The sequence below is a fragment of the Gossypium arboreum genome, chromosome 8, assembly GCF_025698485.1.
Source record: "Gossypium arboreum isolate Shixiya-1 chromosome 8, ASM2569848v2, whole genome shotgun sequence".
Taxonomy (NCBI): domain Eukaryota; kingdom Viridiplantae; phylum Streptophyta; class Magnoliopsida; order Malvales; family Malvaceae; genus Gossypium; species Gossypium arboreum.
The window spans coordinates 110,378,586-110,450,674 of NC_069077.1; positions in this window are offsets into that span (position 1 = coordinate 110,378,586).

A 72,089-nucleotide genomic window follows, 5' to 3' on the forward strand; every position below is an offset into this window, starting at 1 on the left:
TATCCAAGTTGTAGTGCACAAAGGTCAGTGTAGTCGAACCCTGAAATAGGGGAGACTTTAACTAATAAACTGTACTAATTGGCTCAACCAAAAATTCTAGAAAAAAATTTTTAGATGAGATTATGAGTCTAGTTTCAGGGAAAATTTACAGAACTGATTTTTTAGTTCAGGAACTCGAGATATGATTTTTAAGGTGACAGTGACGCAGTTAGCTAGCCTGCCTGGAACAGGAATTAAATATTTCCAAGAGAGAAATAAGGGAAGTAAGCCCGGTAACACCACGTGGTCAAATTCGGTGACGGTCACGGGTTTGGGGTGTTACATTTTATTGGTATCAGAGCTATGGTTTAGTCGGTTCTAGGACTACCATAGCGCGTGTGAGTGTAGCCATACATGCCAATTTGTTAGTGCTTAAAAATGTGATGACTTTTGACGGTTGAAATTTTTGTTTTGATTAGCAAATGGAACCCGGGGAAGAGAGACCCTTGACGGATGACGTTGAAAGTGTAGCGGCTGCTCCTGCGCAAGGGACACCACCTGTTGAACCTCAGTCATCCGCGAATAACCAAGATGAAGGGGCGAAACAAGCCTTCTTCACCATGATGAATGAGTGGGTCGCGCAATATGCCCGAACCAATCCGGTGTCCACCATTCCGAATTTAAATACTCCACCCCAAGAGCCCGTGATGCCTTGATTCTTCGATCGTGAGGTGAGTAAACCACCTGTGGACTTGATTAGGAAGCGTGGGGCCGAGGAGTTCAAGGCCATAGTTACTGATGATGCCGAAAGGGCCGAATTCTGGCTCGATAACACCATTCGAGTGTTAGATGAACTATCATGCACACCCGATGAATGTCTTAAGTGTGCTATATCCTTGTTGCGAGACTCAGCTTACTATTGGTGGAGGACTTTAATTTCCATAGTCCCAAACGAACGAGTTACTTGGGATTTCTTTCAATCAGAATTTCGACGACGTGGTCAAATTCGGTGACGGTCACGGGTTTGGGGTGTTACACATTTGGCCCACTTGCCCCATGAAAACGCTTATGGCCCTCTCGTTGACTACACGACCGTGTTTGGTTACACTGCCTGTTTACGAGAACGCATCGAAGTCCATAACCACCAACCTATATTCAAACAAGACCCTTGATTAATCCTATAATCTACAAGATTAAACACCTTCTTAAACACTCATTACAAAGACACACTATACTCGCCTTGATTGAATGAGTGTGGTTTCAGTCCACCCAAAATGCTGATAAAGATTGCTAACAACTTCCTTGATGGTTATGTGCACATTAAACGGATTCATTACTTATGTTGCTTAAACTTGCAGTTTGAATCCACATATATTAGCCTATAAAAAACGCAAATCCCAAAGTAAGAAAAAAGGCAAATCCCAAGCCAACATAATTTAGTTCGGATCAATCATGACTAATAATATTACCTTCGATCAAGAACGAGGAAAAAGGTTCCAATCGTATCTGTAGCACTAAAGAACTCTTTTACTCCTTGAAGGTTACTTAAACCCGAAAGAATACCATAAGCAAGAAAAGAAGAAGATAAGAATTGACATTAAAGAAAAAGAGGACCAAAGCCGAACAAAACAGAGACGTAGTGACTTACCAATCAATATTTAACCAACAAAAACCGATTGAATGAAAAGGAAATGGGGATAGAATTGAGAGTGAGAGATGAGGGTTCGCAAATGAAGGAGGGAAAGAGATCAATGGAATCAAAGCAAAGTTCGACTACAGAGGCAAGGGGGTATTCGACCTAGACAAAAGAAGAGGAGAAAGAATAGAGAAGGAGAAGAAAGTCGACCAACCAAACACACTGCCGCAAAGTAAAACTAAAATAGGTTAACCTCGAAAATTACTATTCGGCCACCAAACAAAAATATCAAAACTAAGAATAGAACAAAAAGGGTAAAAGATTTTGAAATAGAGAGCAATTAGAGCACAATTTTGGCACTATGGGAAAAGGGGTCCTATGACCGAATTTGCATAATAGAGAGTCCCACATTCGGCCAACTACTACTTCTCCCCCACTCCTTGATCCACTCCCCCTATCTCTTCCCAAACCTCTCCTCTTTTTCCTCACTTGATCGATTCGAACTCCCTCAACTACTCCTCAAATTCAGCTACTTGATCCCTTACTCCCCTCAACCGTCCAACTACTAGAGTCCCAATGCCATCCAACCACCCACACAGCAGTTTGCAAAAAGGACAGTCCCCACTTGCAACAGGACTCGAATCCTAGCCCCTTGGCATAGCAACAAGCCATACGCCACTAGACTAGTACGCTTTTCACGACATGCTCTACCCATATAAATTTAAGAAGCCTACCAGTAGAAAACAAGGGTTTATTCAATAAGAACAAAAATTTTGCTCTAGCCATGGCTTGACCCCATGACTTCTCAGACACAAGCAGAGCACTAAACCACTAAATAAAACCTATTTCATGCCGCAGCATGCAAAAATAACTTAACAGGGGTTTTAGGGATTCAGGGCGTTACAATTCTACCCACCTTAAAGGAAATTTTGGCCTCAAAATTTACCTGGCCAAAGTAGGTGAGGTATTGTTGTTGCATCGCCTCTTTAGGTTCTCACGTAGCTTTCTCAGAACTGTGGTTCTACCATAGAACTTTCACTAATGGGATTGATTTCTTTCTCAAGACTTTTACCCCACGATCCAAAATCTAGACTGGCTCCTCCTCGAAAGTCAAATCTAGTCCAACTTCAATCTCCTCAACTCGTATCACATGCGTAGGATAAGAGTGATAGCGCCTCAGCATAGAAACGTGGAACTTGCCCTTATACCCAAATTTCAGTACCTTTTCCATGGTGAGACCTTCAGAAAGACAAAATTTCCCAAAAAATACTCAATTTCCTTATGCTTCAGATCCGCAGAAGACTTTTGTCTATTTGACTCTACCTTTAGTTGATCCTGAATGAATCTGACTTTATCCTCGGTATCAGATACTAGCTCAGGACCCCGAGCACGCCACTCAACCAACTCATTCCAACATGACGGAGTGCGACACCTACGATCATATAGTGCTTCGTAAGGTGCCATCTGTATGCTAGATTAGTAGCCATTGTTGTGAGCAAACTCTGCGAACGGCAAGTAATCCTCCCAACTACCTCAGAAGTCAATTACACAACTCATTAACATGTCCTCCAGTATCTGAATTACCCTCTCTGACTGACCATTTTTATGAGGATCGAATGTAGTACTGAAGTCTAATCATGTACCCAGAGCTTCATGTAACTTCTTCCAGAATTGACACGTGAAGCAAGGATCTCTGTTAGATATTATAGAAACTAGTACCCTATGTAGTCTCACTACCTTAGATACATACAGCTTAGCCAATTTTTGCAACAAATAATCTATGCGAACCGGTACGAAATGGGAAGTTTTGGTCAATCGATCCATGATGACCCACACAAAATCTTTCTTAGAAGGCGTTAGGGGTAGCCCACTCACAAAGTCCATAATTACTCTTTCCCACTTCCACATCGGAATTTTAACCGGTTGAAGCAACCTAGAAGGGAATTGATGTTCTACTTTAACTTGTTGGCAAGTCAGAAATTTCGCCACAAAGTTGGTAATCTCACGCTTAAGACCCGACCACCAATATACCTCACGTAGATCTCTATACATCTTCTTTCCACCTGGGTGCAGAGAATAGGGGCCACTATGCACCCTCGTAGTAAAGTTTATCTCAAATCAGTATCCTTAGGTACGCAAATTCTGCCTTGAAAACAGAGTGCCCTTTCACCGTTTAGTCCAAAATCCACAGTATTACGATTTTTGACCTGACGGAATCGAAGACCCAAAGATTCATCCTCCAACTGTTTACTCTTAATCTGCTCAAGTCACATTGGTTTAACTTGAAGCTCGGCCAATAAGCTACCATCATCAAATAAGCTAAGACGAGCAAACATTGCTCTCAGATCAGTCATAGCCCTACGGCTCAGTGCATCGGCCGCCACATTGGCCTTACCAGGGTGGTATTCAATCGAACAGTCAAAATCCTTAAGCAGCTCAATCTATCTACGCTGTCTAAGATTTAACTCCTTCTAAGTGAAGAGATACCTGAGGCTCTTGTGATCCGTGTAAATGATATACTTCTCAACGTACAAGCAATGCCTCTAAATTTTTAATGTGAATTCTACTGTGGCCAACTCCAAGTTGTGTGTTGGGTAATTCACCTCGTGATTCTTAAGCTAGCGTGACGCATACGCTACCACCTTACCCTCTTGCATAAACACACAACCCAAACCAACGTGTGATGCATCGTTGTAAACAGTAAATTCTTTTCTAGACTCTGTCTGAATCAAGACAGAGGCCTCAGTCAAAACTTTCTTGAGCTTCTCGAAGCTCTCTTGTTGCTCACCAGTCCAGTTAAAGGGCACGTCCTTTTGTAGCAACTTAGATAAGGGTGTGATAATCAGTTAGAATCCTTTTACCAATCTGCGATAGTACCCAGCCAGTCCCAGAAAACTCCAAATTTTTTATATAGTCTTAGGCTGCTTCCAATCTAGAACAGCCTCAATTTTCCGAGGATTAACCCTAATCCTCTCAGCAGATACCACATGACCAAGAAACATTACCTCCCTTAACTAGAATTTACAATTACTGAACTTGGCATACAGTTGTTTCTCTCTCAAGATTTATAGAACCACCCTCCAATGTTCATCATGTTCATCTTCAGTCCTCAAATACACCAGTATGTCGTCGATAAATACTACAAAAAATTGGTCCAGATAGGATTGAAACACTTTGTTAATCAGATCCATAAAAGCTGGCAATGTATTTGTCAGTCCAAAAGGCATAACCAGGAACTCGTAATGACCATAACGAGTCCTAAACACCATATTGTGCACATCGACCTCTTTAACCCTCAGCTGGTGATACCCCGACCAAAGATTTATTTTAGAGAAAACTGACGCTCCTCGTAGTTGATCGAACTGATCATCAATCCTCGGTAGAGGGTACTTATTCTTAATCATCAATTTATTTAGTTTCTGGTAATCAATGCACATACTCATGGTTTCATCCTTCTTTTTAACAAATAAGACCGGTGCTCCCCATAGAGACACACTAGGGCAGATGAACCCCTGATCCAGTAACTCTTGAATCAGAGCTTTAAGCACCACTAACTCCTTCGGTGCCATTCTATAAGGGGCAATGGATACCGGAGCTGTACCAGGCAAGAGCTCTATCCCAAACTCAACTTCACGGTTAGGAGGTAACCCAGGTAGTTCATCGGGAAAAACATCAGGAAAATCCTTAACCGTTCTGATATCTTTAACAGTACCCTCGGACTCTGAAACACTGATGTATGCTAAATACGTGTGATAACCCTTGCGAACCAACTTCCCGGCCCTTAGTGTAGAAATTACATTACTTAAATAGTTCTGTTGTTCCCAAATTACCACCACCTCTTCATCTGACTCAGTTCTCAGTACAACCCATTTGGTGGCACAATCCAAGCTTACCCGATGTTTAACTAGCCAATCCATGCCCAATATTAAGTCGAATTCCCCGAAAACCTAGTTCCATGAGATCGGCTAGAAAAACAACTCCTCGTATCTCCAAGGGAACATCTTTAAAAACCTTATTTACCCGAACGGACTATCCCAATGGACTTAGAACAGTAATTCCACTTAGAGTATTCTTAATTAGAATCCCCAATTTCTCAGTAACAGTGCAAGCAACATAAGAATGGGTAGATCCTATATCTATTAATGCAGCATAAGGTACTTTATGGATAAAGAACGTACCCGTTATGACATCTAGAGCATCCTCGTCCTCTCGATGACGTGCAGTATATACCAGTGCTAGCTGCCTCACCTCAGTATAACCAGCACCTCTACCTAGTGCTCACGACCACGGCCCACACCATTTCCACCCCTGGCCTGACCTCGGCCTCTCAGTGGCTACAGACCACCCCGTTAAACATTACCAAAACCAATAGCTTGCACCTGTTGGTGCTCTAATGATCCGCATCTCATACATGCACCCATCTTTTTCCAACATCCGCGCTGATGGCATTTTCCACAATCAGCACAAACTGCAGTCCAGAAGTAGCAGCAGGGGTCCTTACTTTGATTGGCCTATCAACTCTGGGCTTTTTCTTAAACCTTTAAAAAGAATTTGACAGATCAACATCCCTTTTACCCCTACCTTTCTCCCTGTTCTGGCACTCAGCACGTGTCACATCCTCGATGATTTTTGCCTTGTCCACTAGGGTTGGGAATCCCACTCCCTTTGAGGAGCTATCATAACCCTTAAACCATCTCTGAGGCCATCCTCAAATCAAACACACCGCTCGTATTCTGTTGCCACCATCCCACGTGCATAGCGGCTAAATCACAAAAGTTTGGCCTCATATTCAACCAATGTCCTATCTCTCTGAGTTAAGTTTAGAAATTCACTTCTAGGGGCATCCACATAGTAGACACCCACATGTTTAGCCTGGAAAGTAGTCTTGAAAAACTTTCAGATCAAACGATCGGCTTGAGTGCCCTCTTTGATGGTAAGCCACCACTGGTAAGCCTCGTCTCTCAGAAGAGATACTGCACCTTTTAGGTTCTGATCAGGGGTGTAGTCAAGGTCATCCATGATCCTTTCTGTGGCCTCCATCCAATATTCAGCCACATTAAGGGTAACACCAGTAATACCTTTGAATATCTCTGCCTTATTAGACCTGAGTTGTTCCATAACCGACCCACGGCCCACATTACTAGTACCAGGCCTAGTGGCCCTTTCCAGAATTTTTAACATCGCTCATTACAATGCGTTGTCCCCAGCCGCTCGATTTTGAGACCCTGTCTCAGCCATAGGTGAAGCTGGTGCCCCTCTAACTTTCTCATTAGGCTGGTGTCTAGAAGACGAAGACCCAGCCTAAGCACCTCCAAGGCCTTTACCGCGGCCTCTACCATGAGTACCTTTAGTGCTCATTATCTACTCACGCTTTTATCTGCATTAAAAGTTTTATGTCAGTCAGTTATTATTCTAGTGTTTATTACAGATGTTTAATGAACAATATTATTTCAGAGTTCATTTTTGCAATTCACCATTTCATACAGTTTTTACTACCTAAAGTACTCTTAGTAATATTTCACTAAAAATAGTTAGAAGACTTACATCGGTGCAGAGACTCTGTGTACCACTCCTTCAGTAAAATATTTCCATGATTTTGAAAACCCAAACCCACAGCCGAGTTTTGAAACCTGGCTTTGAGACCACTAAATGTAACACCCCAAACCTGGCCTAGACGTTATGGTCGAATCTGTGATGTGACATTGGAGTGTTTTTTCAAAACACAAATTGTCAAAAATCTGTTTTTCGTAAAAACTTCTTTAGATTCTAAATAAAAGGTTAAGATGGCTAGTTCCTTGTGAAAATTCAAGTTATTTAAGCAAAACATTAATTATAGTAGTTTCTCAAGTTTTAAAACAGTGTTTGTTGCGGAATCTTTTAAAACATATGGCGTAAGCGTGATGATTTCAGAGAAACATTGGTTTGTGCTTTCTTAAAAATATGATTCCTATTACTAACAGGTAAAAATTAAAGTAATTATATCCCAAAATTAAAATAAACTTTAAAAGGCCTTATTACATAACGAAAACCCAATATCAAATAAATTATAGTATATTAAATAAGTTAACTACGTCGAGTGGCCACCTTCGAGTCCTCCATCGCCTCGATTCGTCTAAGCCTGAGGATTTCCTGTAAAGATAACAGATGGGTGAGTTTCTGAAAACTCAATGTGTGAAATCCCAAAATAACAAACAATTAGAGTGAATGCAATCTGGGTCTAGGCCCGTTAGTTTCGGTTAAGGCCTTAGCCTCTTTTTTAGTAATAGTATTATTCTGGGCCAGAGCCCATTTCAGTAATAGAGGCAGCTGGGCCTTAGCCCATCTCAGTATAGTATGCAAACAAAAAATTCTACCCAATCCAACAGCTACACACCATCTCCGTACCCGCCCTACATACCATGTGGGGAAAAAATCGACCCACCCAACCCTACACACCAAGTCGTACCGATTTTGGTACTAAAACAATATTTGCAGCAGAGCTACTAGTAATAGGCTTATATCCATTCAGTACACTTCCTCCAAAATCTTATATCCCACCCCATGCATTGCAACATAATATAAATGAATGTACAGTAAATATGGCATGCTCACACAGTCATATATCGCGTAGGGGTAAATCAGTCATTTATAAAAATAAAGGTACGGGTACACTCACCAGCCCAACCCTAGGTCCACAGTCATCTTGGGTGACCCGTGCAACCGTTAACAGTCAATCATTGATAATAGCATAATTATGGCCCATGTTAACCGTTAACAGCCCCTATTATGGCCCATGTATGACCATACGCTCGTATGGCCCACATAAACCAAAAATGGCCTTACTCATATGGTTCACACAGTCTATCCTAGCAGTACCACACTTCATTGTCAATCTTTCCGTGTGGTCCCGTAGGCCCATTGGGCCCACTTGGCCCAACTCGGCCCAAAATGGCCCTGTGTCATTTTAGCCCATGAAAGCTCTCATGGCCCTCTCGTTAATCACACGACCGTGTTTGGTTACACTGCCTGCCACATGGGTGGCCACACGCCCATGTGGTGTTGACAACCCATATTTTGGCTTTTCACCTTTTCGACTTTTCAGCTTTTCAGCCTTTGTCATTTTACGTCTAAAAATAGTGTTACACACACCTACTCACGAGAACGCGTTGAAGTCTACGGCCACCAACCTATATTCAAACAAGACCCTCAATTAGTCCTATAATAAACAAGATCAAACACCTTCTTAAACACTCATCACAAAGACACACCAATACTCGCCTTGATTGAATGAGTGTGGTATCAGTCCACCCAAAACGCTGATAAAGATTGCTAACAACTTCCTTGATGGTTATCTGCATATTAAACGGATTCATTACTAATGTTGCTTAAACTTGCAGTTTCAATCCACATATATTAGCCTATAGAAAACGCAAATCTCAAAGTGAGAAAAAAGGCATTTGGCCAATATCAACCCAAGCCAACATAATTTAGTTCAAATTAATCATGACGAATAATATTATCTTCAATCAATAATGAGCAAAATGGTTCCAATCGTATCTGTAGTGTTAGAGAACTCTTTTACTCCTCGAGGGTTACTTAAACACAAAAGAACACCATAATCAAGAAAAGAAAAAGAGGAGAAAAGCCAAATAAAACAGAGACACAAAGACTTACCAACCGATATTTAGCCAACGAAAACCGATTGAATGAAAGGGAAATGAGGATAGAATCGAGAGAGAGAGAGATGAGGGTCGACAAATAGAGGAAAAGAGATCGATGGAATCAAAGCAAAGTTTAGCTACAGAGGAAATGGGGTATTCGGCCTAGACAAAAAAAGAGGAGAAAGAATTGAGAAGGAGAAGAAAGTCGACCAACCAAGCACACTACCGCAAAGTAAAACAAAAATAGGTCAACCCTGAAAAGTACTATTTGACCACCAAACAAAAATATTCAAAAGGAAGAAAAGAACAAAAAGGGTAAAACTTATCGAAATAGAGAGCAACTAGAGCACAATTTCGGTACTATGGGAAAAGGAGTCCTATGACCGAATTTGCACAACGGGGAGTCCCACATTCGATAAACTACTACCTCTCCCCTACTCCTTGATCCACTCCCCCTATCTCTCCCCAAATCTCTCCTCTTTTTTCTCACTTGACCAATTCAAACTCCCTCAACTACTCCTCAAATTCAGCTACTTGATCCCTTACTCCCCTCAATCGTCCAACCACTGGAGTCCCAATGCCATCCAACCACCCACACGACAGTTTGAAAAAAGGACACTCCCCTCTTGCAACGGGACTCGAACCCTAGCCCCATTGGCATAGCAACACTTCAATGCCACTAGAGTAGTAGGCTTTTCACGACATGCTCTACCCACAAAAATTTAAGAAGCCTACTAGCAAAAAACAAGGGTTTATTCAATCATAACAAAAATTTTGCTCTAGCCATGGCTTGACCCCATGACTTCTCAGACACTCGTAAAGCACTAAACCACTAAATCAAACATATTTTTATGCCGCAACACACAAAAATAATTTAATAAGGGTTTTCATGATTTGGGGCGTTACATTGTATTAAAGTTCCGTTAATAAATTTTAATGTTTCGATAGTTAATTAATTAAAAAAGACTAAATCGTAAATGATGTAAAATTTGATCACTATTTGATTTGAGTGATTGCATGGCTTATTGAATAAAGGAAAAGGGACTTAAATGGTATAAACCATTTAAGGATTTAGTTGACGGTTTTGGCCAACTAAAAGCATGGAATTTGAATGATTTTAAATGGACAAAATGGTAATTTTATAATTAAATTAATTAAAGAAAATAAAAGGCTAAACTAGTATCATCTTTTTGGTTTTCTTCTCCAATACAAGCGAATGTTTATGGAAGTTAAGCTAGGTTCACCCATGGTGATTTCCTCATGCATGGTAAGTAATTCTTACCTGTTTTTAGTAATTTTGATGTTTTTGATATCGTTGCAACTAGGTCCAGCTAGCTTGTACCTTCGATTTTGAAACTGCTAAAGGTTGTGAATGTTGCCATTGATGAACCTTTGTGATTTTAGATGTTAATGATGAATTTGAGGTATTAGTTGTTATTTATAAGTATTTTATTAAGTGATTTTAACGAATTTAATGATTAAGGATTAAATTGTTAAAATAGTAAAAGTATAAGGACTAGATGTGAAATTCTTACAAATTTGGGCTTTATTGGATGCTAATAGCATACGGCTGGTATGCATTTTCAATGAAAATGGTTAATATGCATGTTTGAGGCTCAAGGACTAAATTAAATAAAAATAAAAACTTGAGGGTAATTCTGTAAATGTTAAAAAGGGTTAATTGCATAAATTTGAGTTATCTTGTTATCTAAATTAATAAATTTAATGAAATTATTAATTTAGAGCAAGATCGAATGGAAAATTGAGGATAATAGAAAATTACCAAAAAGCCTTTATACTTTGACATTTTTGCAATTTAGTCAGGTAAGTTGTAACACCCCAAACCTGGCCTGGAAGTTTGGCTCGAATCTGGCATGTCACATTGAAGTGTTTTTTGAAAACCATGTTTCCATTAAAAACCCTTCTTAATAATTAAAAACTTATACCCTTTTTAAACCTTGTTAGAACCTCAGCTGAATAACATTTGTAACAACTTTGTAAAAATCTTGGCAGTTGCCGAAGCTTGATTTAAAAACAATTGCAGATACGTGATGTTTTGAACAACAGTAGTTGCTTTGGAAAATCGTGTTCTAATACTAGCAATTATAAGAACAATAAGTAAAATTTCAAATTTGAAATCTAGAAAATTACAATGGCTTTACTGCAACCCACATAAAACATTTAAAAGTAGTAATCAAAACTATAAAATAAACAGTTGTGTGACTTGCTCCGAGCCCCTCGCAGCTCCGATCCGTCTAAGGCTGGAAATTACCTGAAAGGTTAATAAACGGGGTGAGTTTATGAAAACTCAGTGTGAAATCCCTACTATATAAAAGGAATCGGTCATATAAAAGAATTAAAAGTCCGCCCCTTACTTACGATTTCAAGATCAATTGGGCCTTAGCCCACTATAACAGATAGTACCAGATGGGCTTTAACCTATTACAGAATAAGAAACATCATCAAAACTAGAATCGAATCGAATCGAATCGGTGATAGAATCGAACCGTAATCGAGATCGTAATGTAATCAAAATCAGAATGTGAATGCAATCCCAACCCAATCCAGCCGTATGCACCCCCGTACCAACCCTACACTCCATGTGGGGAATAGCTCAACCCACCCAGCCCTACACTCCACAGTTGCAAAGATTGTCTCAGTTATCGATAAGTTGAGGCAAAGCCTCCAAAGACGTCGGCAAGTCACTTTCAGTACTTCCTCCATCAATATAACCCATAACCCATGCAACAGATATAAATGTCATGGCATACAACATACAGAATCAGAATATCATGCCCATATTTGAATCAAACAATCACAGTCAAGTCATTCATATCACCAACATATATTCACAATCAAATTCGTCCACCACACAGTCCAAGTCAATCACTTGCCCACAAGGGCAAAACAGTCAATTAACACCCTAGGGGCAAAATGGTAATTTTACCCCCCAAGGGTATCTCGGTAATTCAACCCTACAGGGGTATTTCAGTATTTCTACCCTACAAGGGTATTTCGGTAATTCTATCCTACAGGGGTATTTCAATAATTCTACCCTATAGGGGTATTTCAGTATTTCTACACTACAAGGGTATTTCGGTATTTTTATGCTATAGGGGTATTTCAGTAATTCTACCCTACGGGGGTATTTCAGTATTTCTACCCTACAAGGGTATTTCAGTATTTCTACCCTACAAGGGTATTTCGATAATTCTACCCTATAGGGGTATTTTAGTAATTCTACCCTACATAGGTATTTCGGTATTTCTACCTTATAAAGGTATTTCGGTATTTCTACCCTACAAGGGTATTTCGGTAATTCTACCCTACAGGGGTATTCAGTATTTCTACCCTATAAGGGTATTTCGGTAATTCTACCCTACAGGGGTATTTCGGTAATTTTACAAATCAGGAGTATTTTGGTAATTTTACAAACTAGGGGTATTTTGGTAATTTTGTAAACCAATGGTATTTCAGTAATTTTGCAAATCGAGGGTAAAATGGTAATTCTATAAATCGAGGGTACTTTGGTAATTTTATAAATTAAGGGCATTTCAGTAATTTGGTAAACTAAAGTATTCTAAACAGGGATAACAATACGAATGGGCCTAAAGCCCTTCTCGGCCCAAATGGGCCCACACGCTCGTGTGACCCTTTTAGCCCAAATCTAGCCACAGATATGAGATTCACCTAGCCTAGTCCAATATTTACTACACAATCAAACAACTTATCCAATTGGGCCCATAGGCCCATTGGGCCCACATGGCCCCTTTCAGCCTATCGCTGCCCGAAGTAGCCATCCTACAGCTAGAGTAATGAGAAATACACACATGATTGAAGACTGGAGTTAATCCATGCTCCGAGCACTCTTAGCCGGCGCCCAACCTAACCGAGCACGCCACAAAGCGAAAGGGATCAGCCAAGAAGGGTACCTTTACTCTTCTCATGGTTCTCTCTATTTAAAGCCAGCTTCGCATCCACTCTTATGTTAGCTTCCCGATATGGGATCCCTACATCATCAGAGTTTAAATTCAACACTAACTCTTGCTGCCCTCTGTTCGCAAAATAAATGCTCTTTGCTTGCCATGAGATTCGAACCCATGCCTCCCCTTAAATGCTCCACACGCTACTTGCCACTAAGCCACAAGGCTTTTTGTGTCACAATTTCTCCAACAATATTCTTAAGGCCTACCTACGACACCCAGGGTTTGATTCACCTTAAACCAAAATTTTTGCTAGAGTCCAGGTTTGAACCCAGGACTTTTCCAACACTTCTCAGCACACTTAACCACTAAAACAAGCCTTCAACTACGAAATTTTCACGCACAACAGAATATTATAAGCTGCCTTCAACCGCCCCCATGCTCAAGGCCCAAAACTTCCAGGCCCAAATTCAGGGTGTTACATAAGTCATATGAACTATAATAACTTAGATGTTGATTAAATTGAAGGTTTAATGTGTGGTTTTATTGTAAATGAATAAATATATGCATTATTATGAAAATTTATCATGTAAAGAAATTATGGAAATTCAATGACATTTCGACGACTATCGAGCCTCGTTTGAACCTTAGGAATTCGTTGGATACAAATCAAATGTCATTAGGGTTATAATGTTTTCAAGTGCTGGTCCTGAATGTCCTACCGATGGCTGAGGTTCGACATTTGTTGCGGATAATCCACAGCTCGTGTGAGCAACATTGTGTAGCTTACATCTTGACCCACAGCTCGTGTGAGCAGGCCCATTTCACAACTCGTTTGAGCAATGATATAAAGGAAAGGAAATGTTATAGTTATTTGTTAGCACACTTGTGTGAGCTATCCCGTGTATCCAATGATATTCTAAACGGTTCAACGGGCATGAAAAAGGAAAGGAAAGGTAAATGAACTATGTCATGAAATTATAAAAGGGAAAGGAAAGGTATGTATTTGAATGAACTATGTCATGGAATTATGAAAAGGATTGAAACGAAAAGTTTATATGAAAGTATGTTATGTTCATGGAAATGATGCATTTAAAAGAAGTATGTTCATGTACCATTAGTTCATCTTATGTTAATTCAAGTGAATTATGAATTGATGAACTAACATGTGTTGTTGATGTGCTTAGGCTTGTGGTTATGATTAAAAAATGTTTATGCTTATGCTTTGTACTATTCATATGAAACGGGTAAGAAAAGGAAATGAAACGGTAAGTTCATAATTTGGATGTATTATGATGTTATAAAAGGTTTGATGTGATAAATGATGTACTTATATGTGAGAAGTTTAATTATGCTATGGAAGAATTTACCTATATCATGAAATGATAATGTTGTTTAGGCTTATGCTAAGCATTTGGAATGGAAGGGGAAGTAAGTAAATAGAATGATTCATAATCTTATGAAAAGGTTGATGATTATATATTACGACTTATAAATCCTAATATGTTATATATGAATAGTATATGTGGTGTTGATACATATACTCAATTGTAAGTGAAATGGTGTTCAATAGGTTTATACTAAGTTTAAAGTATTGGTGTTAACCTATATATTATAGTATTGAAGTGATAAGTTATGTTTCATGTTCTACGAGCTTACTAGCATTCATTGCTTACATATTTATCTTTCCCTTACTTTACAGATTATTGGAAGCTCGATCGGTTTGGAAGCTCATCAGAGACCTATCACACTATCCAACGATTATACTGGTAGATTTTGACATCTTGATCAAGGTTATATTGGTATGTATAGGTGGACTTGTGGTTCATGTTAGTTGATGAGTTTGGCATGTACATGTCAATTTGGTTGATGTAACCTTGGTATCTTTGATGCCTTGTTGATGTGTGTTGTTTTGACAATGTGATAATACATGTTTGAATGGCCAAATTGATAGGTGATGAATTGACCTCAACATGGTCAAGTTATGATATGCTTTAGAAAGGTTTTGAATATATGTGCATGATTGAAATATGGTATGCATATATGTTGGATGTTGGTACTGTAACAGCCCGATTTAGACCCTATTTGAAACAGTGGCTTCGGGACCACAAATTTGAGTCAGAAAAATATTTTAATATTATTTTTTGTTTTTATAATGTGTGAATTTATATGTGTGAAATTTTCATGTTTTAATTTTATTGTTATAGTGCTCGATTTAATAAAAAGGCTTAATCGTGTAAGTTATAAAAGTTGCTAAATAAAAAGGCTTAATCGTGTAAGTTATAAAAGTTGCCAACTATTTATTAAAGTTTTAATTTGCTATTGTCTTTATAATGTGGGGTCCTTAAAAGGAAATTAAACCTATATTATAAAAGATGACGGTTAAATACATGGTTTATAATGGTTTCATATTTTTTAACAAAGGTTAAGCTTGTAAAATGTTAAATAATATATATGTTATAATAAAACATAAATTAAACAACCATGCTTTCATATTTTCCACATGAGCGAAACATCAAAGGAAAAGAAAGAAGTAAAGCTTTAGGGTATTCAGCCATTTGATAACTTGATTAAGGTATGTAACTAGCTCGGTTTTTGATAATTTTTACATTTTTGAGATCGTTGCTATGAAATTTACAATGCCCATGCCTTAATTTTTTATTTTTATGAATATTTTGAGTTATGCTATTGATGAATTTATGAGCTTTGTGATGTTAGATGATGAATTATGAAAGATATGTTTTGGATTAATATATTTTGTACTGGAATTTTTGATGAATTTGAGTAATTAGGGCTAAATTGCAACAATAATAAATTGAGGGGCTAAAATGTGTAATGAATGAAATCTATGGACTTGTATGAGCATAAGAAAGATTCGGCCTAAGCATGGTGTACTCAAATTTTGCATGTTTTACGTTTTGTGCAATTTGGACTAAATTGTAAAAAGTGTGAAATGTTAGGGGCAAAATAGTAATTTTCCCATTTATGTGTTTTTGGACTAAATTGAATGAAATTATGTTTGAATGAGTATAATTTGAATATGTTTAGATCAAGAACCAAAGAAATCAGATTTGGATCGGGGGAAAACCAAAGTTGTCAAATATTTGGCTTGTTTCGATTTTCGTTGTTCGAGGTAAGTTTATAAGCAAATAGATGTTGTTAATTTTAAATAAATACGAGTTTATATCCTGAAATTAATTATGTGAGAGTATACATGTGATAGATGAATGTGTATATGCTTGGGAGCTATGTTTACAAATTTGATTCGACTGAGTTACGACGTCCGAAAGCTCCGTATGAACTTTACGAATAGCTAGGATATATATATCATGACATAGGATTTCCGATATGTGTTCTCATGTAAGACCACGTCAGGGACGTTGGCATCGATATGTGTTCTCGTGTAAGACCCTGTCTGGGACACTGGCATCGATATGTGATTACATATAAGACCACACCTGGGACATTGGCATTGTACTATATGTGTGATCATCCGATTATCCTATTTAATTCCGAATGGTTCAACAGGAAATGATAAGTTGTGATCGAGTGCGTAATTGAGCTAAAGTGATCAGGTATGTGATAGATAAATGTTTATTTGAAAAAAAGGTAAGTTGGCTAATTGGTATGTGATACAAATTATATATTTGTATTAAAGGTTAATTGTGTATTCGGCTATGTGATATTTAATGCTAAAGAATTTATAATGAAATGCAAAATCATGTATAAGATATGTGCATTTTAGTAATTTATTTGCTTATGACTTACTAAGCTATGATAGCTTATTGTGTATGTATGTTTGCCTCTGTTTTATAGATTCTGGAGACTAGTTACGGGCTCGGGGATCGTTAGAGAAGTCTATCACACTATCGTTTGTTTATCAGTATTTTTAAAAGGCTAAATTTCAAACCTATGGCATGTATAGGCTATACTACTTTTCGGATATGTTTAAAGTGTTGTGTATAATATGCCATGCGAAAATGGCTAATTTGATATATAAGTATTTGCTATCTTGATCATGGTTCTTGTGTGTGCTAAGTTTGGTTTGTATGCTATGCTCAAATGATGATTTTATTTGGTTTGCCTGAATCGGCTATGTTATATATATAAGTATGAATTATGCTTGATATGTTACCTATTGTTTTAATGATTCGGCTATGTATTGTATTTGATAGTAATGATTTAATTTGATTGATGAATATATTCAGTTAAATGTTGAATTTAAGTAATAGATTTATATTTGATTGATGGTTCAGCCATGCTTTGTATTTATATGTGAAACATGTTTTATTTAGATTTGCTATGTATTATGGTAACTAGGTAATTCGGTTATGGTTGTGATAAATGTGAGTTCAATATGCTTGCGTTAAGTGAAGAAATTGTTATGAATCATGTTAGTAAGTTAATCATGATTTGGCATTTATATGTATATATTTAAGTATATGATGTATTGGTTTGATATTTTTATAAATTAGATGAGATATATTTGTAATATGTTTGACTTGATGTACAAATTATGGTTGATATATATGTATATTGAATTATTTCTATGAAAGGTTATATGCGTATAAAGTGATAGATTAAAAATGATGAAAATTTAAACATTGAACAAAGCATATGTATTAAGCATAATTACATTCGGTTAATGCTCTGAAAAATGACCAAATGAATAGTGATTTGTGCATTGGTAAAACAAGAAGATTATATGAGTTTTATGTGATGCATATATGTCCGACTTGGTTAAAAAAAAATTGATGGTTGAGTAGTGTATAGGTTAGTCATTAAATGATGAGCATAAGTTGATTGATTTATAAGTTTATTATTTGGTCAAATAAGAATAACATTGAAGTTGTTTGTATGTGAAATTCGATTTTTCCTTATGGAAATGATTCATGAAATTTTGTATGTATTTTGATGGATAGACTATTTGGTGTTCTTTTAAAATATGTCTAAATTGATATAGGACCTATTAATCTTGAGCAAAACTAAAAACATGAATTTATAAGCAGATTTGTTCATGTTTTAGTCATTTCAAATCATATGTAGTAATGTACATATGGCATGAATGATTTGGTTAAATTTGATATATCCTTATTGTGCGGAATGGAGTTTTGCTAAAAATGATATATACTTTAATATGTTTGCTTTATATGATTTATGTATGTAATAATAGATTTAATTATTTGTATTATCATTGATATGAGCATATGCTATGTGGTAAATGATATATTCGGCATTATTTGCTTATAGATTATGTAACTGGGTATATATTTGAATAAAATTTTATGATATGATTCGTAAAGAATTTAAATTAGTTATATATGTAAATATTTGATTGGTTTAAGAGTTTGACCAAGTGTATGCATACAATTATTCAGAATTTGTGTCTCGTCCAGTAACACCTCGTAATCCCATTCTGACGAGGGATACGGATTAGGGGTGTCACAGGCACCATTTGGAAATGGCTAGATTTGTGTCATTTATATGGTTTTTATGAATGTGAGAAATAGTCCAAATGGTAGTGTTACTTTCACATGGCATGAATCTAGTATGGTATGGTTGAAATGTGTAAATTGTGATATGATTTGGTATGGAGAATAAGTTAGTTAATGAATGGTTAAATATGCGCATGTTTAGATATATTTGATACATTGTGTTTGAGGTGTCTTTTGGCATATTGGTTATATGGATAAATGACCTTTTGAATTGGTCTTATTATGCATGTTTTAGGTATTTTTTAAGGTTTGATTGAATGTACAAACGGCTTGTAGGTGTGTGCTTGAATTGGGTGAAAGAAATGGCCTAAGTTTGACCTATTTCCTGTCCACACGGCCTAAGACACGGGTGTGTGTTTCAGCTGTGTGTGACACACAGCCATGCGACACTCCCGTGTGTCCCCTGTAAGTTTTGAAGTTATTTTTTTCGAAAGTTACACAGCCTAACACACAGGCGTGTGAGGCCAGTTCAATGGTTACACCACCTGACATACGGGTGTGTGGCTTGGCCATGTGGCCATAGTCAGAGAGTTACACGGACACGAACATGGGCTGGGACACGGTTGTGTGTCACTATTTTGATTGTCAACATGGCCTAAGACACGGGCGTGTGTCTTAGCTGTGTGAGTCACACGGCCTGGCCACACTACCGTGTGACCCTTGTAGTGTGAGTTTTTCTATCTTTTTTCATAAAGTTCTAAATGTTTCCTATTTAGTCCCGTATCATTTTTAAGGTGTTTCTAAGGCCTCGAGGGATCAAATCAGGGAAATTATGCATGTGTTTGATTGGACAAAGATAAGATTTATGAAATGTTTGGAAATGAATGTTTTATGTTACGGTTTTTCGATAATGCTCCGTAACCCTATTCCGGTGATAGGTACATGTTAAGGGTATTACATTAACAGTTCCAACTCTAGTGTCATATTATACTTACTCTTGCATTATTTACTAGTTCATTTACATGGTAATCATATTCACTTTTAAGCATATATCAAATATTCATATAATCACATAACATCCAAGCATATATCACAATACTCATATAATCACATAACATTCAAGCATATATCACAATACTCATATAATCACATAACTTTCAAGCATATATAACAGTACTCAAAAACATGTTTATAGATAAATTGGCGCTTGAGCTATGAAATGTAAAAGTGGGCATTATCACCATTCATCGGATACACAGATCTCCAACACACCACATAGACTCATAGAGTTAGACATGTCCCAATAGTGAAGCATAAAGTTAACACTCTCCTTATTTCTCCTCACATATCTCGTTGAATGGAGCTTAGCTCACATTCCCTTATCCCTCCAACATGTCCTAGGGCCTCAATGCCTAAAATTACTGTACATATAGGTGAGTACTCATAATCTTATGGCATGCCAACTATATCCAATTGTTTCAAGATCACAAGGCCAAATTATTTGAAATCAAACACATATCAGTTATCGATTATTTGTGCATTATCACTGCTTATTTGCATCTTTAGCAAAACATTATCACTAAAATTTAACATATACATAACATGTGCACATTTGCACTTTCACAACAATTATCATAACCACATATCACATGTTATAGCATCTCATCTCAATTCATATATTGACAAACACATAAGCCCATAGTTCACAAGATAACATAGGCATGAGAAAGCTTACACTCGGAATTTAGAGTAGGGCTTTAGGCTACTACTAAATTCCAAAAAACACATTGAATCATGTCCACAAGAAATTATTCCAAAAACTTATTATGCTTTCGTTGAAAAGTCAAAATCTCAAACTAGTTTTTCCTTGCCTTTATCTTTACTCATAGAAGGTCTTATCGATTCCAACGATTCAACAAAGTAAATCACACAACAACACAATCAACATTCAGCTAAAGACTCACATCAAACAATCCAAAAACACAATCCTAAGCTAAGTTCCCTTTTGACCGAAACCTTCGATATGAGCAATCCTATACTTAGAATTTAGAGTAGGGCTTTAGGCTACTACTAAATTCCTAAATAACCTATTGAATCATGTCCACAATCAATTATTCCAAAACTCACCAATTACGCTTTTTTTGAAAAATTGAAAGCTCAAACTAGCTTTTCCTTGCCTTTAACGCTACTCGTAGAAGGTTCTATCGATTCCAACGCTTCAACAAAGTAAATCACACAACAACACAATCAACATTCAGCCAATGACTCACATCAGACTATCCAAAAACACAAGCCTAAGCTAGGTTCTCTTTTGATTGAAACCTTCGGCATAGAAAACTTAAAATTTGAATATCTTGGTCTCTACTTAATATTTTTGCCTAAAACTGATTCTGTTCATCTATTTAATCACCTACAACTAATTCTCAAACTTTAAAATACAGAAAATACTCAATTTAGGGCATTAAAATTTTTAGATGTACAATAGACATTTTTCATGAAAACTCATTAAAACTTTAGAAATCCTTAACCAAACTTTCAAGTAAGTGTAGAAACCTTCTAATCATGTTAAAACATGTTTAAAAGCACTTTGAAACCACATTTTTACACAAAATCTTAAAATCCAACATTAACGAGCCAATTTTTGGCTTTTATTCAAAACATACGATTTAATGGCTAAAAATTTAGTTTTAAAGACTAAATAACATTTAAAACTATTTATAAGTTGAATTGTTACCTTAGACAATGAAAAATCAAGTGTTTGATCAAAAACTTGAAAAATTCACAAGCTTGATAATGGAGAAATCAATAGTGATTTTGAATGTTTTTCTTGGTATTTAATGGAGGTTTAAGGCTTGAATGTTGATGGAAATCAAGAAATTATAGTTTAGAAATCAAAAATTGATTGGAAGACCAAGAGGAAAAAAGGGACGGCATGCAAAGCTTTGGAGAGAAAACTATCATGAATATGAAACTATGAATGGGATTTTTAAGTTGAATTTAAAAATCTAGTCTAATTGCCTCTTAAAAACTCTAAGTTTGGACTCTTTTACAAATCAGTCCTATTTAAGGTATTTAAAACTCATTTTCAGAAATTGATTTAGATTTCTAAAAACCATAGTAAAAAAACATGACCGATAAACCATGTCACAAAATTCTGAACACTCTAAGGCTAAAATCCCTAAAATACCCCTAAAACTCTTAGGCCCTCTTTTGGGGTGTTACAATACAAATCAAATTATACACTACTAAGGCAGAGATCACATTTGATAAATAATTTCGACACTCCCTGATCATAATTATTTCATTCCCATCTGGAGTCTTCCGAGTAACCTGTTTCATATCACAATCAAGACTAACCCGATGCTCACTTAACCAATCCATGCCCAATATGAGATCAAATTCTTCAAAAGTAATTCCATTAGATCAGTAGGAAATACCTTACCTTGGACTTGCAAAGGACATCTCCTATATATCTTGTTCACAAGCACATATTGCCCTAAGGGACTAAGGACGGTTACGTCACTTACAGTCTTCTCTACCCGAATTCCCAGCTTATTAGCCATCACACAAGACACATACGAGTGGGTAGAACCTATATTAATTAATGCAAAGTATGGAACAACATTAATGGTAGAAGTAACTGCTATCAAGTCTATTGCATCACGATCCTCTCTGTGCCTAATCATATACACAAGTGTTGGTTGCCTCGCATCTGTCCAATTAGCCCCTTAACCCGGTGCTTGCTTCTACTGCCTAGTGTTTCTACCTCTATTCTAACCTTGAGCTCTCTCGGGATACTATCCAGATCTCTGGCCTGAGGCTCGATTCTATCTCGGTGCTTGCATCTGTTCATTAAGTTGTCGACAATCTCGGATCTTGTGATTCAGTAACTTGCACTTCAGGCATGCACCCATGCTCTTCCAATAGTCACTTGAATGTCTCTTGCCACAAGTGGCACAGTTCTGAATTCTACCTCCCACTACAACGAAGTTCTAGTGAGGTAGATCCTTTCTGGCTCACTTAAATGGACACAGAGCCTTCATATTAGGGCCTGATTCTCTTTTCGCAGGAACTTTCGCTTTCTCCTTCCTTTTTCACTTTATGCACTTAACTTCCTCATAGATTTTGGTTTTCTCCACCAAAGCTTCGAAAACCCTTTCTTGAAGTGGGGCCACTTGCATGATTAGCTCGAATCCTAACCCAAACTCAAATTGGGCACACTTATCCTGCTCAGTCGCAACCATACCTGGAGCATAACAGCTAAGCCTTAGAAACTCAGTCTTGTATTTAGTCACGGACATGTTACCTTGCCCGAGCTTAATAAATTTCAGTCTTCTGGCCTCAACATACCTCATGCTCACATATTTCTTCTGAAAGGCATCTAGAAAATACTCCTATGTTAGTCGATTGGCTTGAGTACCTCTTACAATGGCCTGCCACCAGCGATAAGCCTCATCTCGTAGTAGTGACATAGCCCTTTTAAGCTTTAGCTCTGGGGTTCATCTAAAATCTTCTCTATAGCCTCTAACTAGTATTCAGCTATAGTGGGGGTCGTTTTTGCAACACCCCTAAATAGTTTGCTCTACTTAAACGAAGCTTCTTAGCTATAGTACTATGATTGTTTGCCTCAGTTTAAGAACCTGGCACTAGTTCTAACACTCGAAGCATGGCCTACGAAACAGCCTCGTTCGCTGGCTCATGTTGACTCTCCTCAATAGTGGGAGCATGTTCAACGTTTTTTGTCGCTGGCTCAATAGTTCGTATTTGGGATGTGGATGTGTCAATCTAGGTTCCTTGACCCTACTCTCTGCAAGCTCTCATTCCCCAAGTTCTAACTTCATCAGTACTCATTTTAAGTTTTGTGAATTTTCTATCAATAGAGGTAAGTTTTTATGTTATCACTTGAATATTTTTTAATCGAAGTTTCATGTTAATTTACAGTTGTCTCACTATTTATCATTTTCAAAATCTAGAGTTTTCACAGTCTATAGTTTCAAATCTAAAGAAAATTTACCTTGGATCGGCTTCAGGAGTCTTAGATTTCTTTATAACAATTTTAACTTGTGACATGTTTTTCCCCAAAAAATACCCTTTTATAATGCATGAAGTTTTTTCAAAAACACTTTACCTATAGTCTGAGTTTTGAATTAGGCTCTGATATTACTAAATGTAACCCTCAAATTGGGCCTAGATGTTATGGCCCGATCTAAGCAATTACATGAGCCATAGATATGGCAAAAACATTTAGTTGAAGTGAGTTCATTCATTTTTGAAAATACGTGCTATTATTTCTTTAAAAAACGATGAGGATAATTTTGAAAACTTAATAAAAATCCTTCATTATTATTTGGAAATTAACTTAGTAGTTCTTTTTAATTCAAATTTGATATATTGAATTTTGCGAAAATAGTTTTATTAGGAAAAAAATCTAATTTATTCAATCCAAGTATAATCCATGCAAAATGTCCAATTGTCCAGAGTTTAAAAATCCCATACCATAGTTCTATAGTCTAACATAAAATAAAATACCAAATAGTAATAAAGTTCATAAAAGTCCAAGCGTAATAAAAATCCATATTTATAAAAAGCCATTTCCGAGAGCATCACCGATGACCGCATCCTAGTCCTAACCACGAGGGTGATCCGAAACACATAAGTAAATGGGTGAGCTTTAAAAGGCCTAATGTGAGATCAACACAAATAAAATTACATACAAATCAAAATATCAATCTTAACATATCAATCATTAAAATAATCAAAAGTTCTAACACTGAAACTTATGCATGAACATGTCAATGCATACTTTAAGATGATGCATATTTTATAAAATCTCCTACCTATCTTCACTACACACTAATATCGAGTTCCCTAGAACTCGTCCATCCAAAATAGCATTTGTGGACAAGCAACCACTGATTTATAGTTAAACTACCTGTAACACCCCCTTACCCATATCTGACACCAGGACAAGGTACGAGGCATTACCAGATTTAGGCACAAGCAAACATACAAAACTTGGCCATAAAATTTAGTTCAAATCCATTCCATTCATACATAAGCAAATTGTCCCTTATATGGGTCTATGAGGCCCAAAGCGTACATAGGGAGTGGTTCGGGACTAAACCAAGAACTTTAGAAACTTTGGAAAAACATACAAAATTTTCCTACTTTAGAGAGTCACAGCTCATGTGGGTAGGCCGTGTGGCTACACACGCCTATGTGGCTTGGGGTGTCCTCAGCCCGTGTAACTCTCTATTTATGATGTCATCAACTCAATTAGGGTCACATGGCCAAATCAAACGCCTGTGTGTTTAGGCCGTGTAGTGAATTAAATTCCAAAAATTAAGTGCAGACTTCACACGGCCTGGGCACACGCCCAAGTCCTGAGGCCATGTTCTTCACATGGCTGAGACAGTTGTGTCTCTGCCCGTGTGTTTACTATTGGGCACTCTGTTTCACCTAATTAGGGTGCAGGGGACACACGGTCAAATCACACGCCCATGGGGTAGACCGTGTGTGTCACACGGCCTAGACACACGCCCGTGTGTCTATCCGTGTGGACAACTTTGAGGCTATTTTCCAAGCCATTTGTCACCCTTAAATGCTTACTCACTCATTTTTGATCGCATGCAACATAGTATATTTAGTCACTCAAATACTCATAAACATGATTAATCCATGACTTTGTAATGTCAACATATCATCTATCAAAATCATCATGCTTTAATATGGCATGCCACACCAATTTCATATTCATTCATCATGATAAACCTACTTTTAATTTACTTAATTATACCATAGCTTTGGTCATACTTATTAGCCACGATTCATTCATTTAGTACATATGCCATTCATCACACATATCATCCACAAGCAACCATATCAAGCATAACACATTGCATGCATGCATAATTAATTAGGGTTATAACCCAAATAATCAATATGAACCATATCACATACAAAATGAATCAAATATTACCATAAGCCAACACATTTGGCTAGACCAATATGACATATAATAAAACGGCCAAGTCCCTATACATGCCATACTCAAAATGCTGAGACTGACTATACCCAAATTTTCCAATTGATAGTGTAATCGAATCTCTGACGTCCTTCGGTCCCCGAGCTAGCTTGGCGATAATATAAGAAAATGGAAAAAGAAGGGAGTAAGCATATAGCTTAGTAAGTTCACATGCAAATAAATAGCAACATAATCATTAATATATATATATAGATACCATTGACATAACATAGTTTACATATGTGTCATCATAAATTCATAGGCATAGCTTAAATTTATAGGCATAACTTACACATTTTCAACCCTACCAAAAGATCATCACACACGGGGTTCATTCATAAGAGTTTTTCATACATACATGTACTAACTCGTAATACATTCTCATATTTCTTCATCAATGACTTACTTGTCAAACAACTCACTGTTTACCCATTGAACACTCAGAATACTATCGGATACACGGAAGACTTGCACATAATGCTTCAAACGTAGCCACATGCTACCTCATATCAGAATCGTAAATTGGTCGCTCTTGAGCTAATCACGGGCCTGCTCAAACAAGCTAATAGTCAGGATGTAACTACTCGGGCTGTTCACACAAGCTGACAGGTACTCGCAACGCATGCCGGGCTACCCAGCCACCGGTAGGACATACATGACTAGCACCCGAATTCACATAGTCACATATACACACAATCTCATGAGCTCATAATCACATAGTTCCTAGTGACATGTCACTCGTATCCTAAAATATTCCTAATGTTCAAACGGGATTTCCACACTTATCACATCACTGTCGGACTTGTTCGTAATGTCATTCTCATTGACCATAATATCGTTCATACACTAATTATAAAAATTAAACATAGAAATTCATACATGAATAAAATATTAAAACATGATACAAGATTACATTAATTACACAAGAACTTACCTCGGTGCAAAATATGGACAAATAAATTCGATTTAGTCCAAAACCTTGCTTTTTCCTCGGTCTAGGTCCAGACTCCATTTTTCTTGATCAATAATAGTAAATTTACCTCATTTAATCATCACATTATTCAAATCAGTCCAAAAACTATATTTAAGCAAAATTACAGTTTTACCCCTAAACTTTTACATATTTTCTTTGTTACCCAAGCCTAGCCGAACTTATAACATACTCATAGAAGCCCACATTTCTCATTAAATCACATCTTACTTCCCATTTTACAAACTTTAAAAATAAGTCCTTTTTAGCCATTTTCACTAAAAATCACTTGGTAAAAGGTGTTTATCACACATCAAACATTCATATTCCTCCATTAAACATCAAAACACATTCATGCCATACATGGGTCAAATTTCAAACATCAACCCTACTTCAAATAATGGTAGAAATAGGTAAATCGGGTCACGAGGACTTTAAAAATTTAAATAGCATTAAAAACAGGGCTAGGATGTACTTACAATAAAGCTTGAAAGATGATAAAACCCTAGCTATGGAGAGCTTGAGAATTTCGGCCAAGGGTTGGAGAAGATGAACAAATTTTGGCTTTATTTTTCCTTTTTATTATTTTATTAACCAAATGACAAAAATGCCAATTTTTGTCCATAAAAATAGAAATTAGGAAAATTGCTATTTAACGACCTCTAATTAATAATCCATGACAATTTCATGCTTAAGGCTTCTAGAACTCACATTTTGCAACTTTTTCAATTTAGTCCTAAATGTCAAATTGGACACTTTATTAATGAAATTTCTTCATGAATTTTCACACAAGCATGCATTCATATCATAGACCTCCTAATAATTATAAGATAATTATTTCTACTTTGAATTTGTGGTCTTGAAACCACTTTTCGACTAGGCCCTAATTCTGGATGTTACAATTCTTCCACTCTTAGGGATTTTTGTCCTTGAAAATCTTACTGGTGAAAAGGTTTGGACATTGGTTTCTCATTTTTTCCTCGGTCTCCCATGTAGCCTCTTCAACCCTATGTATTTGCCATAATACTTTCACAAGGGTAATACTTTTGTTTCTCAATTGTTTTACTTCCTGGGCTAAAATCTTAATCGACTTTTCGCCATAAGTCATATCCGGTCGGATCTCGACCTCTGTCGGTGAAATCACATACGAAGGATCATATTAGTATCGGTGGAACATAAACACATGGAACACGTCATGAATATTTTCCAATTCAGATGGTAAGGCTAAGCAATAGGCAACTGGCCCTACTCTCTCGGTGATCTTATATGGCCAATAAATTGTGGACTTAATTTGCCTTTTATACCAAATCTCAAAAACTTTTTCCATGGAGACACTTTCAAAAATACCTTATCACTGATCTGAAACTAAACCTCTTTCCGTTTCAAATCTGTGTACAATTTCTGTCTATCCGAAGCGACTTTCAAATAGTCACGTATTATCTTTACTTTTTCTTTGGTTTCTTTGACTAAATTAACTCCATGAATCTGTTTCTCTCTGAATTCAGTCCAATACAAAGGCGTTTGACACTTACGCCCATACAATGCCTCATAAGGCACCATTTTCAAACTCGACAGAGAACTGTTGTTGTAGCCAAATTCTACCAATGGTAAATACTTTTCCCAATTACCTTGGAACTCAATGACACAACACCGCAACATATCTTCAAGAATTTGAATTACTCACCCAGACTGACCGTCGGTTTACGGATGGAAAACGGTACTAAAATTCAACATTGTACCTAAAGCATTCTGCAACTTCTTCCAAAATCGCGAAGTCAACCTCGGATCTCTATCTGATATAATCAATAAAGGCACTCCTTGCAACCTCACTATTTCAGAAATATACAACTCGGCTAGCTTATTGAGTGAATAGTCTGTGCATACTAGGATAAAATGAGCTGACTTTGTCAATTGATCTACAACAATCCATACAACATCTTTGTAACATTTCGAAATAGGGCCTAGTACGAACAGTGCTTTTGGGACCACAAATCCGACGTAAGAAAATTTATTTTTATTATATTTTTATGGTCTGCAAATCCACAAAATGATTTTTTTGAAAATATCGTTCGAAAATTTTGCGTTTGGGCACTCAATTTAGTCAAAAGGACTAAATTGTAAAAAGTGCAAAAGTTAAGTTCTACATGTTAGAGGTGTCTAATTGTTATGAAATTTTAAATTGGAGGTCCTTAAATGGTAATTAGATCATTTTGTAATTAGTGGACAAAAATGGACATGGTATGATATGTTTTTAAAAGTTTTTCATTCAGGGCATTTTGGTAATCTAATAATTAAAAGAACTGAAAAGCCAAAATAAGCCAAATTGTCCATCTTCTTCATGTACCAGCCGAATTTACCATGGAAGCCATGGCAAGGGTTTGGTTCAAGCTTCAAAGCTCATTTGTAAGTGATCTCGAACCCCGTTTTTAATGTTCTTTACATTTTTGAAGTCCTAGTAACTCGATTTACATATTTCTACCATTATTTTGAGCTAGGGTTCATGTTTAAAATTTTACCCATGAGTGATATGCATGTGTTTTGATGTCTAATGGTAGAAAATGAATGTTGGGTGTTAAATAAATGACTTTTGCTAAGTGATTTTCGGTGAAAATGCTTAAAAGGACCGTTTGTAAAAGTTATAAAATTTTTCATAAAAGTGTGATTTAGTGGAAATTGTAGGCTGCTTTATTTGTCTTGGCTTAAAATGCAAAGAAATTGAATAAAAATCATTTAACAAGCTTAGGGGCCAAAGTGTAAATAAGTGAAAGTTTAGGGGTAAAAATGAAATTTTGTAAAAGCATAATTTTTGGGTCAATTTGAATAATATGAATAATAAATGAGCTATATTTGAAATGTTAGATTAAGAAAACCAAGATTCGGGCTTAAATCAGGAAAGTTCGAGATTGTGGACTAAATTGGAATAGTTGGTCGTAATTGCATTCGAGGTAAGTTTGTGTGACTAAATAAGCATGTTATTTGTGTTATTGTTATTATACTTGAAATCCACTTTACTATGATTGTATTGAATTATATGCTAATGATATTGTGTATGGGAAAGTAATGAACCCCATGAAGTAATCGATAGCTCAAATGTCGTTAACATGATACATGATGATTGAATATATTGGAAGTTTGATGAAACATGATGTTTCTTTGAAATGAGTAAGTTTGTATGAAAGTAATTCATCAACTTCATTATCATGTGCTTAATAGTTGATATTGTACAAAATGGGGATATATGCCTTTATTGGAACTGACTTGTGATGATTCAATAAAAATGTGATGATAGCTTTGTATATCGGAAATCACGTGTAACTCTGAGGAATGCTTAGGATTTCGGGTATCATGACACCATATTAATGTGTGCCAGTGTAAGACTATGTCTGGGACATGGAATCGACAATGATATGTGTGCCAATGTAAGACCATGTCTAGGACATGGCATCAACGATGATATGTATGCCAGTGTAAGACCATGTCTGGGACATGGCATCGGCGATGATATGTATGCTAGTGTAAGACCATGTCTGGGACATGGCATCAGTGATGATATGTTTGCCATTGTAAGACCATGTATGGGACATGGCATCGACGATGATATGTGTGCTAGTATAAGACCTTGTTTGGGACATGGCATTGTCACTGACATGAGACCTTTGTATAAGACCATATATGGGATATAGAAACGATATGTTGATCCATGTAAGACCATGTATGGGACATGGCTTTGGTATTTTATTTGGTGTATGATAATTCTGAATGTCCTTTAGCATCCTGAGTGTTCAACGGGTAATGTAATGGATGATAGGATGAAAGCCCTAAGCAGGGCATGTTAAAGAAGGTATGATTATATGCTGTATTACGAGTTGTTATAGGTATGTACACTAAACTCACGAGTAATACCATGATATATGATCGTTCATGATAAAGAGGTATATGGATGACAAGTAAGTCAAGGGTTTTGAATGATGAATAAACTTATGTTTATGTTTATGATTATGTTTATTATGTCATCATATGGTAGTTATCATGATATTGCACTAAAACAGTTTTGGACTGCAATAGTAGTCCGACTTTGAAAATCCACCAAAAATTGTGAAAATCGAATTAGAGACTAAATAAGATATGAAATTAAATATTATTGAGTCTAGTTTCACATAGAGGAAACATGTAAGCAAAAGAATTTTATATTGTGAGATATTTGAATTCTTGTGAGACAGGGTCAAAGTGATTCTGGGCTCCCCTATCTTAAATTTGGAAAATCATTAAAAAATGTATGAAAATAATTATGGGCTAGAATTCATATGAATAAATCCTTAATGAGTATATTTTTAGGATAAATAGATGAGAACATTATCAGAATCCCATACTGTGAGATAATTAATTTTCAGTAAAGAAAGGTCGAAGCTGTCAAACAACATAATAGGGGTAACTTTAAAGAATAAAATGTACTTATTGGCTGAATAAAAAATTCTGAAAAATTTTATAGTAAGAATGTATGTGAGTCTAGTTTTAGTGAAAATTAGTGGATCTTGATTTGGAGTTCTGTAGCTTAAGATATAAATAATTGAGTGACTATGACTCAAGAAAACAGCTTGACCACAACATAAGTACAAAAAAATGTAATTAGGACTATATTACTTTGAGAAGCATGTTGACCTATTGCTTATTATTTTCATATGGACTTACTAAGCTTTAAGCTTACTCTCTCATTTTCTTTCTTTAGTGATGTAAGGTTAGCTCGAGGTTGGAGATTGTCGGAGGCAGCATCGCACTATCAAGCTATTACCGTTGGGGTATTAATAAACCATAAGTGTATTGGAGTGAGTGGCATGTATAGGGACTTAGTTATTATGATGTGTATCCTTTTCATTTGGCTAAGTTGTTGGCTTAAGTTGATTCGTTGTGTTTATCCATGAAATATGGCTTATATGGGTTATGGCTTGTAAGCCTATTTATCCAAACTATGTATTTGATGCCCTATGATGTGGTCATGTGATTATATTTTTTTGATATGAATGGTTAGTGTTACGGTATGTATGCTTGATGAATGTATTATGACCAAATGAAGTGGTCATAATCAGAGAATAAAAGTGTGATATGGCAATAAGTCAATAATGCTTGAACATGAAATTGGTGTGGAATGACTTAGGCAAGCATGGTATAAATGTATAAGTAATAATCAAAATGACACGTTCAATTGATTGTGAATTGGTGTGTTTAGACTTGGTATAAAATGAGTAAGCAAAACACATGTATGATGACATATGAATATTACAATTGAGTCTTAATGGAGGATATTTAATCATTTACTTTGTTCTACATTATATGTGTCTATAATGTATTTAAGTATGTGAGGTATTAATGGTAACAAAGGGCTTGAAAAAACAATATAGCCTAAGTGTTGGCCATACGGGTAGAGACATGACCATGTGTCTCAGCTGTGTGGAGAACACGGGTGCGGTTCAATTTATTTGGTTGACATCATAAACAGAGAGTTACATGGCCTGAGGACACATACGTGTTGAAGACACACAGGCGTGTCCCTGTGTCCGCATAGGCGTGTGACCCTATTTTATGGAAGTCTTCTAAGTTTTCCTAAAACTTTCTAAAGTTCTTGGTTTAGTCCCAAATGACTTTTAATGCATGTTTAGAGGCTCAAAAGCTCATGTATGGGACATTATGCTCATGATTGAATGTTTTTAATTTAAATGAAATTTTATGGCCCTGTTTTATGAAATTGTGTACATTTAAGTCCGTTAATGCCTCGTACCCTGTCCCAACGTCGGATACGGGTAAGGGGTGTTACAATCTTTCTTTCTCGGTGTCAAAGACAAACCCGTTACAAAAATCCATAGTAATACGGTCCCATTTCCACTCTAGAACCATCACAGGCTGAAGTAAGCCTGAACGTACTTGGTGTTCAGCTTTCACTAGTTGACAAATCAGGCATCTCGAAACGAACTCAGAAATATCTCTTTTCATACTTGGCCACTAATACAATTTCTTCAAGTCATTGTATATTTTCGTACTATCTGGATGCATAAACAAACGACCACTATGGCCCTCAAGCAAAATCTTCTAAATCAACTCCATATTCTTAGGAATACAAATCCTATCTCAGAACATCAAGCAACCATCAGAACTACTCTGAAAAATCTGATTCCATACCCGATTCACATTGGACTCTTTTGGCTTGCAAATCACCGTCAATTTGCTGAGCTTCATAAATCTCTTGGAGAAACATTGGTCTAGCTCTTAACTCAGCTAGAATCAAACCATCATCTGATAAGGCCAACTGAGTGTTCATAGCCCTCAATGCAAACAAAGATTTCCTACTCAAGGCATCAACAACCACGTTCACCTTTCCCGGGTGGTAATCAATCACTAGCTTGTAATCTTTTATCAACTCTAGCCATCTCTGTTGTCATAGGTCCATATCCTTTTGAGTCATCAAGTACTTTAGACTTATATGATCAGTGTACACATGACATTTCTCACCATACAAATGATGTCCCCAAACCTTCAACACAAACACAATGGCAGCCAATTCCAAATCGTGTGTCAAATAATTCTTCTCATGCAGTTTTAGTTGCCTCGAGGCATAAGCTATCACCTTGCCTTCTTCCATAAGTACACAACCCAATCCATTCAAGGATGCATCACTATAAACCACAAATTCTTTTCTCGGTTCAGGTTGCACTAAAATTGGAGCCTCAATCAACCATGCCTTTAGTTTCTCAAAACTTTGTTGACATTTTTTCAACCATTCGAGCTTGACATCCTTTTGTAACAATCTTGTCATCGGAGTAGCAATCATGGAAAATCCTTTAACAAACTGTCTGTAATAACCGGCTAAGCCTAGGAAGCTTCTAACCTCTGACACATTCCTCAGCAGTTTCCATTCAACAATAGCTGAAATCGTTCTCGGGTCTACTCGAATGCTATCACCCGAAACAATGTGCCCTAAGAATTTGACTTCTCGAAGCCAAAACTCACTTTTACTAACTTAGCATCCAACTGCGTGTCTCTTAAGGTTTGCAAAACAGTTCTCAAGTGTTTGGCATACTCGGTCTCATCACAAGAAGAAATCAGTATATCGCCAATAAAAACAAACACAAATTTATCTAAGTATGGTCAAAAAATACGGTTCATTAAATCCATAAATACCGCGGGAGCATTCGTTAAACCAAAAGGCATAACAAAAAATTCATAGTGACCATACCTCGTCTAAAATGCAGTCTTCGGTACATCCAAATCTTTAACCCTCAACAGGTAGTATCCGGACCTCAAGTCTATCTTTGAAAATACTGTGGCTCCTTTCAATTAGTCAAATAAGTCATCGATTCTTGGTAAAGGGTACTTGTTCTTTATGGTTACCTTATTGAGCTGTTGGTAGTCAATGCACAATCTTATTGAACCATCTTTCTTTTTCATAAATAGCACCGTGCGCTCCATGGAGAATAACTAGGTCTCGCGAAACTTTATCCGTTAACTTTTGAAACTGGACTTTTAACTCCTTTAACTCCATCGGAGCCATCCTATACAGAGTAATCGAAATAGGTACAGTACCAAGAAATAATTGAATGCCAAACTCAACTTCCCTAATTGGAAGCAATCCAGGCAACTCTTCTAGAAACACATTTGGATAATCGCTACCAACACTGACTCAATTTTTGACTCAGACTCCTTCGTATTCAACACAAAGGCAAGATAAGCTTCATAACCCTTTCTCATACATTTCTGAGCAGTCATAGAAGAAATCACTACAAGTAGGCTATCCAATTCATCTTATTCAACCTGAAGAATATCACCACTTTTACATTTCAATTCAATGATTTTCCTTCCACAGTTTTCTACTACATCATGCATGGTCAACCAATCCATAGCAAGTATTATACCAATTCCATCAAATGACAAAAGCATGAGATTAGTTGGAAAACAAAGACCTCTAATCATTAAAGGGAAGTTCTTACATACTTTGTCAACTATCACATGCTTGCTTAGAGGTTTTGACACTTTTAATACAAATTTTATAGACTCAACGGGCATACTCATGCTAAACACCAATTTCACACATTCATACGAATAGGTAGATCCCGGATCAGTCAAAGCAACAACGGAAGTATCATAGAAAGAAAAAGTCCTTATAATCACATCAAGGGATGAAACCTCTTCGCAAGCGCGAATAGTGTAAGTCCTCACAGGTGCTCTACCCTCAGGTCTTATAGCTAGTTCCCTAGGTGCACTCTTACTACTTGTTCCATTTCCCAGATTCTTCTGTGGTATCCCTCTAGAAGTGGCATTGCCCGATCTTGCACTTTGAAAATTTTCCTTTTCAACCGTCTCAGGACAATCCTTGATAAAATGATCATGTGAACCACACTTGAAACATGCTCGACTATTTATCCAACATTCATCGGGGTGATGTCTACCATAATGTTGACACTCAGGTCTATTAGGTCGAGCATTACCCACACTCGCTATCGAAGTAGTTTGCGCCTTATGACCCGAATACTATTTTCCAGGGTTTCTATTTGAAAACTCAGATGAAACACTGGATTGAGTATTAAACTCTCTCAGTTTCTTAGTTGAAGATTGAAATGATTTACCCATCTGTCTCTTCTTCGAATCTCGAGACTCTGACTCAGCTTTTTTCTTCTATTTAGCCAATTCCTCGACTTTACAAGCTCTTTTTACGAGCACAAAAAATTCTCTTAGTTCAAGGACACCCACCAACAATCATATGTCTTTATTTAATCCATCTTCAAATCTTTTACACACGATGGCCTTAGTCGATACACATTCTTGAGTGTAACACCCCTAACCTGTAACCGTCGTTGGAATAGGTTAAAAGGCATTAGCAGACTTATAACTCAGTTCAGAACGATAATTTATCAAATATCATTACATATCAGTAAATATCACTCATTCATATTCATTATATACTAAATTCATAACATATAAAAATTTAAGAATCTAGAAAAAATTTTAACATTTCAAGTGTAACACGCCCTATGTGAACAGGCCGTGTGCTTCACACTGTATTAGACACGCTCATGTTTCTAGGCCGTGGCAAAATAGGGTATACATACTAACTTATCCACACGGTCTCAAAACACGCATGTGTACCGGGTCGTGTGAAAATTAGGGAGTTTACTGACTTGGCCACACGGCCAACCACACTCCCATGTGCCAGCCCGTGTGCCATTCACACGGCCAACAGACATTCCCGTGTGTCTAATCCATGCTCAAGACTGACTTAAATTCGTAAGGCTACCTTAGGGGACACACAGCCATGCAACATCACCGTGTGTCACACATGGCTGAGACACATGCCCGTGTTTCTGCCCGTATGGACAAAAATAAGCTATTTGCAAAGCCATTTTTTCACCCTAAAAACACAAGCATTCATAAAGATAAATAACCACATTTTACAACCCAATTGGCAAGCATCTCATAACCATTCCATATACAATATGTACCAATTCCACTTGACAATTAATTACCTAAATAGTACCATACATAATCCATTCATCCAACAATACATATGAATACCTCACTTGCCTATTTTCATTCAAACATTACCTTACCAAACATACTATATGTAAGCACATATATACAACTAAAACATGATACCAAATAAGCCAAATCACATGGCTTAACTTATACACAAGAACATACCAAAATCAAGTTATCAAGTATCTTAACTAACATCATTTAAGCTAGCCTATACATGGCATATTTACATATATTTACAAGTTCAAAATAAAAATCGAAAATTGGATAGTGTGACAAACAACTCCGACTTGTCTGAATGAACAACGAGCCTCTATAAAACATAGGAAACGAAACAAAGTAAGCTTATATCTTAGTAAGCCCGTATAATTCACAATTAAACTTACCATTTATACAAAATCAAGCAATAATAAAAATATCAACAATTCAATTTAACCATCACCTATTCACACATAGTCATCACATGTTAGTCATTTAACACAAACATAAACCATCCATTAATACAAAACTCTGTATTATTCCCAAATTCACATATCATACATATAACATTAATATCACTTATAACCCATAACTTATCCATATAAACAGTATTTAGGCCTGTTAAACCTAGAAATTCAAAGAATAGTCGAGTGAACAATGTCAGTAATCCGTCAATTCATCATCATACATGCTCTTTCGAGTCATGGTTGGTAAGCTCCTCTTGAGCTGATGAATAGTAAGCTCTATTAAGCTGAAACGGTAAGCTCTATCGAGCTAAACAGTAAGCTCATACGAGCTGAAACAGTAAGCTTTATTGAGCTGAACATTAGGCTCTTTCGAGCTAAACGGTAAGCTCCAATGAGCTGAAACAGTATACTCTTCCGAGCTATAGTGAGTTCGCAACAAATACAGGAGCTCAACCAATATGGTAATCTCAGTAATATGTCACTCGTATCCAATGAACTCATATAGTTCAAATGGTACTCGGTAACGAATACAATATATCATTAAGACATTTATATTTCAAGTATTTCAATTATATACATTCAATTCAACAATTACAAGTATAGAAAAGTTTGATTCTAATTATACGAACTTACCTCGTATTAACTCGTATAACTGTCATCTACTCGTCAACCTTTCGTTTCCCGCGATCTAATTCCAGTAATTGTTTATCTTGATCTAAATACATTATCAAATTCAATATTTTCAGTAACCATTTAATACAGTCAACATATACTTGGCAATTTACACATTTTCCCCTATACTTTTGACTACAATGCAATTTAGTTCTTTTTACACAAAATGGAAAATTTATGTAATTTGTCCTTAACCCGTGTATAGCCAAATTTCACTTAACCTCAAAGCAGCCCATATTTTCATTTTATTCACATTTTCAACCTCGACATTTCTATCTTTCACAATTTAATTCCTAATTCTCATTTTTGTCAAAAATCACTTTATAAAACTTGTATATCTATCAACAACCATCAGTAGTCCAACAAGAAACTTCAAAATACCCAAGTATTCAACAATGACATATATCAAAATCTTTAGACATTTCAAAATCTAAGGTACGGGCTAGCTAGATTGAGTTTCAACGAGCTAAAAAACATAAAAATCATTAAAAATCGAGTCAAAATGGACTTACAATTTGATCCTACAATGGCTGGATGTTTTCAAGCTCTCCCAAACCCTATTTTATCTTTTACAATTGATTGAATGAATAAGATGACACCAAATTAAGTTTTTGTTTTATTGATTTTAACATTAATTACCTATTTACCATTTTAACCTTTAAAACATTTAATAATTTCAAAAATACCAAGCCAACCACTTCCACTATGTCATTAAAGGACTAATTACCATGCAAGTACTCCCATATTTCAAGTTCATAGCCATATAGTGCTTTTATCAAGTAGAACCCTAATTTTACCTTTTACGCGATTTAGTCCTTTTTACCGAATTAAGCATTTAAACGGTAAAATTTCTTTACGAAACTTTCACAAAATAATTCTATCATACTGTAAACATTAATAAATTAATAAAATAAATATTTTTACTTTGAATTTGTGGTTCCGAAACCACTATTCCAATTTGACCTAAAAACGGGCCGTTACAACTCTCCCCCTTAGGGATTTTCGTCCCCGAATATCTTACTAATAAATAAGTTAGAGTACTGTTTCTGCATAGCTTCCTCAGGTTCCCACGTAGCTTCTTGAATTCTGTGTTTATACCAAAGAACCTTCACAAGAGCTATACGTTTATTCCTCAATTCTTTAATCTCTCGAGCCAGAATCCTAATCGATTTTTTGTTATACGATAAATCAAATTGTATCTCTACATCAACAGGAGAAATCACATGTGAAGGATCCGATTTGTATCAACATAGCATCGAAACATGAAAAACATATGTATCTTTTCAAGCTCAGACGGTAACGATAGTCGATATGCTACATGCCTATCCTTTCAATAATTTCATACAGCCTGATGAATCGCGGACTTAATTTTCCTTTACGGTCGAAATAGAGAATTTTCTTCCACGGTGACACTTTCAAGAATACTTGATCTCGAACCTAAAATTCTATTTCTTTACGTTTCAAATCTGCATATGATTTCTGTCTATCCGAAGCTGCTTTTAAGTTGTCTCGAATAACTTTCACTTTTTCTTTTGTTTCTTTGATTAACTCAATCCCATGAATCTTTTTCTCACTCAATTCAGTCTGGTATAATGGTGTTCGACACTTGCTACGATATAAAGCTTCATACGGAGCCATCTTTATACTCATTTGGAAATTGTTGTTATACGCAAATTCAATCAGAGGCAAGTATTTCTCCCAGCTATCTTCAAACTCGAGAATGCAACAACACAACATATCCTTAAGTATCTGTATAATTCTTTCAGACTGACCATCAGTCTGGGATGAAAAGCTATATTAAAATTCAATTTCGTTCCCAAAGCCTCTTACAATTTCTTCCAAAATTGTGACGTAAATCTCGGGTCTCTATCAGAAATAATAGATAATGGCACACCATGTAATCAAACAATCTCTGAAATATACAGTTCTGCCAATCTATCAAGTGAGTAATCTGTACATATCGGTATGAAATGAGTAGATTTTGTTAGCCGATCAACGACAACCCAAATAGCATCTTTCTTTTTCAGAGTTAGGGGCAATCCCAATACAAAATCCATAGTGACTCTATCCCATTTCCACTCAGGAATCAATACAGGTTGCAGTAAACCAGATGATACTTGATGTTCAGGTTTTACTTGCTAACAAATCATACATTTCGATACAAACTCTGATATATCATGTTTCATTCCCGACCACCAATACTGCTGTTTCAAATCATTATACATCTTGGTACTACCCGGATAAACAGAAAATCGACTATTATGTGCTTCGTACAAAATTTTTTGAATAAGATCTGTATTTTTCGGTACACAAATCCTATTTCAGAACATTAAACAATCATTAGTTCCAATATGAAATTCTGAATCAGAATTAGACTCACATTGAATTCGTTTAACTTGCAAATCGCTATCATTTTTCTGAGCTTCACTGATTTCTTGAAGAAACACCGGTTTAGCTTTTAATTCAGCTAAAATAGATCCATCATCACAAATCATCAACTGGGCATTCATTGCTCGTAATGCAAACAAAGATTTTCGACTCAGGGCATCAGCAACAACATTAGCTTTTCCTAGATGATAATCAATCACAAAGTCATAATCTTTCAATAATTCAAGCCATCTTCGTTGTCGCAAATTCAAATCATTCTGTGACATTAGATAATTCAAACTCTTGTGAGCCGTATAAATGTGGCATTTTTCACCATATAAGTAGTGTCGCCAAATCTTTAATGCAAATACAATCGCAACTAGTTCTAAATCATGCGTCAGATAGTTCTTTTCATGCGATTTCAGCTATCGGGAAGCATAAGCAATAACTTTTCCATCTTGCATTAAAAACACCCTAGTCCGTTTAATGACGCATCACTATAGATCACAAACTCTTTGCCCAATTCAGGTTAAACCAAAATCGGTGCCTCTGTTAATAATGCTTTCAACTGTTCGAAACTCTGTTGACATTTTTCTGACCAATTGAACTTTACATCTTTTTGTAGCAGTCGTGTTATTGGTGTTCCAATTGTTGAAAATCCTTTAACGAATCTTCAGTAATAGCCCGCTAAGCCCAAAAAACTACGGACTTCAGATACATTTCTTGGAGGTTTCCACCCAACAATAGCAGAAATCTTGCTCGAATCGACTCTAATACCATCGGCTAATACAATATGCCCCAAAAATCCAACCTCTTTAAGCTGGAACTCACATTTACTGAACTTTGCAAATAACTATTTATCACGCAGATTTTGTAACACAATTCTCAAATGCTCGGTATGCTCAATTTCATCTCGTGAATAAATTAGAATATTGTCAATAAATACAACAACAAATCTGTCTAAATACGATCTGAATATTCGATTCATCAAGTCCATAAAAATAACAGAAGCATTAGTTAAATAGAAAGGTATGATAAGAAATTCATAATGTCCATACGTTGTTCTGAATGCAGTTTTTGGCACATCCAACTCTTTAACTCGCAACTGATAATAACTTGATCTCAAATCAATCTTTGAAAATACCATGGCCCCTTTCAACTGATCAAATAAGTCATCAATCTGCAGTAGAGGGTATTTGTTTTTATAGTCACTTTATTTAGCTGTCTATAGTCGATACACATACGCATCGTGCCATCTTTCTTTTTCACGAACAATACTAGTGCACCCTACGGAGAATAACTTAGTTGTATAAAACCTCTGTCTGTCAATTCTTGCAACTGAGCTTTCAACTCTTTTAATTCTGTTGGAGCCATTTTGTAAGTAGCTATCAATATCGGTGTTGTTCCGAGTACTAACTCAATACGAAATTGAACTTCTCTGATTGGAGGCAATCCCAGTAATTCTTCTGGAAATACATCTGAAAACTCACAAACAATAGATACGGATTCAATCTTTGATTCTGACACTTTCGTATCCAATACGTATGCAAGATATGCATCATAGCCATTTCTCGAGTATATCTGAGCTAACATAGACGATATCACATTAGGTAATTCACTTGAATCATTAGACTCAATCCGAAGAATCTCACCATTTTGACATTTCAATTCGATAGCCTTCTGTTTACAATTGACAATTACATCATGCATAGTCAGCTAGTCCATACCTAGAATCACATCAAACTCATCAAACGATAGAAATATCAAATTAGCCCGAAAACAGTAACCCGAGTCATCAAAGGACAATTCTTATAAATTGTATCAATTAAAACAGACTTGCCTAAGGGGTTCGATACTTTAATTACAAACTCTGTAGACTCGACATGTAAACTCTTTTTAAATTCTAAATTCATACAGTTTTATGAATGTTGATCCAAGATCTATCAATGCAATTACATCGGTATCAAAAAGAGAAAAAGTATCGGTAATAACGTTTGGCGATGATGCCTTCGCCCGTGCACGGATAACATAAGCTCGAGCAGGTGCTCGTGCTTCAAGTTTCACAGTCGAATCTCTCGTAGCACCTCTGTTACCACTCATATTTCTAGTATTTCAGGGTGGTCTCCCTCTAGTAGTCGTGTTACTCACTCTCACTGGTTGTTCTCTTTCAACTGTAAACTTTTCTAGATAGTCCCGGAGATAATGATCTAGAGATTCACATTTGAAACAAGCTCCACACACCAGTCTACATTCACTATAATGTCATTTATTGCAATGTTTACATTCACCATAAATAACCATATTTCACAACCTCAATTGGCAAGCATCTCATAACCATTTCATATACGATATGTACCAATTCCACTTGACAATCAATTACCTAAATAGCACCATACATAATCCATTCATCCAACAATACCTATCACTACCTCACTTGCATATTTTCATTCAAACATTACCTTACCAAACATGCCATATGTGAGCACATATATACAACTAAAACATGATGCCAAATAAGCCAAATCACATGGGTTAACTTATAACAAGAACATACCAAAATCAAGTTATCAAGTATCTTAACTAACATCATTTAAACTAGCCTATACATGCCATATTTACACATATTTACAAGTTTAAAATACCAATAAAAAATTGGATAGTGTGACGTACAACTTCGACTTGTCCAAAACAAGCGAGCAACGAGCCTCTAAATAACATAGGAAACGAAATAGAGTAAGCTTATAGGGTAGAAAGCCATCATAATTTAGAATTAAGCTTACCATTTATACAAAATCAAGAAATAATAAAAACGCCAATAATTTAATTTAACCATCACCTATTCACACATAGTCATCACATGTTATTCATTTAACATAAACATAAACCATCCATTAATACAAAACTGTATTATTCCAGAATTCACATATCATACAAATAACATTAATATAACTTATAACCCGTAACTTATCCATATAAACAGTATTTAGGCCTGTTGAACCTATTAGAACTTCAAAGAATAGTCGAGTGAACAATGTCAGTAATCAGTCAATTCATCATCATACATGCTCTTTCGAATCATGGTCGGTAAGCTCCTCCTGAGCTGATGAACAGTAAGCTCTATAAAGCTGAACAGTAAGCTCATACGAGCTGAAACGGTAAGCTTCATTGAGCTGAACAGTAAGCTTTTTCGAGCTAAATCTGCAAGCTCCAATGAGCTGAAACAGTAAACTCTTCCAAGCTGTAGTGAGTCCGCAACATATGTAGGATCTCAACCAATACGGTAATCCCAGTAATATGTCACTCGTATCCAATGAACTCATATAGTTCAAATGGTACTCGGTAATGAATACAATATATCATTAAGACATTTATATTTCAAGTATTTCAATTATTTACATTCAATTCAACCATTACAAGTTTAGAAAAGTTTGATTCTAATTATACGAACTTACCTCGTATTAACTTGTATAATTGTTGTCTACTCGTCAACCTTTCGTTTCCCCTGATCTAATTTCGGTAATTGTTTATGTTGATCTAAATATATTATCAAATTCAATATTTTCAATAACCATTTAATACAATCAACATATACTTGGCAAATTACACATTTGCCCCTATACTTTTGACTACTATGCAATTTAGTCCTTTTTACACAAAATGGAAAATTTATGTAATTTATCCTTAACCCTTGTATAGCCAAATTTCACTTAACCTCAAAGCAGCCCATATTTTCATTTTATTCACATTTTCAACCTCGACATTTCTATCTTTCACAATTTAATTCCTAATTCTCATTTTTGTCAAAAATCACTTTATAAAACTTGTATACCTATCAACAACCATCAGTAGTCTAACAAAAAACTTCAAAATACCCAAGTATTCAACAATGACATATATCAAAATCTTTAGACATTTCAAAATCTAAGGTACGGGCTAGCTAGATTGAGTTGCAACAAGCTAAAAAACATAAAAATCATTAAAAATCGAGTCAAAATGGACTTACAATTTGATCCTACAATGGCCGAATGTTTTCAAGCTCTCTCAAACCCTATTTTATCTTTTACAATCGGTTGAATGAAGAAGATAACACCAAATTAAGTTTTTGTTTTATTGATTTTAACATTAATTACCTATTTACAATTTTAACCTTAAAAACATTTTAATAAGTTCAAAAACACCAAGCCAACCACTTCCACTATGTCATTAGAGAACTAATTACCATGCAAGTACTTCCATATTTCAAGTTCATAGTCATATAGTGCTTTTATCAAGTAGAACCTTAATTTTACACTTTACGCGATTTAGTCCTTTTTACAGAATCAAGCATTTAAACGGTAAAATTTCTTTACGAAACTTTCACAAAATAATTCTATCATACTGTAAACATTAATAAATTAATAAAATAAATATTTTGACTTTAGATTTGTGGTCCCAAAACTACTGTTCTGATTTGACACAAAAACGGGTTGTTACATCGAGTGTATTTGCTTAGTCTCACAAATTCATGCTCTTATTTTGTTACTGTCATTCAGCCCTATTTTAACTCGAGGAATTCCTTCCTTTTCTGATCAATAAATCTCTGGCTAATGTACTTTTTACAGAATTCTTCCTGAAAAAATTCCTAGTTAATTCTCTCCCTTGGTACCACCGACACAAGGGTGTTCCACCACTAATAAGCCAAGTCTCTCAAGAGGGACACAACACACTTCATGCATTCCTCAAGTGTGCATGACAACTCATCAAACACCCTAATGGTATTCTCGAGCCAAAACTCTGCCCACTCAGGGTCATCATCTTTACTAGCTCGGAACTTTTTAGCCCCTTGCTTTCGAATTTTATCTACTGAAGGTCTATTTAGTATCATAAAACCTATACATTGGGGTGCTACAGGAATAGGCTGAGAAATAGATGGGGTTGGAGGGGGTTAAGTCTTCGGGTTCTTCAAACAAACTCTGTATACCAAGTGTCCATCATATGGAAAAAGGCTTCCCTACCTCCTTCTCATCGACTAACTGTAGGGGGTCTACTATCAGACGGCGTTGTCCCTTCAACGGGTGCAAGCGCGTTACTTTCAACATCATTCACCACTGCTCTATCGGGATCCATTTACTATATGAAAGCACATGTCAAAATCGTCAGGAGTCATCACACTATCATAATATATGTATGGCATGTATACCTAGACAAGTACACATGCTACGTTAGTCTAAGAATCAGCTATAGTGGCTCTGATACCACAAATGTAATACCCCCTTACTCGTATCTGACGTCGAGACAGGGTACAAGGCATTACTGGACTTAGTCACAAGCAAAATGCAAAATCGGGCCATAAAATTTTGTTCAAATCCATTCCATTCAACATAAGAAAATTCTCCCTTATATGGGACTACGAGGCCCAAAGCATACACAAGGAGTGGTTCGATACTAAACCTAGAACTTTAGAAAACTTTGGAAAAACTTAGAACATTTTTCTACTTTGGAGAGTCACACAACCGTGTGGGTAGGCCGTGTGGCTACACACGCCCGTGTGGCTTGGGACATGCCCGTGTCCTCAGCCCGTGTAACTCTTTGTTTGTGACATCATCAACTCAATTTTGGTCACAAGGCCAAATCATATGCTCGTGTGTTTAGGCCGTGTGGTGAATTCAATTCCAAAAATTAAGTGCAGACTTCACACAACCTGGGCACTCGCCCAAGTCTTGAGGTCATATTCTTCACATGGCTGAGACGCACGGTCGTGTCTCTGCCCGTGTGTTTACTACTAGGCATTTTGTTTCATCTAATTAGGATGCAAGGGATACACGGTCGAATCACACGTCCATGGGGCAGACCGTGTGTGTCATATGGCCTAGACACACGCCCATGTGTCTATCTATGTGGACAACTTTGAGGCTATTTTCCAAGCCATTTGTCACTCTTAAATGCTCACTCACTCATTTTTGATGGCATGTAACATCGTATATTTAGTCGCTTAAATACTCATAAACATGATTAATCCATGACTTTGTAATGTCAACATATCACCTATCGAAATCATCATGCTTTCATATGGCATTCCACACCAATTTCATATTCATTCATCATGATAAACCTACTTTCAATTTAATTAATTATACCATAGCTTTGGTCATACTTATTAGCCACGATTCATTCATTTAGCTCATATGCCATTCATCACACGTATCATCCACAAGCAACCGCATCAAGCATAACACATTGCATGCATGCATAATTAATTAGGGTTATAACTGAAATAATCAATATGAACCATATCACATGGCCATATACAAAATGAATCAAATATTACCATAAGCTAACATATTTGGCTAGACCAATATGACATATAACAAAAAGGCCAAGTCCTTATACATGCCATACTCAAAATGTTGAGACTAACTATACCCAAAATTTCCAATTGATAGTGTGATCGAATCTCTGACGTCCTTTGATCCCCGAGCTAGCTCGGCGATACTAGAAAAAAATGAAAAAAGAGGGAAGTAAGCATATAGCTTAGTAAGTTCACATACAAATAAATAGCAACATAATCATTAATATATATATAGATACCATTGACATAACATAGTTTACATATGTGTCATCATAAATTCATATGCATAACTTGAATTTATAAGCATAACTTACACATTTTCAATCGTACCAAAAGATCGTCATAGAGCTAAATAGAAGCTAACAATCCAACTCTCCCATCAATCTCATGCGTCCTGATGAAATACGGATTAAGCTTCCCTTTTCGACCAAAATAAATTTTTTTCCAGAGTGATACTTTCAAAAACACTCTATTGCCATCTCAAAATTCAATTTCTTTCTTTTGTAAATCAGCATATGACTTTTGAAGACCAGAAGCAACTTTTAAACAATCTCGTATCACTTTGACTTTTTCTTCAGTTTCGCGAATCAAATCAGTTCCGAAAAGGTTTTTCTCGTTTAATTTAGTCTAATATAAAGGAGTTCTACATTTTTGACCGTACAAAGCCTCATATGGTTGTCATTTTAATGCTCGATTGGTAACTATTATTATAAACGAGTTCAACCAATGAGATAAAATTTTCCCAACTAACTTCAAGCTCGAGTATACAACATCGGAGCATGTCTTCTAGTACCTAAATTACTCGTTCTGATTGACAATCAATTTGCGGATGGAAAGCTGTACTGAATTTCAATTTGGTGCCCAAATCTTTGTATAATTTACCCTAAAACATGGAAGTAAACCTCAAATCTCTATGGAAAATTATCGACGATGAAACCCCGTTCAATTTGACTATCTCTGGTATATACAACTCTGCCAGTTTATCAAGTGAATAATCTGTACGTAGGGGTATAAGATGTACGAACTTTATTAACCGATCAACTATCACCCAAATCGCATCTTTAATTTGATATTTATTTGAATGTTTGAATTTAACTTAGGGATAACTGCATCTAGATTCATGAGAAACTAAACCCTTAGGGAGATTAATGATCAGAGGTAGAATTAATTAACTGAGGAATTAAAGTTTACTTTAGAATTAATGCGATTAAATTAAGTGTGATTAAACCCTAGGATTGACTACCCCATGAAGTTTTTTAGGTGGATGAGGTCGAAAGAATAGTTTACCAAGTATATTTTAATTTAGCCCAGTTTAAACTATGATGACGAAAGATAAGTAGTTTCTGCCGATTAGTTGATTTAGTTAGAGGCTGTAATAACTAGGTTAATTCTTAGCTAAGTCATCAAAATCCTAAATATGAAGTTAATTATGAACACTAATGTGAGTTAATCTTCTTTCAACATATTTAGTGAATTCGATTGTTTGTTTAATTTTCTTAAATTTATGATATTTTGCTTCTTAATTTTTTTTGGTTTATCATACTATAATTTTAAGTGATTACTGTTTAGACTTGTTAGAGTAGAATAGCCTTTAGTTTAATTCAGCCTCCCTTGGGTACAATACTCAGAATACTTTCCAAGTGTTTTGTTGTAAACTTAACTATATTACAATCTTACCCATATACTTGCGAACACCACTGTTATGTTATACTTTTGTTGCAAGATTTTTAGTCAAAATGTTCGCACGTCTGGTGGGTGGTCAAGTTCCATTGTCAGTGAGGGTTTTACATTAGGCTAATTTTTAATTTCTATATTTAATAGGATAAATAGGAAAATTTCAAGTTAATTTTTTTTATTTTTAATTTTATTTTGGTTCGCTAATTTAATTTTTTTCGTCTCCGATTACAGTGTATGACTCTGAGCGAGGGCATCCCAATCGAGCTGAATCCTAAACCAAAAAGAGCTTTAAGAAGTAGCTGACAACAACAACATATGCAGAATAATCCACCAGTGGTAGTTGATCTACTTCGAGAAAAACCGTTATTTGAAGATACAATTGAACCACCGCCACCAGCAAAAATCTGAATAGAGTCACTTATGGCTTGGCAAGAAAGAACTTTGCGTGAGTATGTGTTGGATTTGGTGCCCTAAGTGTTGTATTTTTGTCTAAAGTACACTTGTAATTCTTTTCTAACATATTAGTTAATAAAATTTAATGATTCCATTAATACTTTGTATATTGTCCTCACATGGTTTTTTCTCTTAAAAAAAATGGAAGCAAATGTTATTCATTGGTTGTCTAATATTTAAACTAATACTAAGAGATATTACGTGGTCGGATTGTATATTTTAAGAAAAACAATGATGGTTCTTTTGTAACATCCCGAACCTACATCCGTCGTCAGAATAGTGTTACGAGGTATTACCAATCAAAATATAACTCAGATCAAATTCCATTATTAGTTATCTAATAAAAATTGGTAAAAACAAAATTTATCATACTTCAATTCAATATTACAAATGATTCCAAAATTTTATATACAATAATGCCAACAAGAACATATGAACATTAGACATTAAACTTCTAACCAAGTATATATTTCAATTCATTAACTTATCAAAATGTATATCTTAACTTATATGACCTTTGAACAATGCTAATGTAAAATATTATATATCCATGCAAATGTTATGCGCATACCTTATGCAACCAAATATACGTCTTTTCATTTCATAAAACAAAATATTGCATATTAGTATTTGTTAATTTACAATATTTATAATTCATGAGTGTATATATATATTTATAAAACCTCTAGCTCAAAAATTAATCTACTCAAGTAAATCAACCGAAATGTTAAAATAATGTACCCTTAAAGACCTGTACAAAATCATATTCACCTTTCCTCTATTCGGTTAACACAGTTTACCTTTACAACCGTTGACTTAGATTAAACACAATGTACATATATATAGCATCCACAAAGCTAACTAGGCTACACACTTTTCATCTCAAAATATAATCATCTTTTATCTTTACCGAATTACAAATTTAAGACCATAATACATATATATATTTCCTAGGATCACATACATGCATATTTCAAAATCACATTACACTAGAATATTAATAAAGACAAGTGCTAAACCACAAGTCAAGTAAATTTATTTTGTGATTACATAGCTATGTAAATGTATACACTGGTCATAACCATCTCATTTATACCTACTTAAAATATGAATCTTACATACAAAGTAATAACATATCAAAGCATATTTATCTCATATTCAAATATGACTATTTGATATTTAATGTTAAACTACATAATTATACCTTATTAAATCACACCAACCGAATGATCATATACTTTAACTTAACAAGAATCATATTCAAAACCTTTGAATATACCTAGGTATATATGTTACAATCAATATGTTCATACCACATCCAAGTCATTAATCAACTTTAATACACAACCAAGCACATATCACAAATAACATTCATGTATAGCATAAAATACCTTAGCTAAAATAAAATCAAACCATAAGCAAACATAACCGATTCCAAGCAAGATAGTTAAGCCATTTTCGCATGGCTAATATATACATTCATTTCCAAGATAACTAACCCCAACACCAGCCTATACATGCCATAATTTAAGTTTAGCTTAAAGGTACCAAAATAGTAGATAGTGTGATGAGCTTGGCTGACAGTCCCTGGGCTTGTAGCTTGACTTCAAAATCTATAAAACAAAGTAACATAATACATAGAGTAAGCTACCATAACTTAGTAAGTCATAAGCAAATAAACAACTCAATATCATAATTGACTCATATTAACTAAACGAAATGCATTAACATTTCCATGCTTGACCTCAAATTTACAAATTCTATAAATCATACATTTTTCATAGACTATTATCCACCTAAGCCAAATACATATATAATCATTTAACACATTATAAATCAACTTCCAAACCAAATAGTCATAATAAACCACACATCTATATACACTTTTATGCAACTTAAGAATCATCAAATGACATCTCATGTATAATAATACCTAAGTGGCGGAATATACAAATCATATATACACATATTAAGTAACATTTCAATGTTACACAAATTATTCATTCACAAGTCGTACTGTGACAGCCCTAAATTGGCCCTAGTCGGAAAGTGGTTTCGGGACCGCTAAACTGAGTCATAAAAATAATCAGCTGTCATATTTGATGCTTATTATATGTATATATGCATGTGTGAAAATTTCATATTTGAATTTTGTTGTATTGTAGGTGAATTTTAGTAAATAGGACTTATGTGATAAAAGTTTGAAATGTGATAGAACAAAACATAAGGACCTATTAGTGCATGTAAGAAAAAGGGGGGACTTGCATGTCTATTTTTCCCCCCAATTAGTAGTGACCGGCCATGCTATGGGTGGAAACATGTCTCCAACATGTTATGTTAATAGTGTATGTAGGAAACAATTAAATAAAAAGCTAGCATTAAAGAAATGGAAAAAAAAGGGGTAATGATGAACAAAGAGGAATGGTCTCATGCATGCCCCCCCTTGTTGCCGTGAGTTGAAGAAAAGAAAAAAAAACAAAAAAAGAAAGTGTTCATCCTTGGTTCATGCTTGGCCGAATTGAAGGAGAAAGGAAGAGAAGGTTTGGTCACCCTTGAGCTTGAATTAAGGTAAGTGAGTTCATGTTGGTTCTTGAAAGGTTAGCATACTTTAAGCTAGCTACTAAGTTTCCTACTTAGCCATGTCAAAACCTTGATGATGAATGTCTTGAGGAAAGAAATTGGTCTTTCTAAAAATATGAATGGTTAATGTTTATACTAGTAATAGCCGAAATAAAGATGCTTGATGTCATGAGTAAATGTTGTTTATATGTTTGGAATTGAGAAAAGAAAAAAGAAAAGAGATTGATGTTTAATCACTTAAGGATTCGGCATTGTTTAGGATGACTTAGTTAATATGTGATTTTGGGTATTTTGAGTTTGAAATGTAAGTATATGTGTGTGCTTGGTCATAAGAGTTTGCTAGAAAATTTTGTTGGTTGAGTGATGAATGGCCGAATGAACTATGAATGTTATGAAAAGAATGTAGGAAGCCCAAGGTGTGAATTTTAGTCTCGGTGATAGGAAGGATTCGGTCGGTGTTTTGATGTTGTGGATGAGACATGAAGTGTTCGGCCATGGTGTTAAAAATGTTGTACTTGTGTTAAACTTAGAATCAATTTGCTATATGGTTAGTATAGCTATGGATGACAGAATATGAGAGCATGATTAGATGAAGAGTTTGGTTAATTGATCTGTGATAAATGTTAAGTGTTAAATGAAGTGGAAATGATAGATTGATGTTGCACATTCGGCTATAGTTAGGCAAATTGATGATTTTTATCTTGACTTAGATAATTGGCTATAAGTCGAATAGCTTAAGAACATAAGGTAGAAAGATATAAATTTGCCATGTGTCTCCTATGCTATGAAATCATTAGTATTTTAATATAAATATTTGGCAAGACGGTTAAACTAGTTAATTTATTGATTTAGCTCAAGAAGTTAGAGGAGGCGAATCAAGCAAAAGCAAAGGGAAGAACGTCGAGTAGCCGAGTTGGAACCGTTTTACCTAACACAAGGTAAGTCATTAAGCATATATTTGATATTGCTTAAATGATCGTAATACCTATGCAATTGTGTTTAATGAGATGAAATGTATACAAATGTATGTGTATGAAAAGATGATATTGTTGAATGTAAAAGAGATAGTGATGTGTGTAGAGAGTTTTCTTTCGGCACTAAGTGTGCGAGAAATAAATGTGTACGGTGATTTAGATTGGCACTTGAGTGTGCGAGCTTGAAATGTATGGCACTAAGTGTGCGAGCTTGGACTATCGGCACTATGTGTGCGAGCTTAAATCACATGGCACTAAGTGTGCGTGAACGATTATTAAGCACTATGTGTGCGAATTAAATATAGATCTTCGATTGATTATTTTCATGGAGGGTGTGACTTTGTCGAGTTGATTATGGACAGCGGAAAGAGTAAGTACCTTGAGATCATGGCTAATAGACGCTATGTTCCTGCTCGGGGTTGAGCTTGGTAAGTTTGAACCTATGTGATGATTTCAATTGCATTCACGTAAATAAGGTATCGTCGAATGGACGAAAGATCATTTAGTTGTATGATTGTAACGGAAATGAAATGATGTATGGAAATTGCCTCAAATATCCTATTGAATAGAATATGAAATGTGAATGTATGACTTGGTATGAGATTGAACCGAAAGGTCTAAGGAACTATGGTATAATTCGGTATGGCTGGAACACTTGGCCTCGTTTCATTATTTCATTTTATGATAATTTTGTTAATGGATGGTTGAGGAATGCTTATGACTTACTGAGTTATATACTCATTCGGTGTTTTCTTGTCACCCATTTTAGGTTTCTTGGACTTGACCTGTTTGCGTGCTAGGGACCGTCATCGAAGTCATCACACCGGCTAGAAATCTTTTGGTATTGTCTTCATAGTTGATCTAGGAGAACATTTGGCATGTATAGGCTCTTTTGTTTTGTGAACTTTGGGTTGTAAACTTTTAGCCATGCGAAAATGGCTTATATGGTCAGTTGAATTTGGCTCCAAAACACTTATTCATGAGTCTTAGAAATCTTAATTTTGATAAGGTGGTCATAATTTGTGATATGCATGATTGATGATTAGTTATGTCATGGAAGAATTATGAAATAGGCATTGTTTACTTAGTAATAGATGCTGACAGCAGCAGTGATGGGAGATTGAAAAATCACTAAAAATATTAGAAGTAGAATTAAATAGTTAATAAATTATGTAATTGAACCTTGATGAATCTAATTTCATATGGAAGAAACGAAACGGTCATATGAGTTGGATTTTAAGAGATATTCAAGTTTTCGCGAAACAGGGCCAGAACGGTTTCTGGATCCCCTGTTCCGACTTTGAAAATTCACTATAAATTAACCAGAGAGAATTAGAAGTTATACTCTATATGTACAGACTTCTTTGTGAGTCTATTCTCTTTATAAACAAACGGCATAAGTGTTGGAGCCCTGTACAGGAGGATATCTAAGTCGTAGTGCGCAAAGGTCAGTGTAGTCGAACCCTGAAACAGGGGAGACTTTAACTAATAAACTGTACTAATTGGCTCCACCAAAAATTCTAGAAAAAAATGTGTAGATGGAATTATGAGTCTAGTTTTAGGAAAAATTTATGGAACTGGTTTTTGAGTTCTGGAACTCGAGATATGATTTTTAAGGTGACAGTGACGCAGTTAGCTAGCCTGCCTGGAACAGAAATTAACAATTTCCAAGGGGGAAATAAGTGAAGTAAGCTCGGTAACACCTCGTGTTCAACTCCGGTAACGGTCACGGGGTTGGGGTGTTACATTTGATTGGTATCAGAGTTATGGTTTAGTCGGTTCTAGGACTACCATAGCGCGTGTGAGTCTAGCTATACATGCCAAAATGTTAGTGCTTAAAAATGTGATGACTTCTGACGGTGGAAATTTTTGTTTTGATTAGCAAATGGAACCCGGGGTAGAGAGACCCTTGGCGGATGACGTTGAAAGTGTAGCGGCTGCTCTTGCACAAGGGACACCACCTGTTGAGCCTCAGTCATCCGCGAATAATCAAGATGAAGGGGCGAAACAAGCCTTCTTCACCATGATGAATGAGTGGGTCGCGCAATATGCCCGAACCAATCCGGCTGTCCAACCATTCCCGAATTTAAATACTCCACCCCAAGAGCCCATAATACCTTCGATTCATCGATCCCGTGAGGCTGAGTAAACCACCGTGGACTTGATTAGGAAGCGCGGGCTGAGGAGTTCAAGGCCATAGTTCTTGATGATGCCGAAAGGGCCGAAGTTCGCTTGATAACACCATTCGAGTGTTTGATGAACTGTCATGCACACCCGATGAATGTCTTAAGTGTGCTACATCCTTGTTGCGAGACTCAGCCTACTATTGGTGGAGGACCTTAATTTCCATAGTCCCAAAGGAACAAGTTACTTGGGATTTCTTTCAAACGGAATTTCGGAAGAAATATGTTAGTCAACGGTTCATCGATCAAAAGCGTAAGGAATTCTTGGAGCTCAAGCAAGGCCGTATGACAAGATCTCGAATCTGAACATGAGTTCGTAAGACTTAGTCGGTATGCTCGGGAGTGTGTGGCTGATGAGGTTGCTATGTGCAAAAGATTTGAAGAAGGATTGAATGAAGAGTTAAAGCTACTGGTGGGTATTTTGGAGATAAAAGAATTTGTAACACTAGTTGAACGAGCCTGCAAGGCGGAAGAACTCGGAAGAGAGAAGAAGAAGGCTGAATTTGAAGCTAGAGATTATCGTAAAAGATCGACGGGCAAAGCTCCATTTTCGGCTGTAAAGAAGTTTAGAGAGGACACAAATAAGTCGAGGGCGACTGCGGGGATTTCCATTAGAGTACGACCATCGATGGACTCACGAGCTACTTCGGTTGCTAGTGTGGGCAATGATCGTCAAGAAAAGCCCGAATGCTCCCAATGTGGAAGACGACACATAGGTGAATGTTGGGGTAAGTCTGCTAACAGGGCCTGTTACGGATGCGGTTCGAAGGACCACTTTATTAGAGATTGCACGGAGCTAGATGAGAAGAATAAGATGCAAGGTGCAAGATCTAGTGGGACGACGGTTAGAGGTAGACCCCCGAGGATTTCAGGAGGTAGGGGTGGTAATCAGAGAGGGGCCTCTGATACGGTTGTTCGATCCGAGACTCGTGATCCTGCTAGAGCATATGCTATCCGCGCACGAGAGGAGGCATCCTCCCCTGACGTTATCACTGGTACTTTCACTCTCTTGGATACTAGTGTGATTGCATTGATTGACCCTGGCTCTACTTATTCATATGTATGTGAAACCTTAGCATCCAATAAGACTCTACCTGTTGAGTCTACTGAGTTCGTAGTTCGAGTGTCAAACCCTTTGGGTCAATAGGTATTTGTTGATAAAGTGTGTAAGAGATGTCCCCTAATAATCCGAGAATCCTGTTTTTCGGCCGATTTGATGCTCTTACCGTTCGACGAATTTGATGTCATTCTTGGTTTGGATTGGTTGACTGAGCATGATGCGGTTGTGAATTGCAAAAGCAAGACCATTGATTTGAGGTGCGCAAATAACGAGATAATCCGAGTTGAGTCTACGGACTTAAAGGGGTTACCAGCTGTAATATCAGCAATGTTGGCCCAGAAATATGTAAGAAAGGGGTGCAAAGCATACCTTGCGTATGCACTTGATGACAAAGAGTTAGAAAAGAAACCCGAATCTGTGCCGGTGGTTTGTGAATACCCGGATGTTTTCCCTGAAGAATTGCCGGGTTTACCACCTATTCGGGAGGTGGAGTTTGGTATTGAGCTTGTACCTGGGACTACGCCAATTTCGATAGCCCCGTATCGTATGGCCTTAACAGAATTAAAGGAATTGAAGGTTCAATTGCAAGAATTGACAGATAGAGGTTTCGCCCGACCAAGCTTTTCTCCATGGGGCGCACCAGTGTTGTTTGTGAAGAAGAAGGATGGAACCATGAGATTGTGCATCGACTATCGTCAGTTGAATAAAGTGACAATAAAGAATAAATATCCGTTGCCACGTATTGATGATTTGTTCGATCAATTAAAGGGAGCCTCAGTGTTTTCAAAGATAGATTTGAGATCGGGTTATTATCAGCTGAGGATTCGGGACTTGGACATATGCAAAACTGCTTTTAGAACGAGGTACGGTCACTACGAATTCTTAGTGATGCCGTTTGGGCTCACTAATGCCCCTGCGGTATTTATGGATTTAATGAATCGAGTTTTCAAGCTATACTTGGATCGGTTTGTAGTTGTGTTTATTGATGACATTTTGGTCTATTCGAGAGATGAAACCGAACATGCTGAACACCTGAGACTAGTGCTGCAAATTTTACGAGATAAGCAGTTATACGCAAAGTTCAGTAAATGTGAATTTTGGCTGAGAGAGGTTAGCTTTTTGGGGCACGTGGTGTCCGCGTCGGGTGTCAGAGTGGACCCGAATAAAATTTCAGCCATAGTCGATTGGAAACCTCCAAGGAACATTACCGAAGTTAGGAGCTTTTTGGGGCTTGCCGGATACTATCGACGGTTTGTAAAGGGTTTTTCGATGATAGCTGCACCGTTGACAAAACTACTTCAAAAAGATGTTAAGTTCGAGTGGTCGGAACGCTGTCAAGAAAGTTTCGATTGACTAAAAACCTGTTTAACCGAGGCCCCAGTGCTAGTACAGCCGGAGTCCGGTAAAGAGTTCGTCATTTACAGTGACGCATCCTTGCTTGGGCTAGGTTGTGTATTGATGCAAGAAGGTCGAGTTGTGGCTTACGCGTCGAGACAATTAAAGCCGCATGAGAGAAACTATCCGACCCATGACCTTGAATTAGCAGCTATAGTGTTCGCCTTGAAAATATGGCGACATTACTTGTTTGGAGAAATGTGTCATATTTATTCGGACCACAAGAGTCTTAAATATTTGATGACTCAAAGAGATCTAAACCTGCGACAAAGACGTTGGCTTGAGTTGTTGAAAGACTATGAACTTGTCATTGATTATCACCCAGGAAAGGCTAACGTGGTGGCCGATGCTTTAAGTCGTAAAGCACTGTTGCTTTGAGAGCGATGGATGCTCACCTGTCCGTTTCACCTGATGAGGTACTAGTAGTTGAATTAGAGGCCAAACTGTTATTGGTTCATCAAATACTTGAATCCCAGAAGGTCGACGCTGAATTGGTTGCTAAACGAGCTGAATGTGTTTCGAATGAGGAATCGGAATTTCAGATTGACGACAATGATTGCTTGACATTCAAGGATCGATTATGTATTCCAAGGAATTCGGAACTTGTTTCGATGATTTTGAACGAGGCTCATAGTAGTCGAATGTCAGTCCACCCGGGTAGTACTAAAATGTACAATGACCTGAAACGCCAATTTTGGTGGCCTAGTATGAAACGAGACATTTCAAAATTTGTTTCAAAGTGTTTGATATGTCAACAAGTGAAAGCGGAACATCAAGTGCCATCGGGATTACTTCAGCCAATCATGATACCCGAATGGAAATGGGATCGAGTAACAACGGACTTTGTGTCTGGGTTACCGTTGACTCAGAATAAGAAAGACTCGATCTGGGTCATTGTTGATACACTGACCAAGTCTGCTCATTTTATCCCTGTCCGCACAGATTTTTCGCTTGATAAATTGGCAGAATTATACGTCTCCCAAATCATTCGATTGCATGGGGTACCTATTTCTATCGTGTCGGATATTGACCCAAGATTTACATCACGATTTTGGAAGAAATTGCAAGAGGCTTTGGGTACCAAGCTGCATTTTAGCACTGCTTTTCATCCCCAAACCGATGGTCAATCCGAGCGGATAATTCAAATACTCGAGGATATGTTGAGATGTTGCATCCTTGAGTTTAGTGGTTCATGGGAACGGTATTTACCTTTGATTGAATTCGCTTACAACAATAGTTTTCAATCAAGTATTAAGATGGCGCCTTACGAGGATTTATACGGTCGTAAATGTCGTACCCCATTGTTCTGGACTGAACTTAGTGAAAGTAAAATCTTCGGGGTTGATTTGATCAAGGATGTCGAACAGAAAGTTCGAGTAATTCGTGAAAGTTTGAAAGCTGCTTCGGATCGCCAAAAGTCGTATGCGGATTTGAAAAGAAAAGTCATTGAATATCAGGTTGGAGACAAGGTATTTCTCAAAGTTTCACCCTGGAAGAAGGTGCTTAGATTTGGTCGTAAGGGCAAATTAAGTCCGAGGTTCATCGGGCCGTATGAAGTATCATAACGAGTTGGGCCAGTCGCATACCGATTAATTTTACCCCCTGAGCTCAAAAAGATTCACAACGTTTTTCATGTCTCGATGCTTCGACAATATAGGTCTGACCCGTCACACGTGATCACTCCATCTGAGATTAAGATTCAGCCTAATTTGAGTTATGAAGAAGAGCCGGTTCGCATTCTGATGCGTGATGTAAAAGAGTTGCGAAATAAGAAAATCCCATTAGTGAAGGTGTTGTGGCATAAACACGGAATTGAAGAAGCCACTTGGGAACTTGAGGACTCTATGAAAGAGCGATACCCGAGCCTATTTACGGTAAGATTTTCGGGACGAAAATTTCTTAAGTGGGGAGAGTTGTGACCCTAAATTGGCCCTAGTCGGAAAGTGGTTTCGGGACCGCTAAACCGAGTCATAAAAATAATTAGCTGTCATATTTGATGCTTATTATATGTATATATGCATGTGTGAAAATTTCATATTTGAATTTTGTTGTATTGTAGGTGAAGTTTAGTAAATAGGACTTATGTGATAAAAGTTTTAAATGTGATAGAACAAAACATAAGGACCTATTAGTGCATGTAAGAAAAAGGGGGGACTTGCATGTCGATTTTTCCCCCCAATTAGTAGTGGCCGGCCATGCTATGGGTGGAAACATGTCTCCAACATGTTATGTTAATAGTGTATGTAGGAAACAATTAAATAAAAAGCTAGCATTAAAGAAATGGAAAAAAAAGGGGAAATGATGAACAAAGAGAAATGGTCTCATGCATGCCCCCCCTTGTTGCCGTGAGTTGAAGAAAAGAAAAAAAACAAAAAAGAAAGTGTTCATCCTTGGTTCATGCTTGGCGAATGAAGGAGAAAGGAAGAGAAGGTTTAGTCACCCTTGAGCTTGAATTAAGGTAAGTGAGTTCATGTTGGTTCTTGAAAGGTTAGCATACTTTAAGCTAGCTACTAAGTTTCCTACTTAGCCATGTCAAAACCTTGATGATGAATGTCTTGAGGAAAGAAATTGGTCTTTCTAAAAATATGAATGGTTAATGTTTATACTAGTAATAGCGAAATAAAGATGCTTGATGTCATGAGTAAATGTTGTTTATATGTTTGGAATTGAGAAAAGAAAAAAAGAAAAGAGATTGATGTTTAACCACTTAAGGATTCGGCATTGTTTAGGATGACTTAGTTAATATGTGATTTTGGGTATTTTGAGTTTGAAATGTAAGTATATGTGTGCTTGGTCATAAGAGTTTGCTAGAAAATTTTGTTGGTTGAGTGATGAATGGCCGAATGAACTATGAATGTTATGAAAAGAATGTAGGAAGCCCAAGGTGTGAATTTTAGTCTCGGTGATAGGAAGGATTCGGTTGGTGTTTTGATGTTGTGGATGAGACATGAAGTGTTCGCCATGGTGTTAAAAATGTTGTACTTGTGTTAAACTTAGAATCAATTTGCTATATGGTTAGTATAGCTATGGATGACCGAATATGAGAGCATGATTAGATGAAGAGTTTGGTTAATTGATCTGTGGTAAATGTTAAGTGTTAAATGAAGTGGAAATGATAGATTGATGTTGCACATTCGGCTATAGTTAGGCAAATTGATGATTTTTATCTTGACTTAGATAATTGGCTATAATTCAAATAGCTTAAGAACATAAGGTAGAAAGATATAAATTTGCCATGTGTCTCCTATGCTATGAAATCATTAGTATTTTGATATAAATATTTGGCAAGACGGTTAAACTAGTTAATTTATTGATTTAGCTCAAGAAGTTAGAGGAGGCGAATCAAGCAAAAGCAAAGGGAAGAACATCGAGTAGCCGAGTTGGAACCGTTTTACCTAACACAAGGTAAGTCATTAAGCATATATTTGATATTGCTTAAATGATCGTAATACCTATGCAATTGTGTTTAATGAGATGAAATGTATACAAATGTATGTGTATGAAAAGATGATATTGTTGAATGTAAAAGAGATAGTGATGTGTGTAGAGAGTTTTCTTTCGGCACTAAGTGTGCGAGAAATAAATGTGTACGGTGACGAGATTGGCACTGAGTGTGCGAGCTTGAAATGTATGGCACTAAGTGTGCGAGCTTGGACTATCTGGCACTATGTGTGCGAGCTTAAATCACATGGCACTAAGTGTGCGTGAACGATTATTAAGCACTATGTGTGCGAATTAAATATAGATCTTCGATTGATTATTTTCATGGAGGGTGTGACTTTGTCGAGTTGATTATGGACAGTGGAAAGAGTAAGTACCTTGAGATCATGGCTAATAGATGCTATGTTCATGCTCGGGGTTGAGCTTGGTAAGTTTGAACCTATGTGATGATTTCAATTGCATTCACGTAAATAAGGTATCGTCGAATGGACGAAAGATCATTTAGTTGTATGATTGTAACGGAAATGAAATGATGTATGGAAATTGCCTCAAATATCCTATTGAATAGAATATGAAATGTGAATGTATGACTTGGTATGAGATTGAACCGAAAGGTCTCAGGAACTATGGTATAATTCGGTATGGCTGGAACACTTGGCCTCGTTTCATTATTTCATTTTATGATAATTTTGTTAATGGATGGTTGAGGAATGCTTATGACTTACTGAGTTATATACTCATTCGGTGTTTTCTTGTCACCCAGTTTAGGTTTCTTGGACTGGACCTGTTTGCGTGCTTGGGACCGTCATCGAAGTCATCACACCGGCTAGAAATCTTTTGGTATTGTCTTCATAGTTGATCTAGGAGAACATTTGGCATGTATAGGCTCTTTTGTTTTGTGAACTTTGGGTTGTAAACTTTTAGCCATGCGAAAATGGCTTATATGGTCGATTGAATTTGGCTCCAAAACACTTATTCATGAGTCTTAGAAATCTTAATTTTGATAAGGTGGTCATAATTTGTGATATGCATGATGGATGATTAGTTAGGTCATGGAAGAATTATGAAATAGGCATTGTTTACTTAGTAATAGATGCTGACAGCAGCAGTGATGGGAGATTGAAAAATCACTAAAAATAGTAGAAGTAGAATTAAATAGTTAATAAATTATGTAATTGAACCTTGATGAATCTACTTTCATATGGACGAAACGAAACGGTCATATGAGTCGGATTTTAAGAGAATTCAAGTTTTCGCGAAACAAGGCCAGAACGGTTTCTAGATCCCCTGTTCCGACTTTAAAAATTAACTATAAATTAACCAGAGAGAATTAGAAGTTATACTCTATATGTACAGACTTCTTTGTGAGTCTAGTCTCTTTAGAAACAAACGGCATAAGTGTTGGAGCCCTGTACAGGACGATATCCAAGTCGTAGTGCGCAAAGGTCAGTGTAGTCAAACCCTGAAACAGGGGAGACTTTAACTAATAAACTGTACTAATTGGCTTGACCAAAAATTCTAGAAAAAAATTTGTAGATGGAATTTTGAGTCTAGTTTCAGGAAAAATTTACGGAACTGGTTTTCAAGTTCTGGATCTCGAGATATGATTTTTAAGGTGACAGTGACGCAGTTAGCTAGCCTGCCTGGAACAGAAATTAACAATTTCTAAGGGGGAAATAAGTGAAGTAAGCCCGGTAACACCTCGTGTTCAACTCCGGTAACGGTCACGGGGTTGGGGTGTTACACGTATACACATACCAAATACACATGAATTCTTCTTTTGCATTGTACATGATTTACAACACATATCCATAGCACTTTCTTACCTTATCTCAAGTAAATATCAAGTTAATTCATACCTGGCCATTTAGCTCGTATTACACAATCAGTACAGGATTTACCTTTGCCCGATGAACCATTCAGAATTGGATAGGACACTCGGATAATCAATAAATCGTACAATGCCAACGTCCCAAACGTGGTCTTACATGTAGCCACATATCGATGCCACTATCCCAGACAGGGTCTTACTCGTAAACACATATCGGAATCACAAATCGATGCCATGGTCTTACTCGCACACATATATCAGAATCCTATGTCATGACATATGTATCCTAGCTATTCCTAAGGTTCATACGGGGCTTTCGGATGTTGTATCTCGGTCAAATCGTATTAGTAAACATAATTCCCAACCATTTTCACATTCGGCTATTATTTATACATACTCATAAAATTCAAATCAGCGTTATACATTCTCATATATTTAAAATTTACGACATTTATTTGCTTATAAACTTACGTCAGATGTCGTAAAATGGGACGGGGCTGCTAGTCGACAACTTTGGTTTTTCCTCGGTCCAAATCCGATTTCTTTAGTTCTTGATCTTGAATCAAGATGAGAAAGATGGTCGAACCTAGCTCTTGTTCTTTCTTTTTCTTTTTTGTTTATAATCGGTGCAAGAACAAAGAAAAATAACATGATTATAGCTTATTTTTTTATGATATATTAACATATTTATTAACTTATTACTATTTTACTTAACTACCCTTAATGAAATAATAATATTATATAGCATATGTCCATTACCGTCCAACATCATGTTAATGGAATAATTTCATCATAAAGACTCCAAATTAGAAAACCATTAGTAATTCGACCCTTATAGAAGTTACCATTTAATTTTTATTTTACGCGATTAAGTCATTTTATTTAATTAGACACCTAAACGATAAAATTAAATCACGAAAATTTCACAGATATAAATTCATACAAAATGAACACAAAATATTTTTAAAATATTTTTTTCTGACTCGGATTCGTGGTCCCGAAACCACCATTCTGATTAGGGTCTAAATCGGGTTGTTACATCTTTTGTGTATCTACTCCTAATGACATGTTGATAGTAGCCAAAGATGAATGAGAGATAAGAAAGGTCAAAGCCTACCTTAGTAAAGAATTTGAGATGAAAGATTTGGGAACAACAAAGAAGATACTTGGGGTGGAGATCCTTAAAGATAGAAAAGCATTTAAATTGTACCTAAGTTAGAAATAGTACATTGAGAAAGTTCTTCACAGGTTCAATATGCATAATGTCAAGCCTGTTAGTACTCCATTAGCAGCCCACTTCAAGCTTTCATTGGCTTTGTCTTTACAATCAGATAATGAGATTGACTACATATCACGTATTCCATATTCTAGTGTAGTGAGATCTCTCTTGTATTCTATGGTTTGCTCACATCAGATTATCATATGCAGTTAGTATAGTTAGTAGATACATGGTGAATCCTGCTAAAGAACACTAGAAAATAGTTCAGTGAATTTTCAGATACTTACGATGTACTACTGATGTTTGCTTACAGTTTGAAAGAACTAGAGATGTAGTCATTAGGTTTGTTGATTCTGATTTTGCTGGAGACCTTGATAAAAAAAGATCTCTCACTGGGTATGTCTTTACTATTGGAGGTTACGCAATCAATTGGAAAGCCACTTTGCAAACTACAATTGTTTTGTCTACTACTGAAGTTGAGTACATGACGAGTACTAAGGCTTGTAAAAAATGGCATTTGGTTAAAGGGACTCTTTCGTGAACTCAGTAAAGACTTTCATATCAGTACAGTATTTTGTGATAGTCAAAGTGCCATCTTCCTTATGAAGGATCAAATGTTTCATGAGAGAACAAAACATATTGATGTTTGGTATTATTTTGTGCATGATATTATTGCTTGTGGTGATTTTGTTGTGAGTAAAGTTAGTATTCATGATAACCCTACAGATATGATGAGTAAGTCACTTTCTATAACCAATTTCGAGCATTACTTGTACTTGGTTGGTGTTTATTGTTCAAGTATACCCTTAAGAGGTTTCATGGAAGAGGTGCAGAACTTGTTCGTTGAGAGTTCGTGGTGAAGAACTTGTTTGTTGAGAATTTGTGTCAAGGTGGAGATTGTTAGAGTTATATGACCCAAATTCTAAGAGATTACTTACAAGTCAAGTTAAAAAAAATATATTTTCTTTCTATAAAATTTAGTATTTATTAGTATAACATATTTAGCATTTGTTAGCATAATATATTTGACATTGATTAGAATTAGTTTTTTTCAACCTATAAATAGATGCAGTCAAAACTCCTCTTGTATCATTCGAATTCGACATTAGTGGATTTTCTTTTTCCCTGCCCATAATATATTTTCTTTCCATGTTCAGTTTTTTAACAGTATGCTCGTTGCTTATATTCTTGCGTGAACTATTTAACATATTAGTTTTCCTTATGCGTGACTTATATTCCACACAAGCTGTACGTATGGGCGAGTACACATCATGTGAACTCACTAAGTTTATCTTGAACTTACCATGTTTCTTAATTTATTTCTTTCAGGGATCAAAAGTTGTTTTGAACTATGGGAAATGGACTAAGCCAAATGCTGCTGATTTAGTTGTAAGCCTCTTAATTGTATTTTTGTAACATGTACATATCAGGGTAGTCCACAGGCTAGTAAACTAAGAATATGGTTTTATTGTAGTTAGCTAAAACTCTTTTAAACACAAGACAGTATGTATGGTTGGATTAAATATACATTTTGTAAACTTTTAAGTATGCGCCAAAATGAAAAAAAGTTGACAACTCATGTTATTGCACATTTCAGTAAGTTGAATGTCACAAAATCATTTAAGTATTCGATACTAACACCATCTTGTCTGGGTCTGGTGACTGGATCAAGCAAGGGTTTTATAGTGTAGACTTGTCAATGTAAAAATTAGCCTTTGGTTTAATTTAGCCACCCTTGGGAATGATCCTCAAAATACTTCCCAAGTGTTTCATTGTAAATTTAACTATATTACAACCTGACCCATATACTTGTGGAGACCACTGTTATTTCATATTTTTTGCTGCAGTATATTTAATCCAAACGTTCGCACGTTTGGGCGACGGTCAAATTGTTACCAAACTGAGATTTGCATTACAGAGATCCGTTGTTGCCTTATTGACTTTTAGTATGTAGCAATAAATATTTAAATATAATGCATAAATTCAAATTAAATTGTTAATTTTCCCTTAAGATTTATGGCTTTAAATGCTTAATTTTAATAATTTTGACTTATATTTTAATTTTCTGTCTATGGAATAGATTAAAGATTTGAAGCAAAAAATTGCTGAGGAGTTTGAACACAATTTGGAGAAGATTTGAAATTTGAAATTTGAAGTAAAAGTGTTATTTTCTTAAGTCGTAGGTGTGCCTTATCAAAATGTATTTGATATCTTTTTATATAAATTAGAAAAAAAGATAAAATTGATATTTTTTTAAATATTTTTATTATAAAGTAGATGTTTATTAGGATCAAAAGTTTGATATACTTTAGGATTGTAATGCCATTAGAGTAAAAGAATGAGAATTTATACATTTGTTTTTTTTATTGTGGACATGGTCAATATTGGACTCCTTATCTAAACCCATAGCTTGTTCCACCATTTTTGCTTGTTCAGCTAGATTGACAAATTCATGGAATCGAAGTGTAACTAAGGGAACTCTAATCTCGTCTCTCAGCGTACAAAGGAAATGTTGTCAACTCCCTTTCTTGGTAGGAACCATTGCCAGCGTATAACTTCTTTGGCATATAAATTCCCGTTCAAAACCTACCACTGTTAATTTTCCCAGAGTCAATGTGACAAACCCTTGCTTCCGATATTCTAGATATGACTCGCCCACATAGTTTTTCTTAAATTCGATTAGAAAGAAAGTCCAAGTAAACCATTTAGTTGGGATAGACTGATTTATAGTGAGCCACCACTGATACGCTTCTTCTTTCAATAAAGCAACTACACATATTATACTTTTAGTAGGCATACACTCTAACTACTCAAAAACTCACTCAACAATTTCCACAAAAGAGGCCATAAACCTTCGGATCAATTTTGAACCTCAAAAAGACACATTGTATGTGCAGGGCACTATGGTAATGGTATAATAACCATCACAACATATAAATTCTGCCTAAAGCTCGTTATGATTGGATGTATTTAAGATTGTAAGATTTAAAAATTTAAGTGAAATTAACTTTGTAATATTTAAAAAGTGTTGTCCCAACACTCTATTTAAAATACTCTACTAATTTTTAACTACTAATTATGCTTAAAATATATGGAAAATCAATTATCCAACGCTTAATCCCTATTTCCTTTACAAAAATAATTTTGCCTCTATTTCAATTATTTTCACTTTTTATGTATGAATTACTCAAGAACTAGCTTAAAGTAAGCTATACAAATCAATCCTCGTGCAAACCATTAATAATAAAATCTGGACGAGTAACAAAATGATGCAGCCCCAAATGAAGACTTTTAGCGCAATTAACCAAGCAATTGGCTACTCTATTTTGTTCTCTGTATGTATGAAGTATAATTATTCAATTTGCTTATGATGTAAAACTAATACTTTTATTTGGCATGTTTCCTTAACCATGCCATTTAGTCGATCACTAGCTTGCCATGTCTTAATTTTTTTTTATTTCAGTTCATTCTTTAAATTTAGTTAGGTTGGCATCGATATTATTTTCAATATAGGAGCACTTCTATTTAAGAATTGGGGAGCGGTTATGAATAATTCTAAACATTGTATAAGAAAAATCCCAACTTCGTAAGTTCCCTAGATTTCCAATTTAGTCATTTTTCCTCCATCACTTCTCCTTCTTAATTAAGTCCTTCAATTGTTTAGAATAATATCACTTAAAATCCTTTCTCAATTATTCCAATCATAAAGTAGTTATCCACCACTTGTCCAATTAAGACAAATTTCTTTCATAATTTAAGTATTAGAAAATTCCCATTAGGTCCCTCTACTATTTCACTGTACTATAAATTTAAGAATATATATATCACAAAGTTTACTATTTTCTTCGGGATTTACTATTCATGCACCATAATGATGTCATTATTGACATCGAAATTTTGAGATGTTTGATGGGTGTTGAATCCACCAAAAATAAGAAGTCATATGTCCAAAACCCATTTCTTTAGTTGAAGACCTTTTCAATTTCTTCAAAAACCTCTCTTCAATTAGTAAAGAATAAGTAAGTCAAATATTATTTTAATATCTTTTTATAGTTTGAAACTTTTAATTTCTTCAAAAAACCCTTTTCGTTTAACATGTTTTATAACTTCAAAATAATTTTAGAAAAGACATGAGTTTGAAACAAAATAGTTCTTAGGTTTTCTACTTCATTCAACAATGGGTTTTAAAACCTTTTGTAATAGCCCAAAATTGGGTCTAGTTGGAACAGAGGTTTCGAGACCACAAAATCCGAGATAGAAATAATTATTTTATGATTATTTTGAGGTCTATTATATGATTGCATGATTGTGTGAAAATTTTGTGAAGAAATTTTATGCATAAAGTGTTCAATTTGAAGTTAGGGACTAAATTGAATAAGTTGCAAAACTTGCATTCTAGAAGTTTCTAGTATGAAATTGCTTTGAAATATTAATTAGGAGTCTTAAATAGCAATTTGACCAATTTATAAGTGATGGAAAAAAATTGGACATGGATGGAATTTTTGAAAGTTTAGTAAGGAAGGGCATTTTGGGCATTTGGTAATTAAAAGAAATAAAAAGGGAAAATAAAGCCAAAATTGACTCATCTTTTTCATGGAGGCCAAAATTAGCATGGGGGAAGCCATGGATAGGGTTTTCAAGCTTTCCAAGCTCAATAGGAAGTCCGTTCTAACCCCGTTTTTCAAGTTCTTTACGTTTTTGGAATCCCGGTAATTTGATTAAGCTTATTCTGGCAATAATTTAAGGTAGGGTTCATATTTGGAAAAATACCCATAGGTGAAATGTATTTATTTTTCTATTTTATGATAGAATATGAGGTTTTAAATTATGTTAGACAACTTGTGCTTCTCGGTTTTGAGTGAAAACGAGTAAAAGGGCTTAATCGGTAAAAATACCTAATAGTCATAAGTATATGTTAGAGTGAGAATTTGATGTTGCCATAGAAGGGAAAAGTGATCAGCGTGCATAAAACATAAGAATAAGGGATGAAGTTTAATTCCCGAGCCTAGGGGTAAAAGTGTAAATATGCAAAAGTTTAGGGGCAAAATTGTAATTTTTCCAAAGTTTGAGTGAAGGACTGTTTTGAATAGTACATTAATTAAATAAGTAAAATATGATGTTTTAGATCCCGAAAAATGAGATTTGAACCTAGAATGAGAGAAAAATCAAAAATTGAGAATGTTGGTAAAATGGCCGTTTTAGTATCGAGGTAATTTCATATGTATAATAAGCATTAATTTATGCATGTTTCAATGTAAAATTGATATATTTATTATGATTTCGAGATGTTGAAAGTATGTAAGTTGGTATGATAATAATACAACAATAATGTTGTAATTTATATTGGAAAGTTAAATTTAGTGAATTAATTGAATTATGTTAAATTAAATGATTATGGTGCCAAGTTTATGAATTGATTTAAAAATATGTCTATGGTACATGAAGTGCATTTAATTATCATACATAAATGTGATTTCTATAATTATGGATATTATAGGAAATTGTAAGTTCATTGATTTTAATAAGGCAATGTGTAATTTAATGTTTTGCCTCGATATTAAATGAGATGTAAGTTTATATGTAAGTAATACATCAATATTACTTGTATTATGATATTTTATAATAATATTGGAAATATGTTTGTGGATAATTACTTGATTGGTGAAATTATTGGAAAAGAGAGAGAAATCCCGGTTGAACCTTCGGAAAGATTGGATGATACAGATAGTATGTAGCTCGGTCACATGTATGGGGCTGAGTGCACATCATGTGTACAAGAGAGCTACAAGACATTATGATGTAGCTAGGTCGCATAAGTGATACTATGTGTACACCATGTAGACAAGAGAGCTACGGGATATATGTAGCTAGGTCACATGCGTGGTTCCAGGTGAAGGACACCATGTAGACAAAAGAGCTACGAGATAAATTGGCTAGGTCACATGGGTGGTACTGAGTGTTCACCATGTGTACAATAGAGCCGAACTATATGATGGGTGGAGCTATGTGCTGAAACCACCAAGTATCGAGGATTGATCCGAAGTGTTCAACGGGAGACTCTCTATGTATTGCTTTGTGAGTTTTGTGATGAATAAGTGCAGGAACTTGGTTATGTGAATGATGTGTTGATTAAGTGACCAGGATGTGGTAAGGTTATAAACAAGTAAGTTATACATGAGGATGATTTTATGGTGACCTTGTGATCATGGGCCTATACTTGTGATGTATGAAATGTGGTGAAAATGATTTGTGATATGTATGTTAAAATGAGGTTAATACAAAGAAAGTGTGAAAGAGTGAATTAGCAATAAAACTGTTTTAGACAGTAGCAGTGACGTGATTTTGAAAAATCACCAAAAATATTAGAAATTGAATCAGAGACTGAATGAGATATAAAATTAAATATTAATGAGTCTATTTTCATATAAAAGAAACAGAGCAAGAAAAGGAGTTCTATATTTTGAGATATTTATGTTTTTGTGAGACTCGTTTAGAATGATTACGTGATCCCCTGTTCTGAATTTGGAAAATCACAACAATTTGGATAAAAATAATTAGTGGCTTAAACTTATATTTGTAAAATCCCTAATGAGTCTATTTTCAATATAAATCAACAAGAACATTATCCGAATTCTGCAATATGAGATAATTAATTTTTAGTGAAGAGAGGTCAGAACTGTCAGAAAGTGAAGTAGGGGAAATTTTAATGAATAAACTGTACTAATTGGCTAAACCAAAAATTATGAAAATTTTATGGTGGAAAGATATGTGAGTCTAGTTTCAAGGGAAATTTATGGATCTTAATTTGGATCTCTGTAGCTTGAATTATAAATAAGTAAGTGACTATGACTTGTGTGGTCAGTTTGATGTGAGCATTTATTAGTAAATTGTGAAATCGTACTTACAAGAATGCTATATACATTAAGGATGTGGAATGGAGAGGAAGAGGAGGAAAATAAATATATGTGGAATACATGGAAACTATGGTATATAAAATATTGATATAATGAAATAAATGGTATGTGTTTATAAGAAAACAGAAAGAGAATGAAATGTATCATGACATGTATATATATATATGACTAGTCTCAATGTAATGCCTGTTGGGTATGGAGTTCAATTGAAATGTTTCAGGCAAACATGTTATTTTGCGCATCTGAATTGTGGTATTTTATAAATATATGATCTAGTTTTAAATATGAATGTTTGATGATTAAGCTGAAGATATTTGGTAAGATGATAATCTTGGTATAAATGTATAAGTGGTACTATAATAAACAAGGTAAAATGAGTATGAGAGACACATGTATGATGATATACAAATGCTATGTTTGTGGTTTAATTGAGAATATTTAATCATTAAATGAATACCATGTTATATGCTTTTGATTTTGTATAAGTGTGCAAGAGATTAAGGTTGACCAAAGCTTGGAAAATAGCCTAGGTATATTCCACACAGGCAGAGACACGACCATGTGTCTCAGCCATGTATGGAACACGACTTTGGGACACGCGTGTGTGGAGCCTTAAAGCATGAAATTTTCAAGATTTTCATAAGTTCTCGGTTTAGTCCTGAACCCTTTTTAAAGTATGTTTTGGGCTTCGTAGACTCAAATAAGGGACTATGTGTAAGTGAATGAACATTTTGAAATATGAATGAAATTTTATGGCCTGTATTTTAGTTTAAAGTTTGTATGTTTGTCCGCTAACGCCTTGTACCTTATCCCGACCTCGGGTACGGGTAAGGGGTGTTACACCTTTCAAAAAATATGTTTTACAAATATAAATTTATTGATAGATGCTGAAAGTAACATGTTTTAATCTCATTCTTAATGCATTTTTGGGTGGTTCTTCAATGTTAATGGTGAGTTTTATGCTCCCAATCCTTTAAATTCATGTTTTTATACTTAGGAGAGCATTTGGGAGAAAAAGGAGTGAAAAATGAATGAAAACTGAAAAATCAGAGTGACTTACAGGAGCCGCATGGGCTGCCACACAGCCATGTGGTAGGCCGTGTCCATTTCAAGAATTTGGACCCTAAACTACGAAAAATGCAATTTTAAAGTTTTTTTGGCATCCTAAGACATATATATGACAAAAATAAGAAGATAGGAGAGAGTTATCATAGAATATTTAAGAAAACAGCTCAAAAAACACCATTGAAACCGATTTTAAAGTAGATTTCCGTCAAGATTGAAGGCTCTCGGTTGATTCCTCAGGAGATTATCATGAGTTTCTTTATTTCTTTCGGTTATACTGTCTTCAAGGTGTTTTTATTTTCAAGCACGGACTAATTTTCTGAATACCTAGGGGAGATGAACCCTATGATGGATCTTGTCTTTTGATTTTTATTTTGCATAATAAATTTTATGTTTCTTGTTCTCAATTATGTGTGCTTAATTCTTGGTTTCATATTTCTAGATTATTGATCCATGTTTGATGTGCTTAAATTAAATGAAGAATAAACTCTATTTAAGAGTAGATCTAGCATAATTGAGTGGAGTTGCATGTGATCCTAGAAATAGGTCAACATAAATCTATCGAATTAGACTCAAATCTAATGGGGGATCCATAAATCGAGTTAATGCGATAATAGGGGTTGTAATTAGAAAGAAATTTCAATTAATCAACTTAAATTCAGTTGCTTTTACTCTCGAAAGAGATATTAGCATAATCTAGGGATTTCTACGGATCAAGATACTAAGTGAGTAAATTGCGTATTTTAGATTGATAATGACAGATGAAATCTAGGTGAGTTCTTTTCTGGGTATTGTAACACCCCTTACCCGTGTCCAATGCCGGAACAGGGTACGAGGCATTGCTAGACTTCAATATAACCAATCATACAGAATCGATTCATAAAATTTCATCCAAATTAAAGCATTTCATGTTTCATCATAAAATCCCTAATATGGGCTTACGATGCCCAATACATACTTTGAAAGTGGTTCGAGACCAAACCGAGAACTTTTGAAAGCTTTGAAAAATTTCTTGAAAAATAGGGGCACATGCCTTGAGCACATGGCCATGTGGCCAGTCGTGTGGATGAAAGTTAGGCTTTACCAAGCCTTTTTCTGTCCAATACATTTACACACTTATACCAAATTTATCAACACACAACATGGCATTATCATAAACATACAACTTAACCAATAATAGCCAACATCAATGACCTTATACAAAATGAACTATCAAATAGTATAGGCCAACATTTAAAGGCAAATCAATTATGACACATAACAAAATAACCAAGTCTTCTATACATGTCATAATTCAAAATATTGCTTTCAAAATACCAAAAGAGTGTTGATAGTGTGGACGGATCTCCGACGATCTC